General features: G+C 42.6%; 1 non-coding gene across 1 annotated transcript; it reads left to right on the top strand.

Annotated features, from left to right (window-relative positions):
• Nucleotides 1-37,073: 37,073 nt before the first annotated feature.
• Nucleotides 37,074-37,176, top strand: LOC116275473. The gene has a single exon (XR_004184606.1). It is a non-coding gene; the product is annotated as a U6 spliceosomal RNA (small nuclear RNA).
• Nucleotides 37,177-72,089: the final 34,913 nt, after the last annotated feature.

Below are 72,089 nucleotides of genomic sequence, written 5' to 3'. Positions count from 1 at the left end.
CCCTCATTCTACCCCAACTACCTGGAGTCCAATTCAGCAGGCTGGGGCTTATAAATCTACATTTTTAACACGCACCCCCAACAGATTCTGAAAAATACTGGCTTATATATGATTTTAGTGGTTTTCAACCTGGCTCACATTAGATACAGCTGAGAAGCTCTAAAACAACAACAACAACAACAAAACAAAAAACTTCCCATGCCTGTATGCGAAAACCCCAAAACAATCAAATCAGAACATCCAGCGCATGAGACCCAGGCAACAGGCATTTTCCTAAGCTTCCCAGGTGACATAGTGTTTCCAGGTGTTACTATTTGTGTAGGTTGTTAGACATCAGATTCCAAGGCCCCTCCCTGAAGTCTCTGATTCAGTAGGTCTGGGGCAAGGCCCTAGTCGGTGTGTCTGACAAGTGCCCCAGGTGATTCTTATGATGGGGTTTGAGAAATGTGTGTGTCTAACTCAACTGAGTCAGAAATACTGATCCCAGCAAAGCTGCTTCGAAGGCTTTTTTTTTTTTTTTTTTTTTTTTTGAGACAACTCAAGGGATTTTTGACTCCAGTTTTGAAGCCCCTATTCCATGAATTTAGCTTCAATCTGACCTGGGTCTTCCCCAAGAGAGGGAACTCACCTCCCTTGATGCTGCATAGGATTGAAAGCCCACTGCTTTATACAGCATGGTCTCTGTGGCCCCACTTTTATTGCTAATATAACAGGACATTTCTCCCAGATTTAACACTTGGCGCTACATATCAGGGACATGGTATCATAAGCACTTCATCTATTAACTAATTTAATGTTCATAACAGTGCTATGATTAGGAACTATTCTTAGTGCTAATTCTACAGACTTTTTTAAAAATGGAGGCATACAGGCTAAGTAAATTGGCTGTTTCCTTAGTCAAAGCTAAAGTTACCTAGAGAATGAATCTGAACCCAAACAGTGGAGGACCAAGGTCTGCTCTCTTAACCGTAACACTATCATGCTGCTCACCAAGCAAAAGTTGAAGAGCCTGTCCACACATCACTTGTTGCCAGAAACAGACACCCACACCCACACCCACACCCACACCCCCCCCCCTCCACACACAGAGAGAGAGAGAGGGAGAGAGAGAAAGGATCAAGCAAGTTAGTGTCTATTACATCCCTACCATATATACCAAGTGCTGGGCTTGGGGCTTTACGGATATTACTTCACTTAATCTGTAAGTCAGATATAATCCCTATTGTCATGAACACACTATATCGCCTCACTCAGTGATGGAGAGAACCAAACTGTTTTGCATGGCATAGAGCACCATGCAAAAAACAAACACAAATAAAGCAGCCGAAGAAACCTTCCAAGTTGATTTGGCAGGCTGGAGACTGAAGAAAGAGCCAGTTGTGGGGGTACGTGCTGGGGCGAGAGGAGGCCGGGCAGAGGGTGACTGTGGCTGACTGTAAAAGGATTTTTGGAGGTGGTGGAGCTGTGAAGATCTTTGGCTCAGAGAAAAGACAGGGCTTCCTGAGGTCTCAGTAGGGGACAGGAGTTTCATTCAGACATACTGCTTCTCAGGGCAAATCTCAACAAGTCAGGACAAATAGCTGAGGTCCACCCACTTTAAGGAATGACAAGACATGGTGCTGCCTTTAAAAAGAATCTGATGTCTCTAACTCATACAGGGAAACACAACACAATTTCCTTGTCCTGCCTTAGGTTTCTTCCTGAGTAGTGGCAGAAGGGAGTTACAAACCCAGTGCCTTACTCCAAGGACTTTAAGCATTTGGCCAGTGGCCTGAAGAGACTGTCTTTAGGGAAAACAATGGTAAGTGGCTGTTAAACACCAGCTTTTTCCTATCTACCTGCTTAGGGACATCACATGATACCAATCCCAAACAACCCATCTGTCTAAGAAGAGCCACACTATAGTTCAGCCTCAAGGAAGTTTGCCTAAGCTCCAGGGTTCTGGAGGTCCGGGGCACAGGGCACACACTGAGTGAGGCCTTAGCAATACTGGACTCTATGCCCAATGGCTAAACAGAAAGGGTCTAAAAAACCCAGGACTACATGCATGAAGACAAATCCCAGAGAAGTGGAGAAGGAGAGAATCTTAGTCCATTCAGGCTGCTATTACAGAATACCACAGACTGGGTAGCTTATAAACAACATGTTTATTTCTCACAGTTCTGGAGGCTGGGAAGTCCAAGATCAAGGCAGACTCAGTGTCTGGTAAGGGCCCAATCTCTGGCTCATAGGTACTGACTTCTTGTGTTTGCACAAGGCAGAAGACAGAAGCAGCAAGTTCTCTGGCGTTTCTTTTATAGTGATATGAATCCCATTCGTGAGGACTCTGCTCCTATACTCTAATCAACTCCCAAAGGCCTCACCCTCAAATACCATCACCTTAGGGGTTAGGGTTTCAACAATAAGATTTTGGGTGTTTTGTTGCTTTGTTTGTTTGTTTTTGTTTTGTTTTGTTTTGACACAGAGTCTTGCTCTGTTACCCAGGCTGCAGTGCAGTGACATGATCGCAGCTCACTGCAACCTCCACCTCCCAGGTTCAAGTGATTCTCATGCCTCAGCCTCCTGAGTAACTGGGATTACAGGCACACACCATCATACCTGGCTAATTTTTGTATTTTTAGTAGAAACGGGGTTTTGCCATGTTGACCAGGCTGGTCTCCAACTCCTGGCCTCAAGTGATCCACCAGCCTTGGCCTCTCAAAATGCTGGGATTACAGGCATGAGCCACTGCACCCGGCCAACAATAAGATTTTTGGGAGAACACAAAACTTCAGACGGTAGCAGGGATGTCTAGATGGGCTGGCAGACAACTTGCAGCATCATGAGCCTTCTGGATTTTATAGCTCTGATCCTAGAATATAAGCTACTGGGTGGTGTTGTGTGGGTTACGGACAGCTTTGGGCCCAACGGCATTGGAACTGGAAGGTAGACAGTTCTGGAGATGAATTCCACCCTTAACCAAAGCAAAGATAGAGATGCTAGGATTTCTACCAGACATGCATTCCCTTACAACGCCAAGAGCAAGTAAGTTAGGTCAAGTGTGAGTGACAGCATCACAGGAGTGAGGAGAGTGGATAAGGAGGTGAAATGCAGTCATGCCTAAAAGAGGGTCCAATGAACAAAAGGAAACACAGGCAGTGACTTTCACTGATGGCAATAAATAATAATATTTAAAATTGTCCTGCACTTCATTCTTTCTTATTGATTCCTACCATGATTTATCTGCAAATTTGTAAAGCATTACCAAAAAAAGCCTGATTGAAGCTGATGGATGAGTTTATTATTTTTCAAACCTTCCTTTATATGTTTTATTTTCCCTGGACATGTAGGGTTAAGTAGACCATGTATACCAGAAAAATCAGAACTAATGTTTCAAGTTTTTTTTTTAAACTTCCTTCATCCAAGAAATAATAGTAGACAGCATTTGTAATTTAACATTGCTTCAAGGGGAATTGTACTCACATTTCCCACCTTTAGTGTAATCTACTTAAAATCCATACCTATTGTTTTCCCTTCATATATTATAAAGTCATAATCTCCTTTATGTGCTCTGCTGAGGATGACTTCTCTGTTGGCAAACAACGCAATACCTGCTTGCAACTCACTGAATGTTCAAAGCAAGAAACACCACCAAATGTTTAGTACATTCCCAGGCATATCTAATGAAAAACACATTTATTGTTTCTAAGAACTATTTGATGTACGTCCATGAGCAATAAATCTGGTGAATTCTCAAAAAAAAAAAAAAAAAAATGCTGTGGAAAACACTTGTTGGCTTAAGGAAGTTAACCTTTCTCCCAAATTGGACAAATCCTCATGACAGCAAATAGTACATGGTATTTAAAGACCTATTTGTCTATGACTCTAGACAAATATGTCACAGGAGGGGAGATTGTGTCTACAGTTGTTCACTACTGTGCCTAATATGCTGCATGGAACATAAATATTCAATAAACATTTGTGAAAAGAATGGAAGTTGCCTAAGGTGAAAACCAAACTTACATGCATTTGTGAAACATCCTTGTCTAAAGCCATACAAATAAAGGGAATTTAATTAGACACTCAAGCAAACACCCAAGTGTCTTTTCACATCCACATTCATCTGGTACTTATATACATTGCTTAGTTGAAAAGACATAAGAGAGGCATCTCACTTAAAGACACTCATCTAAGAAACTCAGGAGTCGGCCAGGTGCGGTGACTCATGCATGTAACCCCAGCACTTTGGGAGGCTAAGGCGGGTGGGTCACCTGAAGTCAGGAGTTCAAGACCAGCCTGGCCAACACGGTGAAACCCCACCTCCACTAAAAATAAAAAAGTTAGCCGGGCATGGTGGCAGACGCCTGTAATCCCAGCTACTCAGGAAGCTGAGACAGGAGAATCACTGGAACCTGGGAGGTGGAGGTTGCAGTGAGCTGAGATCGTGCCACTGCACTCCTGCCTAGGCGACAGAGCAAGACTCCATCTCAAAAAAAAAAAAAAAAAAAGAAACCCAGGAGAGTGGTGTCACAGTGGCAGAGTGGCATCACTGTGCCATCACGTACTAGCCATGGTTTCCTAGGAAACGGCTTGGCCTTTCTAAGACTCATTTTCTCATCTGTATACTTTTATAAAAAAATGACTGAGTCTCAGCCAACCACAACCACCATACTTCAGTCAATCATAGGGAGCCAACTAACCAGACCATCTTCAACTACGGCAAACGCTGAGCTGCAACCAATCCAGTGGTCTCAGTACTTCACTCCTGTTTTCTGTCCATAAATGCCACCTGACCATATTGCAGGCCAGAGTGCTCTGACCCTGTTCGGGTTTTGGGGGCTGCCCTAGTCTCGAATCATCCATTGTTCAATTAAGCTCTGCTAAATTTAATTTGTCTAAAGTTTCCCTTTTAACATAACCTTCCTACATCTCTATTTCCTAATCCATAAAAAGTTGATCAATATAACAATGTTTAACCTTATAAACATGTTGTGAGGCTTTAAATCAATTTAAGTGAAGGTTAAATGAGTTAAAGTATGAGTAAAGCATTTCCTTAACTGTTAAAATGTGATATACGTATTCTTTGTAAACTCTTGGGAAAGGTAATATGTTCTCCTCAAAGTGTTTCTCTCAAAGTTACCACCAAAATATATAGTAAAAACCAGTGACATTTTAAAAATAGAAGAGGAAGTCAAATTTGATAGAAAGTCTGAACTTACATGTCACTTACAAATTAATTCCAGACTACTTGATCTTTGCATTTTTAAGCTTTATGAAGCAAATTTGTAACAAAACCTACAGAAAATAGTGTAGTAGGCTGCCAGTGGGGAGAGTTTTAAGAATCTCCATAGAACAGTCTGGGCAACAAAGCGAGACCCTGTTTCTACAGAAAATTTTAAAAATCAGTCAGTCATGGTGGCATGAACCTGTAGTTCCAGCTGCTCAGGAGGCTGAGGCAGGCAGATCCCTTTGGCCCAGGAGTTCCGCGTTGCAGTGAGCTATGATCGCACCACTGTACTCTGGCCTGGGTGACAGAGACCCCATCTCAAAAACAAAAACTCCATGGAACAGGAAAAAGTTTTGAACACAGCATGTTCTCTCTTGCTCACTTTTTTTTTTTCCTTTTTTTTTTTTTTTTTTTTGAGACGGCATCGCTAAACCTCCATCTCCTGGGTTCAAGCAGTTCTCCTGCCTCAGTCTCCTGAGTAGCTGGGATTACAGGCTCACACCACCACGCCCAGCTAATTTTTGTATTTTCAGTAGAGAGAGGTTTTCACCATGTTGGCCAGGCTGGTCTTGAACTCCTGACTTCAAGTGATCCGCCTGCCTCAGCCTCCCAAAGTGCTAGGATTACAGGTGTGAGCCACCGCACCCAGCCAACATAGCACATTCTCTATCACAGAAAAGCGCAACATTCCTGAGAAGGCACCCAGAACAACTCAACAGAAACATTTTCTAAACTTTATGAAGAAGCAATGACTTGCTGGTGGAGAAGAAAAAAAAAAAAAAAAGTGAAAACTCAAAATTCTCTTACTGCTTTTTCACCCTATGTATGACAGTTTAAACAACTTCTTCCCTTTGAATATTAGAAGTTTACAGTTTCCTAGAGGCCAGACGTCTGAGGTGTGTGGAGTGACTGACAGATGTTGCAGAGTCGTTCAATCCTTCCGATTTGCAATATAATTCAGAGAATGGTGGCGCCGAAGGCCGCCTGGTCCAGCTCCCTCATTTTATAAAGAAACTGACAGGCAAATTAAATGGCTTTTGCAGCTGTCATATTCATTCATGAAAAACAGATACCAGAGTCGAAGTGTTTCATTTAGTGTGGAAATTAAGGGGAAAAAAAATTCCCCCTTAGCCAAAAGGAATTAAGTACACTGGATTAATGGGTTAACAAACAGTCCAGATCATCTTCTCAGAGCCTTTAGCAGCGGCTTCTAAAGCTCCTTAACATTTTAATTGGGGTTTTTCATGTAAGGAAAAATAATAGTTCCCCCCTCCACCCACAAGCCCTGCAAGTAGAAAAACCTAAGGCTTACCATCTTAACATATATTCAAGTTATAATTGTGTGCCTCTTTTAGGGTAATTTCTCGGCCCTGTACATGTAAATGTAAGGGTCTAGAAATATACTTTCAAATATACTTTGAATATATACTTTCAATATACATCCAAAATAATACTTTCTTGCCTTTATTATGAACATATGTAAAACCACCCCTTTATTTAAGAATAAACATTGACCTCCTTTCAGGGAAAAGCTATTGCCTCCAAGTGAATGCCTCATCCCTTGAACCATCAAGTTACTCTGTGGTCAGCATCACATACACTGGGGGAGACGCCAATAAATCCAAAGGAGATAATTTTAGAATAATAAAACAACCTACATGAAGCAAATAATAAAACCAACATCCAGACTAATGATCCTTAAGTGTCTGGATACCAATTCCGACTGAAAGACTTTTCCTATTAACTCCAAGGGAAACCAGTTATTGGCATCAGCTATCCAGGCAGAAACTCATGTACAGAATATAACTTCAGAGAAGCTTAAAATGGCTCTATACACCACAATTATACCTGCCAATCAATAGAGCCTATAATATGCTAGGCATGCTACCATCTGTTATTCCACCTAAACTAAACAACGCTGCCTGGCTGGGCACAGTGGCTCAAGCCTGTAATCCCAACACTTTAGGAGGCCAAGGCAGGTGGATCACCTGATGTTGGGAGTTTGAGACTAGCCTGGTCAACATGGTGAAACCCTGTCTCTATTAAAAATACAAAAATTAGCCAGGTGTGGTGGCACATGCCTGTAATCCCAGATACTCGGGAGTTTGAGGCAGGAGAATCGCTTTAACCCAGGAGGCAGAGGTTGCAGTGAGCCGAGATTGTGCCACTGCACTCCAGCCTGGGTTACAGAGAGACAGAGAGACTCTGTCTCAAAAAAATAAAAATAATACATAAATAAACAATTAATCCTGCCAATTAGAATCATCATTCCCATTTTTAAGATGAGGAAACTGACTCTCAGAGGGATTGGGGTCAAGATCAGCTAGCAAATAAACTTCAGGAGCCAGATTTATATCCTGATCTTTCCAAGGCCAAAGCCAAAATTTCCTCTGAAAATGCCACACAATTTTCCCCCATTAGCCTGAAATTCACACAATTAATTGCTCTCCTTAAACATCTTCAGGAAACATCTTCGTTTTATGTGAGACAGTGGCACACACTTCGGCTGATGCTTGTGCTTGGAAGAGCATATTTCTTACTGCATTCCAGCAGAAAGTTGGCTCTGCGGGAAGAGGCCAGGGGCAGGGATGCTTCACCTGAACTAAGCAAAGCAAGCAAAATGAAAGGATCTGGGGGAAGGCTGGCTTATAACAGTGTGGCAGTGACATCCAGATGGCAAGTCATCCCATTATAGGTACTACTTTCATACTTCGAACAACTAGAATGAATTACAGAGAAGTTCTATCTAAACCACTCTTAAAAGAGCTCTTGTGAAAATACATTTGGGAAAATTTACAACTGAATGCAGTGACTATATCTAAGCATGTGGCTATGAAGGGAATCTAAGAATTTGATGATATGACTCCTTAAGAACAGTCTAAGGGGCATTCAGAAATTCCTAGTTGATTTTACCAGTAACAGTGAGGCACTCATTCATTTAGCCGACACATATTATTCAAGCACATATTATATGCCTGTTTCTAATTTATTTTTTATATTTTTAGAGATAGAGTCTTGCTCTGTCACCCAGACTGGAGTGTAGCAGCATGATTATAGCTCACTGTAACCTTGACTCCCTAGGCTCAACTGATCCTCTTGCCTCAGCTTCTTGAGTAGCTAGCACTACAGGCATGTACCACCATACTCAGCTTTTTATTTATTTATTTTTGTAAAGATGGGGTCTTGCTATATTGCCCAGGCTGGTCTTGAGCTCCTGGCCTCAAGTAATCCTCTGCCTCGACCTCCTAAAGTGTTAGGATTACAGACGTGAGTCACCATGCCCAAAGCCTGTTTCTTGATATGATTTGCATCTACCCTGTCCTCAGGTTGCATCAGAGAAACCATGTCTTTATCTTTGGCTTAAGTGGTTCCTGGATGGCCTTTGGCAGGTAACCTTTTGCTATGTTGGTTCCAGCTGGGTAGAAGCTGGCCTGTGACTTCAAAGTTATGGCAAGCAGAAGTCTGACATGTGGTGTTAACTGACAGCGTCTAAAACTGTCTTTAGGACCAAGGAGGACCCATGAGGTTGGAACCAAGTTATTCTGGGGATGAAAGGAGCTAAGCTACGCCTCCCTTAACCAAAACAAGGTATCTGATGGGTGGGAGAAGCATCTGACATCCTTTGCCCAGAACACCAAATATCCCTTTATGGGAGCTTCTCGCTTCTTTCTGTTTTAAGAATAAAAAAGGGCCGGGTGCGGTGACTCAAGCCTGTAATCCCAGCACTTTGGGAGGCCGAGACGGGTGGATCACGAGGTCAGGAGATTGAGACCATCCTGGCTAACACGGTGAAACCCCGTCTCTACTAAATAAATACAAAAAACTAGGCGGGCAAGGTGGTGAGCGCCTACAGTCCCAGCTACTCGGGAGGCTGAGGCAGGAGAATGGCATAAACCCGGGAAGCGGAGCTTGCAGTGAGCTGAGATCCGGCCACTGCACTCCAGCCTAGGCGACAGAGCGAGACTCCATCTCAAAAAAATAAAAATAAAAATAAAAATAAAGAATAAAAAAGAAGAGAAGGTAACTGGGGTGTAAGCCTGTTGAAAAGAAAACGGATAGCTCACATGTTCAAAATAATGTATTTTAAATGTTTTCCAAAGATTCTGATTACATACGAGTTTTCCAGAAACATGTTATTATATAAAAGCAGGATTTGCTTACTTGAGTATAGGAGTACAAGGGAAGTTATTAGAGATGGCAAAGTTTATGCAGAAAATTATCCCAGAAGCAGTAGCCTATCTAGAAAATTTGACCTCATGTAAATTAATTTGTAACACCATCCTTCTCTATATGACAAAATTATTTTTGTTATAATTATAAAAGGAAATAATAGCAATGGGCACCATAAGGGGAATAACTTATTTTCATTAAAAAGGATACTAAAGGATACAAAGGTAATCCTGTGCATCGATAGAGGCTGTGAATAAAGAAATACTCCTATTGGCAGTTAAAGGTTTTTTTTTTTTTTTCTTTTTGAGACAGGGTCTCACTCTTTCCCAGAATGGAGCACAGTGGCATGATCATAACTCACTGCAGCCTCAAAATCCTAAGCTCAAGCAATCCTCCCCCCTCAGCCTCCCAAGTAGCTAGGACTACAGATATGAACCACCACACCCAGCTAATTTTTTTATTTTTTATTTTTTGTAGATACAGGATCGCACTTTGTTGCCCAAGCTGGTCTTGAACTCCTGGGCTCAAGCAATCCTCCCACCTCAACCTCCCAAAGTGCTGGAATTGCACCTGGTCAAGATAAAGTATTAAATCCATTTGGACATTCTCACCAGGCAATCCATGACATCTGAGCATGATTCCTGACTTATACCTGAGCTCTTATTCCCTATTGTTACATTGGCTGTCTTAATTCCAGAAGCCTGAACCATACAGCTGTTCATATCCCAGAGAACAGCAAATCCAACTGTAAAGCCTCAAGAAATCTGACATCTGCTGGCAGCTGAATGCCACCACGTTGTTTGTCTGCAATGACATTTAAGAGTCTTGAATGATATCAAATGTGAGGTATAATCTGGTGCGTGGCTAAGATTGGGACCTGGAATCAAAAACAAGGCTGTAAAATGGGGCACCTCACAGACTCTGCCAACAACTTTGTGAGCCCCAAATATTTGGTATGACCCTGTTTTTTACACAGGATTTGATTCCATTAAATTGAATCCATTTCAATCCAACTAATGGATATGCCGGGTCCTGTGCTAGACAGTGGGTGGGAGGAGGGAGAATATGGATAAAATAATCCCGGTCTCAAATGTTCACAGTCCAGGAGGAAGAACACAGGAACTCCATGATAAAGGTAACAACAGACTAGTGGCCTGGGTACAAAGGCAACACAGAGGAGAGGAAAGAGCTATCTGGAGGGTCAGGGATACTGACCAATAGTGGGGTTTAAAGGAAAACCAGGGGTTCATCAGGCAGGAGGTGGGAGAATTGCCTAAAGCATATCAACACCACTGAATATCACATCAATTTACCGTATCCGTGGGTACATTTAATGCTGAAGACAATATCCATCATTCTTATTTCAACTAGACAGCCACAAAGAAATTTGCAATGTCTATTTCTCACTTTGCATACACATGACAAAATATTGATGAAAAATAACCCATTACTGAGGACTTACTTTGTGTTAGACATCACAATAGGTATGTTATTCCCACAATAACCCCTTTAAACATTATATATTATCTTTATAGATGAAAAACTCTTAGGTCAAGGTCACCTGGCTAGTCAATGGCTCAGCCAGATCTTGTGGGGTGTTGTTTTGTGTTTCTTTTTACATTTCTCACTTTATTTTTTTTTATTTCAACAGCTTTTGGGGTACAAGTGGTTTTGGCTACATGGATGAATTGTATAGTGGTGAAGTCTGAGATTTTAGTGTACCTGTCACCCGAGTAGTGTACATTGTACCCAATATCTAGTTTTTTATCCCTCACCCCACACCCATTCTCCCCATTCCGGGTCTCCAAAGTGCATTATACCACTCTGTATGCCTTTGTGTGAACATGCCTTACTTCCCACTTATAAACGAGAACATACAGTATTTGGTTTTCCATTCTTGAGTTACTTCACTTAGAATAATGGCCTCCAGCTCCATTCAAGTTGCTGCAAAAGACATTATTTCATTCTTTTTTATGGCTGAGTAGTATCCCATGGTGTATATATATCTCATTTTCTTTATCCACTCATTGGTCAATGGGCACTTAGGTTGGTTCCACATCTTTACAATTGTGAATTGTGCTGCTGTAAATACATGGTACATGTGTCTTTTTCATATAATGACTTACTTTTCCTTAGGTAGATACCCAGTAGTGGGATTGCTGGATCAGATGATATATCTACTTTTAGTTCTTTAAAAAATCTGCGGCCAGGCACAGTAGCTCATGCCTGTAATCCCAGCACTTTGGGAGGCCGAGGCAGGTGGATCACGAGGTCAGGCGATCGAGACCATCTTGGCTAACACAGTGAAACCCCATCACTACTAAAAATACAAAAAATTAGCTGAGTGTGGCGGCAGGTGCCTGTAGTCTCAGCCACTCGGGAGGCTGAGGCAGGAGAATGGCGTGAACCCACGAGGTGGAGCTTGCAGTGAGCCGAGATCAGACCACTGCGCTCCAGCCTGGGCGACAGAGTGAGACTCCATCTCAAAAAAAAAAAAAAAAAAAAAAAAAATCTGCATACTGTTTTCCATACACATTTACATTCCCACCAGCAGTGTCTAAGTCTTCCCTTTTCACCACATCCACACCAACATCTACTGTTTTTCTGACTGTTAATAATGCTCATCCAGATTTTGAATCAGGTTTATCTAAAGCCAATGATCTGGCCTTAATCACCACCCCAAACTTCCTTTATGCAAGTCACCTATATATCTAAACCAGTCCCTTGCTTCTCTATTTAATATAAATCTTCATGTTGACATAGTTCTCTTTCTGCTATGCTGTGGAGCTAGTGCTAAGTTTCCTTCTGACAATTGCTGACGCCAAAGCTTCTCCTTTCAGCATTTACCAAACCATAAACCAAATGCTGGACTTACATGGGGAAGTGGAAACTGGTTTGGTTTGCAGGACTTGGAGCTATGGTGGAGCTTTTTGTGGCTTGGGGACTCTGATTCCAAAGCCCAATTTTCTTTTTTTTGAGACAGAGTTTCGCTCTTGTCACCCAGGCTGGAGTGCAATGGAGCAATCTCAGTTCACTGCAACCTCCGCCTCCCGGGTTCAAGTGACTCTCCAGCCAAAGGCCTCAATTTTCTAAGTAGCAAAAGGAAGAGAAACTCCACAGCTGAAGTGACTCAAGAAGGAACTTGAGATAATTTAATACTTCGCGTGCTTTATTACACTTAGGGTTTTTCTGATGTAGATACAGCAGAACTAAATGTACCCAAGGGACAGAAACAAACAAACAAAAATGCCTTTCCAAAGCTCAGAGGGCATCTAAATATTACCAATTTTTTGTAAAGGTTTATATAAAAAAGCGGGAAGAAAATGGAGTAGAGGGAAAAGTCCGTATGAAAACAAAGACCCACTGAAATGCTAAAAGGTCAAAGATGCAGAATCCCAGTTCTGCCAGCTCTTCCTGCTGAGCTGTTTAAGACGAACCCCTCATCTCCCTCCCCTGGCTCTCTCCACCACTCACACAAGAAAACACTACATGGTGGTCCACTTAATTTCTCCTGATCATCAGAAACAGCCCCTGGACAACTACATCTAGGATCTCCAAATGCGGCACAATTTTCTTGCTTTTTAAGGAAATTATATCAAATTACGGTTGGAGAAAAAAAACTGGCTAAGCATTCTTTTAAAAGTTCAGAACAGTCTAAATTATGGGGTTGCACACACAAGGAGAAGGAAGTGTTGTTTTAATCTGATTTTAAACTGAATCAGTTGAGGCTGCTGCAAAGATGAACTATGTAATCAGAGCAAACTACTCAGTTAATACAGCTACAGCAAAGAAATACAGTCAGAGGAAAGGGCAGAGACCAGAAAGACCTTTCTTCTGCTTTCTTCACTAGAGTTATTTTTCTCTTTAGTAACAGGAAAGAGAAATACAAATACTATATTTGCATATTTGATGTGCCAAAAAAATCACATTAAATAATTTTAAAATTATACTTCTTACAAAATATTCACTTTATCACTTCTTGTAAAATAAATTTGTCCTGGGAAAAGGAAGTAATTGTTCCTTAAAGAGTTACTAAATGTACTTATTTACATTTAGCATGGTTTTCTCACACATAAACCAATCACACCCACAAGGCCTGCAACAAGAAGGGCTTAATACTTTCATACAAACCATTATTTTTGGAATGTCCTGATTTTTAGAAAATAATTTTCAAGCAATGATGTCCTGTTCGTTATTTTTATTTATTTATTTTTAGATGAAGTCTCACTCTGTCTCCCAAGCGGAGTGCAATGGCACAATCTCAGCTCACTGCAACCTCTGCCTCCCAGGTTCAAGCAATTCTCCTGTCTCAGCCTCCCGAGTGACTTTTTGTATTTTTAGTAGCGATGGGGTTTCACCATGTTGGCCAGGCTGGTCTTGAACTCCAGACCTCAGATGATCCACCTGCCTCCTGCTCATAATTTTTAAAAGCTAGCTGAGCATGGTGGTTCACACCCATAATCCCAGCACTTTGGGAGGCAGAGGTAGGAGGATCGCTTGAGGCCAGGAGTTCAAGACCAGCCTGGGCAACACAGTAGGACCTCATCTCTACAAAAAAAAAAAAAAAAATTAGCTGGGCTCGTGCTTTGCACCTGTGGTCTCAGCTACTCAGGAGGCTGAGGCAGGGGGATCACTTCAGCCTGGGAGGTCAAGGCTATGGTCTCTCAAAAAAAAAAAAAAAAAAGAAAAAAAACACCAAAAAAAAAAGCCATGCTTAATCCAGTTACCATTTCCACTTATTTCTGGAATTGAAAAGAATTTCAAAGTTTACTAAAAAGCAGGGAAGTGATACAAACATCCAATTTGCACAAAAGAGTTATTATGTCTTACCAGTGGAAATCAGACATAATTGGACAAGTTTTAGAAACAAAGAAGCTAACATGCCTCAGAGATTGAATTTAGAATGTTCCTCAAATGCCAGTGCTAATCACAAGCTGAGTATCACAATTTCAAAATGTAAAGAGAACATTTTTTTTTGTTTTTTTGTTTTTTTTTTTGAGACGGAGTCTTGCTCTGTCACCCAGGCTGGAGTGCAGTGGCCGGATCTCAGCTCACTGCAAGCTCCGCCTCCCAGGTTTACACCATTCTCCTGTCTCAGCCTCCCGAGTAGCTGGGACTACAGGCGCCCGCCACCTCGCCCGGCTAGTTTTTTGTATTTTTTAGTAGAGACGGGGTTTCACCGTGCTAGCCAGGATGGTCTCGATCTCCTGACCTCGTGATCCGCCCGTCTCGGCCTCCCAAAGTGCTGGGATTACAGGCTTGAGCCACCGCGCCCGGCCAAGAGAACATTTTTTTAAGTAATTATTTCACATTGAAACCAAAACCCAAAAAACAATGCCAGTCATCACAGTATGTGGTAAATGTAACTTTCAGAAACAAGTAACTGACTTGTTTAACAAGAAACCTGTTTTCAGGGTTGGTGAAAGCAAACCAGGTCTGATGATGCATATCTAATTACCCAAGGAAAGCAATCAAAGTAAAAAGATTCCATTGGTTCATTAACTATTAAAATGCAACACCAAAGACACAGCCCCTTTAAAGGCTTGACAACAAATATTAACTTATTACACATACAAATTATGCTCAAGACCAGCAATGCTACTATTCAAATAATAACCAGGTAATATTATTCTTACTGGGTTGAAAGAATGAAAAACAGCTTAAGGAGTGAATTTTCAAGTGCATGTAAAATGTGGCAAGTTGGGACATGGAAAAACTGAAAGTAGTAAAGGTAATTCAGTTACCAGAAAGGGATATAAAAATAATCAGCTCATTCAATGAAAACATAATGCAGAATTAGGTCAGCAAAGCTGAAAACATAATACAGAATTAGGTCAGCAATACAGACCTAGAAACCTCCTTCCTGTCTCCCAACTCCACACACAATTCAGTCAATGCTGGCTGCTTTTTCACCAACCAATCCAAGGATAAAAAGCTAGGAAAGAACAACATTCGGGTGAAAGGAGGCCCCTCCTTCTATGAGTGTCAAATTATATAAACCTATGAGACAGCCTCTCAGAGTCATGGCCATCATGACTTACAGCTGAATGGAACATAAACTGTCTCCACAAATAAATTATGTTTTGCATTGCTTTACCCCAGCCTTGGAAACTTCTTCTATGTCTCTATCACCAGAGACTCTGCCAAGGAGAGAGGAAGGCTGCAAAATCTAGCTCTTCCCCATTCTCTTCAAAACTCCAGGTGAGCTAGAGCCCTTAAATGCGTTCAAGGACAGCAGCTGGGTGCGTAAGGGGGCGTATCCCATCTGGTCCTAGCGCTCCTCTGTCCTTGCTTTTTTCTCTTTTCTGCATCACACTCAAATGGCTGGAGCTGGTGGCCAGAGATAAGAACTTAGAGACATTTCCACCGCTAGCCCACTGGGCTCCCCACTTTCCCACTGCTTCCTGTAAAAGGACCATTCATGCATTTACCCTCGAACTGAAAACGACCCACACTGTATTATGCAAAATATACTGCTAGTTGCTCGCTCGTGCTCTCTCTCTCTCTCTCCACCTGATCCTTCATTCCTGCCTCACATGACCAAGAGTCCAAAGACTCATGGTGCTTTCCCGGCCCAGGAACTGTTTAAGTGAAAATCTTTGGATTTGTTTCCTATTAGGGTGCTGTACTGAATTTGCACCTTCCATCTGAAGAACTAGAGGCTGCCCCAGGCCTGATTTTCTCCAGGACACCAAGGAGAACACAAAGTCAGGCTCCCAGCACCAGAGTGACAGTCAGACAGGCATAAACTGGACCCAATCAGACAAGAGCCACGTGGGTATCTGCCAGTATAAACAAGGTTCCCGTGAGAGAACCCTCCTAGTCACAGGTTGGACAAGTAGGCTTTAGGCCACCCGCCAAGTAGACGTATCCTGTGAAAGGCACACAGTGAACACTCACACCCAGCTCCCCTTCACTTCCCATCAGGGCAGCATTGTTAGCTGCTCTGATACTAGAACCCCAAGTTAGCTGGGGGCTGTCAAAAACACCTGCTTCTCCTTCTTTCTCCCATTCTCCCCGGATTCCTGGGGCTCACATGGTGTGGTATGAGCCTGCCATATACACGCCCAAAATGGCATCCCTTCCCTACTCTCCACTCCAACTCTATAATTCCTGCTTCATTAGTTCAGCTGGGGTGGACAGAGCTGGAAAATGATCTGATATTCTAATCCACATTACAGTAATACTTAATAAAGTAAATAATTGACAGCATCTTCTCCCCACCTCAATTCCCCATGCACTCTCATTGTTAAATCAAACCAGTCTCCAAGTGTGTGTATTTTAGGCAGTATGGAGAAGGAATGGGGGATAGGTTTCGGGAATGGGAGGCTGGTTTTCTGTTGCCTGATCAGTCACACCACTTGCTGGCCTTGGAAGGAAGCACGATATTTCCTGAAGGGCAGGAGAAAGGTATCCCACACCTACTGTCTTTCTCCCACTGCCACCCAAGGAGTGCAAGCCCGACCATGTCCTCCCATCTCCTCTCCAGTCTTCTAACATTGACCAAAAAATTAAGTTCTTACACATGCTTCAACATGGATGAACCTGGAGGACATCAGGCTACATGAAATAAGCTAGTCACAAAAGGACAAATACTGTATGATTCCACTTACACAAGGTACCTAGAGTAGTCAAATTCATCAGAGACAGAAAGTAGAATGGTGATTGCCAGAGGTTGGGGAGAGAAGGAAATGGAGAGTTGCTATTTGTGATTATGAAAAAGTCATTCACAGGCTGGGCACAGAGGCTCATGCCTGTAATCCCAGCATCTCTGGGAGGCTGAGGCAGGAGAGTTGCTTGAGCCCAGGAGTTCAAGACCAGCCTGGGCAACACAGTGGGACTCTGTCTCCACAAAAAATACAGAAATTAGCCAGGGATGGTGGTGCACACCTGTGATCCCAGCTACTCAGGAGGCTGAAGTGACAGGATCGCTTGAATCTAGGAGGTCGAGGCTGCAGTGAACCAAGATAGTGCCACTGCACTCCAGCCTAGGAAACAGAGCGAGACCTTTTCTAAAAAAAAAAAAAAGAAAAGAAAAAGTAATTCACATTGTGAATTACTTATTGCCACGGAATTGCACATGTGAAACTGGTGAAATGGTCAATTTTATATTATGCATATTTTACCATAATAAAAAAAACCAACAACAAAAGAAATGTTTAAATAGGGGGATAATCTCACCCATTCCTCCCCAACCCCTACCTTCCCCATTCCTCACTGAAACCGGTTTTAGTCCCAGGACTTCAGTATCTATTCATACCCTCTGGTTCTACTAGGGGTGGACACATTTGTCACCCCAAAGGAGCCTGGCTCCTGGAGCAGCCCCTGGAGGGACACAGAGAGAGCCTCTGCCACCTCCTGAGTTGGTCTTAGAGAACAAGTCCACCAGGGAGCTGAAGCAACTTTTCCTCCTTGCATTTTTCCTGTTTTCTCCAAAAGTGGACCCCATTCCTCCCACTCTGTTCCTCATGCTCCTCTATTCCATCCCCAGGCCAAACTCTCAAGAGCTGGATGACTGAGTGACCGTGAACCCCCATTCACTATTTTCAGGTAAACCATAGTGTAACATAGACGAATCCATTTCCAACCCTGAGCAGATTCTACAGGACTCTTGAGAGCTGAAATGGGATTCATTAAATAATTGGGTCAGCCTCTAGGAAAAAAAAAAAAATGAAGTGCACTTTTCCCTACTCCTTTCCCATATGCTTAGTATCTATGTAACATAATTCTTTTTTTTTTTTTTTTTTTAGACAGAGTCTTGCTCTGTGGCCCAGGCTGAAGTGCCGTGGCGCGATCTCGGCTCACTGCAAGCTCCGCCTCCCTGGTTCACACCATTCTACTGCCTCAGCCTCCCGAGTAGCTGGGACTACAGGCTCCTGCCACCATGTCCGGCTAATTTTTTTATATTTTTAGTGGAGACGGGGTTTCAACATGTTAGCCAGGATGGTCTCGATCTCCTGACCTCGTGATCCGCCCACCTTGGCCTCCCAAAGTGCTGGAATTACAGGTGTGAGCCACCACACCCGGCCTGTAACATAATATTTATTCATTCATTCATAGAGATATTATTCACTAATTATTATCCACGCAACTGTGTTGCATAGTTGCACAATACAATGGTTAACAGTACATTATCTATGCACAACACGTGTGACCCTGGGCAGTCTTTTCAACACCAACTGCCTCAGTTTCCTCATCTACAAAGTGTAAATAACAGTCATACCTATCTCATAGAATTGTAATAAAAAATTAAGTGTGTCCTGTGTAAAAGGTTTAGGAAACATACCTAGCACATCAAGAGCACTCAAAGTAAGTTGTTATCTGAATCCGTTAATCATACTAAATTTTCATTGCTCACTAACAATGTGTGACTTTTTTATCCCAAATGTTTGACACTTTTGACAACTAAAGGACACTTCTGAAGATTTTAATCTAAAGTAAAACAAACAGTATTATGGTAGCCACTCCAGCATGGGAAGGAGGAACACGAAGACATTTGTATTGCATTTTTCCATGTTCTAGGAATACCAATGTATAAACCATCCACTGCTGAAACTTATAACGTCAATCTGATATAGTAAGTTTCCTTCTGTAAATCAAAGCAGGATTCTTAATTATAGTCTAAAGCGCCCTCTAGTGTTCTTATGCAAAAACTCCCGGGATAATATGCCATCCTTACAACTAGAGTCTTTTTCTGCCCTGGACATTACTGGTTTAGGGGTATTGTCCTGCTGTTTTGTCTGCTTTAACATTTCCCTGGATTGTTTCACTTTGATGGAGAGTCACCATTAATATCTGCACTAAAATAAGCTAGGATTGGTTTAGTAGCCCTTTATATTTTCAGCTTCCACCATGGTCTTGTCTAGTATTGTATGAGACATAAGCCAAGATGCCAAATGTGGTTAAATCTGTAAGGCGGCTAGTATTGACCCATTTCTATTTTCCCCAGTCCTTTCCACATGCAATGGAACTAACACGTTTCCCTTTCAAAAACAGCAAGGCACTGTTTACAAAAAAAAAAAAAAAAAAAAAGGCCGGGCGCGGTGGCTCAAGCCTGTAATCCCAGCACTTTGGGAGGCCGTAGACGGGCGGATCACGAGGTCAGGAGATCGAGACCATCCTGGCTAACACGGTGAAACCCCATCTCTATTAAGAAATACAAAAAACTAGCCGGGCGAGGTGGTGGGCGCCTGTAGTCCTAGCTACTCGGGAGGCTGAGGCCAGAAAATGGTGTGAACCCGGGAGGCGGAGCTTGCAGTGAGCTGAGATCCGGCCACTGCACTCCAGCCTGGGCGACAGAGCGAGACTCCGTCTCAAAAAAAAAAAAAAAAAAAAAGACCTTCAGACAAGAGCCTCCAAGTTCAACTCTGTGTCCAAGGACAGCACTTACGGTGGCAAGAGAGCTCTCCAACAGCTGCTGCCCTGAACCCTTGGGACTCACCGACTAGGTGTGCCATGGCCCATGCTCAGGTTTATAAAATGCATACAACTGCCAAGGCACAGCTGCTGGGGTCCCTGAGATATGTGAGAAATCATAGGTTAGGGGTGTGAGGAATATGTGCAGGGAAACAAGGCTGAAAGTACTGCCTTAGGACATAGAGAAACCAATCTGGCCAAACTGATTTCGTCATTTCTTCTATGAGGTGCATCTAAAAGTATTGTGTTATTATTTAGTGGTGATTTTTTATTTTGCAAGAAATCTTTCAATAACAATATACTCAAAAGTGAAAGTTTAAGCCAGGTTCAATCACTCACACCTGTGATCCCAGCACTTGGGAGGCCAAGGCAGGAAGATTCTTTGACCCAAGGGGTTTGAGACCAGCCTGGGCAACATAGCAGAATCCCGTCTCTATTTTTTAAAGTAAATAAATAAAAGTGAAAGTTTACACTTCATAAAATATTAAGTGAGGAATTTTTCTATCCTCAAGTAAGTTGATGAATGTGAAATTGCATAAAATGTCATCATTTGCTACTCTCCACACCCATGGAGGACATATGGTGATATCCTCCAAATGAATATCCAGAACAAAATGAAATCACCAAAGTGATCACCAAAGTGATATCCAGAACCAAATGAAAACCCCAAAACACAAATCTGAAGAAGTTTTTTGTTTTCTTGAGTTGTTTTTTGTTTGTTTGTTTTGTTGTTATTGTTGTTGTTTGAGACAGAGTCTTGCTGTGTCGCTCAGGCTGGAGTGCAGTGGCGTGAACTGGGCTCAGTTCACTGCAATCTCTGCCTCCCAGGTTCAACCAATTCTCCTGCCTCAGCCTCCCAAGTAGCTGGGATTACAGGCGCACACCACCACGCCCAGCTAATTTTTCTATTTTTAGTAGAGGTGGTGTTTCACCATATTGGCCAGGCTGGTCTTGAACTCCTGACCTCAGGTGACCCGCCTGCCTCGGCCTCCCCATGTGCTGGGATTACAGGCGTGGGCCTGAAGTGTTATAATCTACATTAAAAATTAGTAGTGGCCAGGTGCAGTGGGTCACACCTGCAATCCCAGCATTTTAAGAGTCTGAGGTGGGAGGATCACTTGAGGCCAGGAGTTCAGGACCAGCCTGGGAAACATAGCAAGACCTTATCTCTACAGAGAAAAAAAAAAAAAAAAATGCTAGGCAGGTGTAGTGATACACACCAGTAGTCCTAGCTACTTGGGAGGTTGACATGGGAGGATCTCTTGAGTCCAGGAGTTCGAGGCTGCAGTGAGCTATAATTGTGCCGCTGAACTCCAGCCTAGGCAACAAAGCAAGACCCTGTTTCTACTTTTAAAAGAAAAATAAAATTAGTAGCTATTTTGGAAACCCTGTACTTAAAGTTTACAAGTTATTACATGCAGCTATGGAAGGTGATCATACGACATTTCAATCCAGTAATTATTGTCCTACACTGACTTTGCCAATTTTTATTTCATGCTTTTGTGTTCATGTACCAAAAGTGAAGCAAAACCTATAATGTGTTAAGATTGATAGCAGAATTCTATACAGTGTTACTAAGGCTTCACCTAGAAAGAAAGATCAATTAATTCCAATAATGGTTTAACTTTTTTATCTACTTCATGGAATCAATGTAAAGCTTCTGGAATTGTTGTCTGTTTAAGATGAAACATATCTGACATAATTGTGAATCTTGCTATAAATTTAGTTTAAATTTTCAATATTTAAGATAAAAGTATTTATTTCTGCAGTGATAATCTATATAAACATTTTGGTGGAACATGATATCATGGTAAAAACAATATCTTGGCCAGGCGCAGTGGTTCACACCTGCAATCCCAGCACTTTGAGAGACCAAGGCAGGCAGATCATGAGGTCAGGAGTTCGAGACTGGCCTGGCGAACATGGTGAAACCCTGTCTCTACTAAAAGTACAGAAAAAAATTAGCTGGGTGTGGTGGTGCGTGCCTGTAATCCCAGCTACTCGGCATGCTGAGGCAGGAGAATGGTGTGAACCCAGGAGGCAGAAGTTGCAGTGAGCCGAGATCACGCATTGCACTCCAGCCTGGGCAACAGAGCAAGACTCCGTCTCTGGGGAAAAAAAAAATCTTCTTAAATTAAGGCATCTAGGTGGGGCACAGTGGCTCACACCTGTAATCCCAGCACTTTGGGAGGCCAAACCGGGCGGATCACAAGGTCAGGAGATCGAGACCATCCTGGCTAACATGGTGAAACCCCCGTCTCTACTAAAAATACAAAAAATTAGCCAGGCGTGTTGGCAGGTGCCTGTAGTCCCAGCTACTCGGCATGCTGAGGCAGGAGAATGGTGTGAACCCAGGAGGTGGAGCTTGCAGTGAGCTGAGATCGTGCCATTGTACTCCAGCCTGGGCGACGGAGCTGAGACTCCGTCTCAAAAAAAAAAAAAAAAAAAAAAAAAAAAAAAAAAATTAAGGCATCTAATTTTAAAGATGCAGAACTATAATTGAAGTTGGTTACAGTGTAAACAGAGTCATAATTTCTCCAAAGAAGTTGCATTATTGTATCAATTGCAATGAAACCATATTTGTAAAAATTTACAAATTTTGAAGATGCCAACTAAACTACAAAATTTTCGTATAAAGTTGATAAGTTGATGTTGATTGCAAAAAAAAAAAAAAAACCAAAACACTTCAGCATGGCAGTACTGAGCTTTATTTCCTTTCTGCTACCCATCGTCCATTGGAACTATTTAGTAAATCAGTTGTTGTCTGACCAATGATACTGAATTTTTTCATAAATTAGTCCTCTAGATTTAGGGTGCGTTTTGTTCAATATCAGTTAGAAATTTTAATCAAAGAATTCAAGGAGCATCAAAAAACTCCTTGAATAAGGAGAAGTTAAAAATAAGTCTATTTTAGAAAAAAAGCAGTATTGGCTGGGCGTGGTGGCTCACACCTGTAATCCCAGCACTTTGGGAGGCCAAGGTGGGTAAATTACTTGGGGCCAGGAGTTCGAGACCAGTCTGGCCAATATGGCAAAACCCCGTCTCTACTAAAAATACAAAAGTTAGCTGAGTGTAGTGGCACACGCCTGTAATCCCAGCTACTCGGGAGGTTGAGGCAGGAGAATCCTTTGGACCTGGGAGGTGGAGTTTGCAGTGAGCCGAGATTGCATCACTGTACTCCAGCCTGAGTAACACAGCAAGACTGTGTTTTGGAAAAAAAAAAAAAAGAAAGAAAAGAAAAAAAATGCATTCTTCCAAAAAATGCCAGTGTCAGAAAAATGACATGATTGATATTTGAGACAGATAAGACTAAAGTCCGGGTGTGGTGGCTCAAGCCTGTAATCCCAGCACTCTGGGAGGCCGAGGAGGGCAGATAACCTAAGGTTGGGAGTTTGAGACCAGCTGGAGGAACATGGAGGAACCCCGTCTCTACTAAAAATATGAAATTAGCCAGGCATGGTGGCGCATGCCTGTAATCCCAGCTACTCAGGAGAATGAGGCAGGAGAATCGCTCGAACCCAGGAGGCAGAGGTTGCGGTGAGCCAAGATTGTGCCATTGTACTCCAGTCTGGGCAACAAGAGCAAAACTCCGTCTCAAAAAAAAAAAAAAAGACTAAGAAACTGATTAAGCATGTACTATGTAACAAAAACAAAGACTAAGGAGCTAATTAAGCATGTGCTATGTAACAAAAATAATCATACCACTTATGTTATTTTCATCATTCTGATAAGACTAAAGATTTTTTTATTTTGCTTTAATATACATAGATAGTTGTTACTTTTTAGAAAGAATTTCATTTTCAAAAGTTTTTAAATAGAACTATTTTATTGGCCTATGCATATAATAAAACTAATTTATCAGTCAATATATAAACAATTTAGAAATTATATTCAAAGATATGTAAATTATATTGTATGTATTATTTTAGTACTTTTTCATTTTAAGTGTACTGGTTTGGAAAATAAATTACCCTAAAAAGAGCTACCAGGCTGAGCATGGTGGCTCACACCTGTAATCTCAGCACTTTGGGAGGCCAAGATGGGTGGATCACTTGAGGTACAGAGTTTGAGACCAGCCTGGCCAACATGTTGAAACCCTGTCTCTACTAAAAATACAAAAGTTAACCAGTCATGGTGGCGGGTGCCTGTAATCCCAGCTACTCAGGAGGCTGAGGCAGGAAAAGAACCGGGGAGGCGGAAGTTGCAGGGAGCCAAGATCGCACCACTGCACACTCCAGCCTGTGCAACAGAGCGAAACTGTCTCAAAAAAAAAAAGAGAGAGAGAGAGCTACCATTTCTTAAGAGCTTACTATTTATGAGGCACTGTGCTTGAATCAATTTACTCTCTACAACCATTCTGAAAGGTCGTTATGAGCATCTTCGTTTCACAGAAAACTCCACCTGACGATCATAAGTGCAGTACAAGAATGTGTCTCCAGTCTCAGCCCACACTCCTCACTCACCATCTTCTACTACATCTTTCCCTACGTCAACAGGACACACTACTGGCCCACCAAAGGTGGAATGCGCTTCCAGTTAAGAACCACGAATTCAGGTCCATCATGGCCTCTGACCCCATCACCCATGTGCCAAGGCTGTGCATTTTCAGGGCAGCTAGCACATTTTGGAGGGCAGATTATAGCTATGTGAAAATAAAATTTAAAAGCTGCCAGAATCCAGAAAACACCTTGAGAGAGATGTGACTGTGATCTGAGTCACATAGCATGTAGCTGTAACTTCTGCTTCTTAAATTAAATCGTGTCTCGGCCGGGCGCAGTGGCTCAAGCCTGTAATCCCAGCACTTTGGGAGGCCGAAGCGGGCGGATCACGAGGTCAGGAGATCGAGACCATCCTGGCTAACACGGTGAAACCCCGTCTTTACTAAAAAATACAAAAAACTAGCCGGGCGGGGTGGCGGGCGCCTGTAGTCCCAGCTACTCGGGAGGCTGAGGCAGGAGAATGGCGGGAACCCGGGAGGCGGAGCTTGTAGCGAGCTGAGATCGGGCCACTGCACTCCAGCCTGGGCGACAGAGCGAGACTCCGTCTAAAAAAAAAAAAAAAAAAAAAAAAATCGTGTCTCTTCCTCATTGTTCTTGTTCTGTAAATGACCAGGAAGGACCAGAGACAAGACTTCTTCCTCTTCCAATCACTGATCTTTGTTCCAGATTAACTGCCTCCTTTATTGTCCTTCACCTAATTCAACCCAGATGATGCAAAAATCTTCAGCATGGAATGTTAAATATACCTTTCTTGAAAGAAAAAGACAACCTCAATTCATCAGATCATTGTAACTATGTATTAATCGTTATATAGAAAGATCACGAAATTCTATTACGTTCCTTAAACTATGTCTATATAAAGGGTACCAAGATTCTACACTTCGGAACACTGGCTTCCATTCTTTGGAATATGTGCATCTTGGGTGGTTGAGTGGTCATCTCAAAGTTTGCACTTGAATAAACTCTCTTTGAACTCTGACCCTTTTGGTTATTTTAGGTTGACAGCTCTAAACCCAAGCAATTAATGACCCTTATACCTAAGAGAGTCACGCTTACCCCATGTCTTTCAAACTACACATGTCTTTTGTATGTGTAACCTCCAGTTCTGGAAAATCTTTCTTTATTGTTACTTTAAATAGTATCCTAGACACTCGAGGGGCAGACGATAATGTATAGCTCTTGCATTAATGTGAATTAAATGGTATTTGACCTCAGATCTTAGCATCGCTAAAATTATAAATTCTTCATCTCTGGCTATCCTATAATATAGACTATGCTATGAAATGTAACAATAAAAGTATAAGTTTTGTACTATATTTAGCACTTGGTACATATTCCTCTTCCTCTGTCTTTAAGTGTCATTCTTGAGACTATGAACTCTTTTTTTTTTTTTTTTTTTTTTGAGATGGAGTCTTGCTCTTTTGTCCAGGCTGGAGTGCAGTGGCATGATCTTGGCTCACTGCAAGCTCTGCCTCCCAGGTTCAAGCAATTCTCCTACCTCAGACTCCCGAGTAGCTGGGACTACAGGTGCGTGCCACCATGCCCAGCTAATTTTTGTATTTTTAGTAGAGACGGGGTTTCACCATGTTAGCCAGGATGGTCTCAATCTCCTGACCATGTGATCCACCCACCTCAGCCTCCCAAAGTGCTGGGATTACAGGCATAAGTCACCGCACCTGGCCTTTTTTTTTTTTTGACAGGGTCTCACTCTGTCACCCAGGGTGGAGTGCAGTGGCATGATCATAGCTCACTGCAGCCTCGAACTCCTGGGCTCAAGTGATACTCCCACTCAGCCTCCTAAGTAGCTGGGACTGCAGTTACGCACCACTATGCCCAGCTAATTTTTGTATTTTTTGTAGAATGGGGTTTCACCATGTTGCCCAGGCTGGTCTCAGATTTCTGGGCTCAAGCAATCTACCCGCCTTGGCCTTCCACAGTGCTGGGATTACAGGTGTGAACCACTGTACAGGTAAACTCTTAAAATACCATTGTGTTTAACCTAGGTACTTATTTTTCCAATGCTTTCATCGTATTTTAATTGTTTCAGTTATGTCTTATATGTACAAAAGGTTTCCCCTCAAAAAGAAAGACATTATTTAGTAGACAATTAGCAATATATGCTAGCAGATAGTGAAAATACATAAAGTACCTGTTAAGTAGATTACTCCAAGGATGTAACTAACTAGGATAATAGATTAAAATGTTACCTAGACTGGGTGTGGTGGCCCATGCCTGTAATCCCAGCACTTTGGGAGGCTGAGGCAGGCAGATCACCTGAGGTCAGGAGTTTGAGACCAGCCTGACCAAAATGACGAAACCCTGCCTCTACTGAAAACATAAAAATTAGCTGGGCGTGGTGGTACGTGCCTGCAGTCCCAGCTACTTGGGAGGCTGAGGCAGGAGAATCACTTGAACCCAGGAGGCAAAGGTTGCAGTGAGCCGAGATCGTGCCATTGCACTACAGCCTGGGCAACAAAGCGAGACTCTGTCTCAAAAATAAATAAATAAAATGTCACCTAATAAAAATGATATAATAAATGTTGGGGACTCGGGGTGGGGAGGAAGAGACAGAGGGAGGTGAGAGATAAAAGACTACACATTGGGTACAGTATACACTGTCCAGATGATGGGGGCACCAAAATCTCAGAAATTACCACTAAAAAACATACCCGTGTAACCAAAAACCACCTGTTCCCCAAAAACTTTTGAAATTAAAAATAAATAAATAAAATGTTGCCTAAAAGTAAGACGTTTGTGTTGGATTTAGATATCTCCCAAATCCTAATATGGTTTGACTTGAGACAAAGATATGATTGCAAATAGTCCATTAGGGAGGTAAGGGATGGCTGGTAGGGGAGCAGGAAAGGGAAGATTGCTAATTAAGCATGTGTTGTTAAACCAAAGCTAGAATTTAACTTCAGCAGGAAACGCTGAAGGCAAACATAGCCCTTACAATCATTCCTTCCAGGGATAGGGGATCTGGAGTAATTATACCCCAACTCCCATCAGCTCCTGATTGAGGACTTCTGGGGGTTGGTGCGAACTCCCCAGCATTTCCAGATACTACCAGTTGGAACTCTAAAACACAATGGAATAACAAGGTCTTAAAGGAAGTGGGCAGGACACTGAGAGCATCTGCTACATCCCTCCAAGCCTAAAGTACTTTCTCATACCCAGTAATTAAGTAAATACCATCATGCTGCCTACCCACCCTACATCTCACAAAAAAACAGACAAATAATGGTCAAAGTCTAGCAGTGATGGGCTTTAAAGTAATTACAGCCAAGGAAGAGAATTCTAAATTAAACATTCTTTCCCAAACAAACAAACAAAAATTTAGGCCGGGCACGGTGGCTCATGCCTGTAATCCCAGCACTTTGGGAGGCCGAGGCGGGTGGATCATGAGGTCAGGAGTTCAAGACCAGCCTGGCCAAGATGGTGAAACCCCGTCTCTACTAAAAAATACAAAACTTAGCTGGGCGCGCTGGTCGGCGCCTGTAATCCCAGCCACTAGGGAGGCTGAGGCAGGAAAATTGCTTGAACCCGGGAGGCGGAGTTTGCAGTGAGCCGAGATCGCGCCACTGCACTCTAGCCTGGGTGAGACAGCAAGACTCTGCCTCAAAAAAAAAAAAAAATTTAAAACATAAAATAATTTAATATTATTAAATGAAAAGGACAGAAATCTAGATTTTATATTCCAGCTGGGAGCAGTGGCTCACGCCTGTAATCCCAGCACTTTGGGAGGCTGAGGCGGGTGGATCACGTGAGATCAGGAGTTCAAAATCAGCCTGGCCAAAATGGTGAAACCCTGTCTCTACTAAAACTCCAAAAATTAGCTGGGTGTGGTGGCCCACACCTGTAATCCCAGCCACTTAGGAGGCTGAGGCATGAGAATCACTTGAACCCAGGAGGCAGAGGTTGCAGTGAGCCGAGATGGCGCCACTGCACTCCAGCCTGGAGACTCTGTCTCAAAAAAAAAAAAAAGAAAAGAATACGTCAACATTTTATATTTTATATTCTGTTAGACTTTGGGCTGCAAGTTATTTGAGAAAAAGCCATGAAATTGGCCCTATTAAAATATAACAAGGATTTCTCAGCCTAATCCAAACAAACAGTGTCGATGAATCATTTCTTGATTGAGCTTGAGGTGCATATAAACAACTAGAAGCAATTCAGCTGTGCATTTCAATGCTTCAATGAAGGGAAGGCTTTGCCCACTGCTCCCTAGTTGATCCAAATGTTTTTTTTTGCGGGGGAGGGGGAACGGAGTCTCGCTCTGTCGCCCAGGCTGGAGTGCAGTGGCCGGATCTCAGCTCACTGCAAGCTCCGCCTCCCGGGTTCACGCCATTCTCCTGCCTCAGCCTCCCGAGTAGCTGGGACTACAGGTGCCCGCCACCACGCCCGGCTAATTTTTTTGTGTTTTTTAGTAGAGACGGGGTTTCACCGTGTTAGCCAGGATGGTCTTGATCTCCTGACCTCGTGATCCGCCCGCCTCGGCCTCCCAAAGTGCTGGGATTACAAGCATGAGCCACGTCGCCCAGCCTTTTTTATTTTTTCTTTTTCTTTTTAAAGAGAAAAATCAAGGTTTTTCTTTTGTTTTCGTGTGTTTGTTCGGTTGGTTAGTAATTTACAGACTATGCAACAGTGCTGTTCCCCAATATATGCATAAGGCAGGACAGAGTGGGATTTGTTTGCTTGCTTGTTTTGGAAACATACTGATGTTACTTACTGAGCCTCTAAAGCACTCCCTATCTGTGGCTGCCCCCAAGTTCAGGCAGATGAGCATTCTGAGAGCTGCTCAAAGGAATACAGTTTTTTCTAGGTATCAGATGGCAAGCCTACAATCTGTTGAAGAATTTCTCACCTAATTTTCACCTCTGTATATTACTCACCAATTTTACATCGATTCTCTCCTCCAAAAAAATGATAAGCATTCCCATGGTCACATCCTGGGTGGATCTTAAAGAGTATTGGAAATAGCACATGCAGCTGTTAGCTTCTCCAAACACACAATCCAAAGCATTTAAATGCCCAGTCTGCAATGCTGGCAGTGAAAGACAAGAATAACAGTTACTTTTTATACCAAAGATAAATACCGGATGATGCCTGAAAAAGGCAGGGTCAGCCTAACTCATAGGCAGAGAAGAATACCACCAATGTCAACGGCAGGAAAAGCTCCCTGGGAAAGATGCACAGGCTTGACTAATTAACAGTCTTTTAAAGGAAAGAGCAACATGGTTTTGTTAAATGTTGAAAATACTGCCCTCAACTGCTTTTTGGCGTGGTGGCTCACGCCTGCAATCCCAGCATTTTGGGAGGCTGAGGCAGGTGGATCACTGGAGATCAGGAGTTTGAGACCAGCTTGGCCAAAATGGTGAAACCCCATCTCTACTAAAAATACAAAAAATTAGCCAGGCGTGGTGGCGGGCCTTGTAATCCCAGCTACTTGGGAGGCTGAGGCAGGAGAATTGCTTGATCCCGGGAGGCAGAGGGTTCAGTGAGCCCAGATCACGCCACTGTCGTCACTCCAGCCTGGGCAACAAGAGTGGAACTCGGTCTCAAAAAGAAAAATAGAGCCGGGCACAGTGGCCCACGCCTGTAATCACAGCACTTTGGGAGGCCAAGGCGGGCAAGATCATGAGGTCAGGAGTTCGAGACTAGCCTGGCCAACATGGTGAAACCCTGTCTCTACCAAAAATACAAAAATTAGCTGGGCGTGGTGGCTCACACCTGTAATCCTAGCTGCGTGGGAGGCTGAGGCAGGAGAATTGCTTGAACCCAGGAGGCGGAGATTGCAGTGAGCTGAGATTGCACCATTGCACTCCAGCCCAAGTGACAGAGCAGACCAAGTGTTAGGGGAGGGAGGGGAGGGAGGGAGGGAGGGAGGGAGGGGGAGGGAGGGGAGGGAAGGGAAGGGGAAGGGAAGGGAAGGGAAGGGAAGGGAAGGAAGGGAAGGGAAGGGGAAGGGAAGGAGATGAATAGGATGAAACTTTCACAAATATAGGAATAATAAAATACATAAATAAATGGAGCATGGAAGGGGGGATGAGTGGATGAAGGGAAAGATGGAGGTGGTGGAAGACCGGAGACAAACAGAAGGGAATGGAGGGGTGGATCAACATGAGGTTGAGACCAGCCTGGCCACACATGATGAAACAAGAAATAAATATGGAATGGAATTTGAAGGAGGTGGAGAATCAATGGAATGGGAGGCGGTGGAATCGACGCCTTGCCACTGCACCCAGCCTGGTGACAGAGTGAGACAATCATTCAAAAAAAAAAAAAAAAAAAAAAAAAAAAGCACAGTAATTACAGACGGTGGTGGTAGCTGTTTAGGAAACAAAGGGCTTAGACAAGGGGAAGAGAGTAGCATGGTCAGAGAAAGCCTGTCTAAAGAAATAGTTAAGGCCGGGAGTGATGGCTCACGCCTGTAATCCCAGCACTTTGGGAGTCTGAGGCAGGTGGATCACGAGGTCAGGAGATCGAGACCATCCTGGCTAACACGGTGAAACCCCGTCTCTACTAAAAAATACAAAAAAATTAGCCGGGGGCGGTGGCGGGCGCCTGTAGTCCCAGCTACTCTGGAGGCTGAGGCAGGAAAATGGCGTGAACCCGGGAGGCGGAGCTTGCAGTGAGCCGAGATCGCACCACTGCACTCCAGCCTGGGAGACACAGCAAGACTCCGTCTCAAAAAAAAAGGAAAAAAAAAAGAAATAGTTAACGCTAAACTCCCCAAGAATCAAGTGAATCCTATGAAGAAGCATGGAGAAACAGCCCTACTGCAGGTATACCTTGGTGACCTCAAGCTGCTCAGTGTTGCTGGAACTGAGGAAGAGGTGGAATGGAAACAGAGGGTTGGAGGTGGCTGGAGAGATAATCAAGTGCCAAATCCCTTGGGGACCTGAAAACCAATGATAAGGAATTTGCATAATCTCAATACAAGGAAAGCCGTGAAAAGATTTTAAGCAGGGGAAAGAAGTACGGGATTTACACTTTAACTTGATCACTCTCACTGCCCAGTGGATTCAAGAGCGAGAAAAGGTGAGAAGGTAGTCTCTGTCTTCACTGTCATTGTCATTCACTCCCTCCTCCTGCCACTTTCACCCCTGCATTGCTGACCCCCAAAATCCCCACAGCATTATATGCTACCCACAGGACAACACTGCACCTCCGCAAAGGCCTAATAATCCCTGTTCATTCAGCTTCTAAATTCCTGCAACCTTTTGCCCCAAAGCCATGAACCCATCCAGACCCTCTTACTAGGCATCCTGCCACACAGATCTCTTGTTCTATAGCTCGCATCAGCCTCCTCTGGGAGGATAACCCCAGTTCCTCCACTATGACCATCTCTTTAATCCCTCTACTCACCTCCTAGTTCAAACTCATGCCACCTTCTGTGTTCCTGGAACGAGATGTCATAGCGTTTTCTTTGCAAACAATTTGAATTCATGACACCATAAAATGCCTCATGTTGAAAGGAACTTTAGAGATATTCTGGTTTAACCTGCAGGTTTTTATGACAAAGAAACAGGCCTGGCATGGTTAGAAGATTTTTCTGAGGTCTCTGAAGTTAGGCAGTGGCAAAGCAGGACTAAACCCTGGGCCTCTGACTTCCTAGTTGGAGTTCCTTGCATGATTTTAAAGCAATTTTTAAAAACACGGCAGAGTGAGGGTGCTTCATGTTTTATAAAACACTTCAACACCTGCCATCTCGTAGAATCACGGCAGCCCCCGAGTAATAGATATAAATTGAAGCTGAGAAAGACGGAGTGCTGAGAGTGTTGCTAAGCCAGGACTCAGACTCAGGTGTTGTGGCTCCAAGTCCTGCCGAAACTACAAAAACTTTCCTATTGTTAGTCCTGGGCATCAAAATTAGAGGTTTCCTATTTCTGCTCGTTATTATTGGTTAATGACGCCTTTGTGTGTATTAGTTTTACATTCCTCTGAAGACCACGTTTTTTACAGCCCTATCAAGCTCTACTTGCCCACGTAATTATCGCTATTTTTCCTTTTATTTTTTTAATTGACACATAATTGTACATATTGTGACAACGCTGCAAGGTTGTCAGTTTACCGGAATGAGGGCAAGGAACACCCGGCCCACTCAGGGTGGAAAACCGCTTAAAGGCATTCTTAAACCACAGTGATATTTTGATATATGTATATAATTTATAATGATCAATTCAGGGTAATTAGTATATTCATCACCTCGTACGTTTATCATTTCTTTGTGTTGGAAATATTCAAAATCCTGTCTTCTAGCTGTTTTATTTTCATTTATTTTATTTATTTATTTATTTATTTATTTATTTATTTTACTTTTTTTGAGATGGAGTCTCACTCTGTCACCCAGGCTGGAGTGCAGTAGTGCGATCTTGGCTCACTGCAACCTCTGCCTCCTAGGTTCAAGCAATTCTTGTGCCTCAGCCTCCCGAGTAGCTGGGATTACAAGCGCCCACCACCACACTTGGCTAATTTTTTTGTATTTTTAGTAGAGACAGGGTTTTACCATGTTGACCAGGCTGGTCTCGAACTCCTGACCTCAGGTGATCCACTCGCCTCGGCATCCCAAAGTGTTGAGATTACAGGCATGAGCCACTGCACGCAGCCCCTTCTAGCCATTTTAAAATATACAGTAAGTTAATGTTAACTGTAGTCATCCTACAGTGCTGATAGAACACTAGAATTCATTCCTCCTATCAGTTGTTTTCTTTTTCTTTTTACTTACTTGTTGGGAACAGGCTCCCAAATCTGGCCATAAACTGGTCCCAAAATTGGCCATAAACAAAATCTCTACAGCACTGTGACATGCTTTTTTGTTGTTGTTGTTAATATTATAAAATATTCTTTTATTATTATTATACTTTAAGTTCTAGGGTACATGTGCATAACGTGCAGGTTTGTTACATATATATACTTGTGCCATGTTGGTGTGCTGCACCCATCAACTAACTCGTCAGCACCCATCAACTCGTCATTTACATCAGGTGTAAATTCCCAATGCAACCTCCTCCTCCCCTCCCCATGATAGGCCCCGGTGTGTGATGTTCCCCTTCCCGAGTCCAAGTGATCTCATTGTTCAGTTCCCACCTATGAGTGAGAACATGCGGTGTTTGATTTTCTGTTCTTGCAACAGTTTGCTGAGAATGATGGTTTCCAGCTGCATCCATGTTCCTACAAAGGACACAAACTCATCCTTTTTTACGGCTGCATAGTATTCCATGGTGTATACGTGCCACATTTTCTTAATCCAGTCTGTCACTGATGGACGTTTGGGTTGATTCCAAGTCTTTGCTATTGTGAATAGTGCCGCTGGCCATGACACCCATGCTGGAAGGTTGTCAGTTTACCGGAATGAGGGCAAGGAACACCTGGCCCACTCGGGGCGGGAAAACCCCTTAAAGGCATTCTTAAACCACAAACAATAGCATGAGGGATCTGTGCCTTAAGGACATGTTCCTGCCTCAGATAACTAGCCAGACCCATCCCTTTATTTCAGTCCATCCCTTTGATTCCCATAAGGAATACTTTTAGTTAATCTACAATCTATAGAAATAATGCTTTTCACTGGCTTACCGTCAATAAATATGTGGGTAAATCTCTGTTCGAGGCTTTCAGCTCTGATTTCCCACTCCACACTCTATATTTCTGTGTGTGTGTCTTTAATTCCTCTAACGCCACTGGGTTAGGGTCTCTACGACCGAGCTGGTCTCAGCATTTACTTATTTATTTACTTTTTAATAGAGACAGGGTTTTGCCATCTTTCCCAAGCTGATCTCAAACTCCTGGGCTTCAGTGATCCTCCTGCCTCAGCCTCCCAAGGTGCTGGGATTACAGGCATGCGCCACTGCACCTGGCCTGATGATTTTATAATTGTTAACCACTCTCCCTCTCCCCGCTTCCCCACTCCCCTACCCAGCCTCTATAAATGACTATTCTACCCTCTACTTCTATGAGATCAACTTTTTAACCTTCCACATATAAGTGAAAACATGCAATGTTTGTCTTTCTGTGCCTGGCTTATTTCACTTATAATGTCCTCCAGGCTCATCCATGTTGCCGTGAATTATAGGATTTTGTTCTTTTTTTATGGCTGAATAGTACTCCATTGTGTGTATATACACCACATTTTCTTTCTCCATTCATCTGGTGATGGACACTTAGGTTGATTCCATATCTTGGCTACTGTGAATAGTGCTGCCATAAACATGGGGGTACGGTTATCTTGAGATCAGATTTTTTAATGTGGTTAAGGAAGAACTTTGTCCAATATGGAAGTTGACTGGAATGAGGGTAAGGGTTTCTGAGCAGGAGAGAAACTTAAAGAACATACATAATGAAGAAAAGAGATGCCCTACAGGTTTACACCTGTAATCCCAGAACTTTGGGAGGCTAAGTTGGAAGGATTGCATAAGCCCAGGAATTCAAGACCAGTCTGGACAACATAGTGAGACAGCATCTCTACAAAACAAAAACAAATTAGCCAAGCAGGGTGGCATGTAACTGTAGTCTCAACTACTTGGGAGGCTGAGGCAGGAGGATTGCTTCAGCCCAAGAGGTCAAGGCTTCAGTGAGCCGTGATTGCAACACCACTGCATTGCAGCCTGGGTAACAGAGCAAGACTATATTAGAAAGAAAGAGAAAGAAAAGAGGGGAGGGGAGGGAAGGGAAGAAGGAAGAAAGGAAGGAAGGAAGGAAGGAAGGAAGGAAGGAAGGAAGGAAGGAAGGAAGGAAGGAAGGAAGGAAGGAAGGAAGGAAGGAAGGAAGGAAAAGACAGGAAGGAAGGAAGGAAAGAAGGAAGGAAGAAAGGAAGGAGGGAAGGAAGGAAGGGAGGGAGGGAGGGAAAGACAGAGAGGAAGGAAGGAAGGGAGGAAGGAAGGAAGGAAGGAAAAGACAGGAAGGAAGGAAGGGAGGAAGGGAGGAAGGGAGGGAAAGACAGAGAAAGGAAGGAAGGAAGGAAGGAAAGAAGGAAGGAAGGAAGACAAAGGAAGGAAGGGAGAGAAAGAAGGAAGGAAGGAGGAAGGAAGGAAAGAAAGAAAGAAAGAAAGGAAGGAAGGAAGGAAGGAAGGAAGGAAGGAAGGAAGGAAGGAAGGAAGGAAGGAAAGGAAGAGAGAAAGAAAGATGCAAACTTTACCAAGTTTGTGATTTGGGCTAGAGTCAGATGTGGATGCAGATCCAACACCATTATGGCAACTACTGTTATGAGGAAATACGCTCTAAAACTGGTTTTCTTGTTTTAAGCGCAAGTTACCACAGCACAATTTCACCATAGCAAAAGAATGGAGATGGTCTCATGGATTCATTATTAAAATGCTTGAAGTATATACAAATTGGATTCTTTGAATTCTTTTTTCCAGCTCATTTGAGGTTTAGAGTTTCAAATCCAATGTCAAAAATATTCTCAGTGACCAAAAAAAAAAAAAAAAAAAATGTCCTTCTCAGTTGCTTTGCAGGATGTGGAAGAGATTACTGCTTCAGAGGAAATATATTTTGGAATGCATTGCATCCTGATGCTACAATTAGTTCTATTCTTGTTCTGAAAATGGAAAGGGTCAGGGGCTCTGCGTAACTGACATTTAGCAGCAGCGGCAGATGCAAGCTGGCAGCTAGCACTCAGCCAGGAGAAGTGGCTTGGTTTTGCCATCCAAGCCCAACATAGATAAGTTAACGGAACACTTATGCAAGAATTATTGTTTCCTTGTTCTTTTATTTGCTTTTATTTTGATGAGCTCAAACATTTTTTCCCAAACATCAGACCTATTATTGTCAACATTCCCTTAGGGTGTGCTAGGTACAGTTACTTACACGTGTTGTAAAACCTCCCAGGCCAGGCGTGGGGACTCACGCCTGTAATCCCAACACTTTAGGAGGCCAAGGCGGGCAGATCACGAGGTCAGGAGATCGAGACCATCCTGGCCAACGTGGTGAAACTCCGTCTCTACTAAAATACAAAAACTTAGCCAGACATGGTGATGCATGCCTGTAATCCCAGCTACTCAGGAGGCTGAGGCAGAGGAATCACTTGAACCCGGGAGGCAGAGGTTGCAGTGAGCCGAGATTGCGCCACTGCACTCCAGTATGGCGACAGAGCAAAACTCCATCTCAAAAAAACAAAAACAAAACAAAACAAACTCCCAAATGTGAATGAAAAATACCTGCACTTACCTCAGATGTTAAGTACTATAAGAATATAGTTGATTCCCTTTGTGAGTAGTTGCTAAGAGAAATCTTGTGGGTCTATTAATTAAAAGCCCAGAATAATGTAATTATTAGGATTTTCTTAATATTATTCACTGAATCTGAATAATAGTCTGAGAAATGAATATGATAACAAATCAAGCAAACAACATTACTTGCTTTTAGAAGGCTAAAATTAAATGTCTAAAGTAGCAAGCGTTCTGCTGAAAATAATCATGCAAAATGCACATATCTTGCATACCATCAAATCGGACCATTTTTCAGGGCATCCTCCATTATTGCATTCCACCCCATTCACACTCCTTGGCAAGTAAGACACCCAAGTTGTGACATGCAGATTCTGGTTTAGCTCAGCTGAGTGCTGTGTGAGTGTGGTGGCATAGATGAGTCAGCCAGATACCTCACCCCACATGCCTCTCATACCTATCCAGTGACCCCAAGATCTGTATATTGGTTAGCAAATATACAGAAAGCTTACAGCACATTACCTTGGCCTTGGGGATTTGTTCATTCTTCAAAGTCAACTGAAATCTGGAGACACTGAATCATCTTCTCCAACACTGCACTACACTACACTAGCATGCTTGCTTCAGCAGCACACATACTAAAATTGGAACAATACAGAGGAGATTAGCATGGCCCTTGCGCAAGGATGACACGCAAATTCGTGAAGGATTCCATATTTTCAAAGATCGAGTGTTCTCATGCATAAGTAGGAGCTAAGCTATGAGAATGCAAAGGCGTAAGAATAATACAATGGACTCTGGGGACTCAGGGAAAGGGTGGGAGTGGAGTGAGGGAAAAACGACTACAAATCGGGTTCATTGTATACTGCTCAGGTGATGGGTGCACCAAGATCTCACAAATCACAACTAAAGAACTTACTCATGTAACCAAATACCACCTGTTCTCTAAAAACCTATGGAAATAAATAATTTGTATATACAAGCCAATATTTAAAAGCAAGGAGGATTACTGGTCTAAGATGGTAAGATTATATCTCTAAGATAACCATTTCCAGTCTTTTAAGGCACTGAATGGTGTACATAGGATTTTTAGTAAGAATTCCTATGACTGAGTACTGTTTGTGCTCATGTTAGGTTATTTTTATTTCTTTGGGTAAGAACACTAAAACTGCCTTTGCATTTAAGATTCTGACTGGGTGTGGTAGCTCACACCTGTTATCTCTGAGCTTTGGGAGGCGAGGGCGGGAGGCTCGCTTGAGGCCAGGAGTTTGATAGCAGCCTGGGCAGCATAGCAAAACCTCATCTCTACAAAAAATGCAAAAAAAAAAAAAAAAAAATGTCCAGGCGTGGTGACATGCACCTGCAGCCCCAACTACCCGGAAGGCTGAGGCAGGAGGATCCCTTGAGCCCAGGAATTCAAGGCTACAGTGAGCTATGACGGCACCACTGACCTCCAGCCTGGGTGACAGATCAAGAATCTGTCTCTTAAAAAAAGTGGGGGGTTGGCAGGGTGGGGGAAGATTCAGATGAAGCAGAAAATGAAAATAATGTTTTAGGAATGCAAAATAGGCTGGACGCAGTGGCTCACGTCTGTAATCCCAACACTTTGGGAGGCCAAGGTGGGTGGATCACCTGAGGTCAGGAGTTCAAGAACAGCCTGGCCAACATGGTGAAACCCTATGTCTACTAAAATTACAAAGAATTAGCTGGGCATGGTGGCAGGCACCTGTAATCCCAGCTAAGGCAGGAGAATCGGTTGAACCCTGGAGGCAGAGGTTGCAGTGAGCTGAGATTGAGCCATTGCACTCCAGCCTGGGCAATAAGAGCAAGACTCTGTCCATCTCAAAAAAACACAATAATTTAAAAAAAGGAATGCAAAATAAGTAACACCAGTCAAAATGTCACCGCTCTGCTTTCTTAAAAATTGAATTTTATATAAACAGCATTTTATTTGCCATTGAATTAAAACAAGGCTCAGTATAATTGAATAGGTTTATATTTTCAGGCAGTTTCTGATTCTGTGAAAAGTATACTTTATAATCAAGAGTACTGACAACATTATGAGCAACTTTCCTCATCATCTAATATCTCTGATAAAGAGTATGATGCTACAACACTAACTCTAGCAGTGAACTGCAGTATAAAACATTAATAAGTAAAAACTTAACAATCCAGAAGAGTGTCTACAAAAAAGCAAACAACTGGACTGGCTTCCATAGATCATCTAGTCCCTTTACCAATTTGTTAACAATGACATTAATATAATTAAGATGGCACCTTTCGGCCAGGGGCTATGGCTTTGTGGCTCTGTGGCCAGCTTACTTTTTGTTCTAAGAAGACAGAAGTCAAAAAGCCAGAGTAAGAAACCAGTGATACCACTTTACCATCAAGACACATGACAATTGATCCTAATGGTTTTTTCACTTGAGCCTTCTAGCCAAAATTGACTTGCAAACAAAACATTCCGAAATATTTAACAGCTGAACATTTAAATGCAGCCATTTTTGCACTTCCATCAAAAAAAAAAAAAAAAAAGAGGCTGGCCAGGCACAGTGGCTCACGCCTGTAATCCCAACACTTTGGGAGGTCGAGGCTGGTGGATCGCTTGAGTCCAGGAGTTTGAGACCAGCCTGGGCAACATGGCAAAAACTCATCTCTACAAAAAATACAAAAAATCAGCTGGGTGTGGCGGCATGGACCTGTAGTCCCAGCTACTCAGGAGGCTGAGGTGGAAGGATTACTTGAGCTTGGGAGGTCAGGGCTTCAGTGAGCCATGATGGTGCCACTGCACTCCAGCCTGGGTGACAGTGAGACGCTGTCTCAAAAGAAAAAAAGAGAAGAGGCTAATGTTGAACTTGTCAATATTTTTCCAAAGTCTTAGAACTCAGTAAGACTAAGGTACATTTAGATAAAGCTGAAAAACCTCATCCACATCTCTACAAGAAAATGTTGGTGAGACTAAAAAAGCAAGTTAAACAAAACAGGCACAGTTTCACGACATCCTTGGGAAACATTTTCTGAATACTAAAAAGAAACAATTATTAAATACAATAAAAATACATTTAAATATCAGAAAAACCTGGAAAGTACTTTTTTTTTTTTTTTTTTTTTTTTGGAGACAGAGTCTCACTCTGTCGCCCAGGCTGGAGTGCAGTGGTGCTATCTCGGCTCCCTGCAAGCTCTGCCTGCCTCAGCCTTCTGAGTAGCTGGGACTACAGGCACGTGCCACCACGCCTGGGGAATTTTTGTATTTTTAGTGGAGACAGGGTTTCACCGTGTTAGCCAGGATGGTCTCGATCTCCTGATCTCATGATCCACCTGCCTCGACCTCCCAAAATGCTGGGATTACAGGCGTAAGCCACCGCGCCCAGTGAAACTACATTTTAAAATTCATGGCTAGTACTCACAGAAGACACAGGACCCTGAAGGTACCAAACATCATGTTTTAGGGCAGTTCAAGTTTCAGATGGATCCAAGTATTCATTACTCTTTAAATTGTTACACCAAGATACCTTTAGACTTAGTTCTTATATTTTAAAATTGTGTTTAAGATCCCTAACCCAAAATAGCTAGCAGCATGTTACTTGATTTCCTGGAACTACAGATTAACAGAGCTAGAAAGATATTCAAGATGATTTGTTTCAACACCTATTTATAGATAACTGAGTGTCCTGAGATCCAGATAGATGGAAGGTCATGCAGTGGCAAGATGAAAACCAGGACCCAGATTCCTTGACTCTTAATTTAATTTACTGAATCCTGGTTGTAATTTTAATTTTGAGATTGATTTTGACAGTAATTCCGTGTTTAGTTTACTACCACAGGAGATTTAAAAAAAAAAAAAAATGCAGTGGAGAATAAAGATAACAGTTACAGATACTTTCCCTCCTCAAAAAAAAAAACCCAATAAGCAAAAAATTTTCGTATCAGTGTTTTTGCCCTAAATTGCCAAATGTGTGGCCTAAATTCATTTCCCTTTAATGCCACAGCCTAAATTAAAAGCATTGTCTTCCTTTTAAGAAAACACCCTTAATCTGAGGTTACAAATAACCCCAAAATCCCAGTGGCTTAAAACAAAAAGGGCTTTCTCAGTCATGCCAAATGTCCATGCTGGTTCAACAGGGGATGCTGCGGCAAGTAAACACTCAGAAACAGATCCCCAGAAAGCTTCATGGATTAAGAACCCCTACTCAGTGTATGTTAATTACCTTGATTTAGCCATTCCTCAATATATACATACATCAAAACGTCATGTTGTACACCATAACTACATACCATTTTTATTTGTCAATTTAAAAAATAAAAAAATAAATTAGAGGTGACATACAATTCTGCTTGCAAATCACTGGTCAAACTGATCACAACGTGCCATCCAACCACATGGGGTCAGTAAATGCAATAGTAGAAAGCAGTGGCTGGGGGTAGGGGCTCACGCCTATAATCCCAGCACTTTGGGAGGCCCAGGCGGGAAGATCACTTGAGGCCAGGAGTTTGAGATTAGCCCAGGCAACACAACAAGATCCCTGTCTCTACAAAAATTTAAAAATTAGCCAGGCATGGCTTCAGCCCCAGAGTTCAAGGCTGCAGTGAGCTATGATTGCTCCACTGCACTTCAGCCTGGGCAACAGAGTGAGACCCCAACCCTCTAAAAATCAAAAAACAGAAACAAGAAGACAGAAAGCCAGAACATATTTGGAGAACAGCGTAACTATCATACTCTATATTTCTGAAACATAAAAAACTGAATATTGACTCCCTCTGATTGAATACACAACAGTTTATGAAATACTTAATTTTTAAATCATAAGCCAAAAGAGGCTAAAGAGAATGTCACGAAGAATCAAGAACCTCCTGCAATACCCTTTGTTCCACCACCAGCTAACTGATGACCCTGGCAGGTCACATCAGTTTCCTCATTTGTAAAATATGTAATGGGTGAGACTGGATGATATCTGAGGTCCTATCTGGCCTTATAAGACCTACAGTCCTCAGTGGCTCACACCTGTAATCCCAGTACTTTGGGAGGCCGAGGAGGGTGGATCATGAGGTCAGGAGATCAAGACCATCCTGGCTATGGTGAAACCTCGTCTCTACTAAAAACACAAAAAATTAGCCAGGTGTGGTGGAGGGCACCTGTAGTCCCAGCTACTCGAGAGGCTGAGGCAGGAGAATGACATGAACCCAGGAGGTGGAGCTTGCTGTGAGCCGAGATCGCGCCACTGCACTCCAGCCTGGGCAACAAAGAGAGACTCCGTTTAAAAAAAAAAAGACCTACAATCCTAATTTACATGAATTTATGAGAGTATTCAGAAGGACTCTTTACTGAATTAGCAATACTAAAGTCAAAATATTTTCTCTTAAAAATGCAACAACTAGGCTGGGCGCAGTGGCTCACACCTGTAATTCCAGCAATTTGAGAAGCCGAGGTAGGTGGATCACCTGAGGTCAGGAGTTTGAGACCAGCCTGGCCAACATGGTGAAACCCTGTCTCTACTAAAAATACAAAAAATTAGCCGGGTATGGTGTCGGGTGCATGTAATCCCAGCTACTCAGGAGGCTGAGGCAGGAGAATCTGTTGAACCCGGCAGGCAGAGGATGCAGTGAGCTGAGATCTCACCATTGTATTCCAGCCTGGACAAGAGTGAGACTCCATTTCAAAAAAAAAAAGGCCGGGCTCGTGATGGCTCACGCCTGTAATCGCAGCACTTTGGGAGGCCAAGGCAGGTGGATCACAAGGTCAGGAGTTCAAGACCAGCCTGGCCAACACAGTGAAACTCCATCTCTACTAAAAATACAAAAATTAGCCAGGCACAGTGACACACGCCTGTAGTCTCAGCTACTCAGGAGGCTGAGGCAGGAGAATCACTTGAACCCGGGAGGCAGAGGTTGCAGTGAGCCACGATTGCACCACTGCACTGTACTCTAGAGTGAGCAACAGAGCGAGACTCCGTCTCCAAAAAAAGAGAGTCTTAATTTCAAAAAACCATGCAAAAATAATTATTTCTTGGTTGGCATTTGTTTTGTTTTGTTGCTTTGTTTTATTGGGCTTTCTTAATAGTCACAGAAGCAGAAAATCTCACTTTGTTCAAGGAATTATAGTATGTTGCTTGGCTTGCGCCAAAGAATCTTACACCAATATCTAGGAGCAGCTTTTCTAGCCAAAGCAAAAGTTCTCTGTTCATTCTAGACCTGACTGTGCTTTACTATGTTTTGATACACAATCTTTTCATTATTTATTTATCTATACTTGTATTTGTCCCTTTTCTTATAGGGTTGAGGGAATTCTAAACTCTACAAAGCAATAATGTAGCATTATACTTTTCCCTTATAGGAATCAGCCCATACTCTTAATGTGAATTAAAGTCATTCGGTCCAACCAGTTGACGAGATACGGGCACTCTTATTTATTCGTGATCATTAGGCAGATCTTGAAAGAAAAAAAAAAAACTTGATTTTATATAATATGGAAAGAGAATAGTATAAGCTCCTGTCTGATAAAGGAAAATATGAAATTAGATATATGACTCCCTAATCCATTCTAACAAAAGGTAGATTGTGAAGCAAGTCACTTGAAGCCAAGACACTCTATTTAGATCCTATGTTAGTAAACGTCTTGATCTGGGCCAGGCATGGTGGGTCATTCCTGTAATTCTAGCAGTTTGGGAGGCTGATGTGGGAGGATCGCTTAAGTCCAGGAGTTTGAGACCAGCTGGCCAATATATCAAGACCCAATCTCCACACAAAATAAAACAATAGCTAGGCATGGGTGGTGCGTACCTGTAGTGACAGCTACTCAGGAGGCTGAGGCGAAATCACTTAACCCCAGGAGTTCAAAGCTGCAATGAGCTATGAGTGATCCATTGCACTTCAGCCTGGGTGACCCCGTCTCAACGAGTGTAGTTAAGGAAGCTGAATGTGGGGCCCAATGTGAAAAAGAGCCTGGTTAGCTACTAATAAACTGAGGTGAATGGTCCGAACTAAGATTAAAGTTTACTCTTTTCTCTTCCACGAATGTTAAGATTCTCTGTGGGGTTTCTTCCTAATATTCAACGTGAGGAAAGGACAGACATTCTTGCTTTCCAATTGTCTACAGAAGCCTGCTTTACCCATCTGAAAAAGTAAACTTATATTTGCATAAACCCCAAGTCTGGTTAACCATATTTCCAAAATCTGACTTGAAAAGTCATTAAACGTGTCCAGGGCGGGAGATGATGCCAGCTCATAAATTGTACATGTCATTCATTACTTCAGATATACATTAATGTAAAATAAACTTCATCGGTCTTGAAAAATTATTTCCCGGCCGGGTGCGGTGGCTCATGCCTGTAATCCCAGCACTTTGGGAAGCTGAGGCAGGCGGATCACCTGAGGTCGGGAGTTCAAGACCAGTCTGACAAACATGGAGAAATCCCGTCTCTACTAAAAATACAAAATTAGCTGGGCGTGGTGGCACATGACTCTAATCCCAGCTACTCGAGAGGCTGAGGCAGGAGAATTGCTTGAACCCGGGAGGCAGAGGTTGCAGTGAGCCGAGATCGCACCATTGCACTCCAGCTTGGGAAACAAGAGCGAAACTCTGTCTCATACACACACACACACACACACACACACACACACACACACACACACACATTCCAGCTAGAGCTAAGTCTTTGTCCCATAGACACTGTAAAAACTTCAGAATGGTTTCCAGCGTTGGGCCCAGTGGGTCTGTCTGCCGTCTCCCTGCTGCACCTGTTTACAACTAACTTGAATTATTATAATTAAAGAGCTTCTCACAATTTCTAAACCCAAAACAGTATAGAGCATTGTTCATTCATCACATTATAGAAATAAAGAGATTTGTTTTGAGAATAAAGATCTACCTAAACTCCAAGTTCTTAAGTCAGAAACAAAATTACAGCTTGATGGTGGTGAAATAGGAGCTCAGAAAGAACTGGAGAAATTGAATCATTAAGGCCTAAATTTTCTAACTACCTATGTTAACGAAGGCAATCTTAAATTAGAAACATTTTTCTTCCAAGTAAAGTCTCTACACAATTAAGGGGTTAGACTAGAGAAATAATTCCCAACCAGAACACTTTGTCAGATTACCTAGGAAACTCTTCCAAACACACATACCCACCCATACTCCAGACCTACTAACTCAGAAGGTGTCGTGTGTATTTTGAAAATGTTCCACAAAAAGATTCTGATGCACACCTTTAGTTTGTAAATTCTAAATTTCTGAAGTTCCCTCCAGCTCTCAGTGTCTATATTAATAAATGGAGCCAACGAGAAAAGAGCGCTATAGAGTTAAATCAATAAGGCTCTGTAAGCAATAATAATGTATTGATTACATAGCGGCATTGCAGTGAAAGAAGAACCACAATGGTTGCCATCTTCTGAACAACTGTTGAGAAGGCTTTACTGTTGGATCCGTATGGTATTTCACAGATTTCATGTTTAGAAAAGGGGATGGGCTTTGGCAGAGAGTTTTCACTGACACCTCTACAAGGCCTCTTTGGAAAGTTAAAGTTTCTGTCATGTCTTTGACTCTTAACCACACCCTAACAGTGAAGATCACCCAGCTCACTTAATGTCTGTTGCCTAAAACTCAACACCTCTGTCTACCAACAGTCCTAAGTCTGCTCAAAGTTCCACAATTTCCTTCTTTTTTTGTGCGTGACAGAGTGAGACTCTGGAGTACAATGGTACGATCTTGGCTCACTGCAACCTCCGCCTCCCAGGTTCAAGTGATTCTCCTGCCTCAGCCTCCCAAGTAGCTGGGATTACAGGCGTGTGCCACCATACCCAGCTAATTTTTGTATTTTTAGTAGAGACGGGGTTTCACCATGTTGGCCAGGCTGGTCTGAAACTCCTGACCTCAGGTGATCCACCCGCCTCGGCTTCCCAAAGTGCTGGGATTACAGGCGTGAGCCACCACGCTTGGCCAACAAAATATTTTTAAATGCATAGCTGGGCAGAAAGCTCGACAGGGCAATCCCTCAGAAACAGGAAAGAAACTCAAAACCCACAATGTTGAGTAGGAACTGAAGACCTAGTAGAAATATGACAATAGGATATTCACTTTCCAGTGTGGCATTTATCTACCACATGGAGCTGAAATCAAACACCTTATATAAATAATAGACTGGACATGGTGGCTCACATCTGTAATCTCAGCACTTTGGGAGGATGAGACAGGAGGATCTCTTGAGGCCAGGAATTTGAAACCAGCCTCGGCAACACTGCAAGACCCCCATGTCTAAAAAAATGTAAACTATAAAGAAAACATATATATATGTGTGTGCGTGTGTATGTCTATGTTTATATGTGTGTCTATGCATATGTGTGTGTCTATGTATATGTGTGTGTATATATATGTACATATACATTTTTTTTTTCTTACTTTGATATATAAAGTCAGAAGGGAGGAAGGAATAAAAAAAAAGAAAACCACCTTCCTCTCAAGAGAGAAGCAGTACAAAAGCTTGCCACTTGCACTGGACTACACATGGAAAAAGAATCACTCATGAGAAATTAGATATTTAAGCCTGTTCAAGGTAGATGAAAGGATCTCAAGTGCACCTTAACTACACAGGATTGGAAACCAGGTCCAAAACTAAGAAAACACGCAGGCCTTGACAAACGAAATATAAAACTGCCTCACAGGAACACCACTCCACCCCAGAACATGTGGAACTTGTTGATGAACTTACAGTCAAAAATGATAAGGCTCATGAGCCAATAAATCACCCTGAGAAAGAGGGAATTAGCGGTAAGACAGAAGTTGGGTGCAGTGGCTCACGCCTGTAATTCCAGTACTTTGGGAGGCTGAGGCAAAAAGATTGCTTAGGGCCAGGAGTTCAAGACAAGCATAGGCAATATAATGAGACTTCATCTCTACAAAAAAAAAAAAATTAAAAATCAGCCCAGCCTGGTGGCACACACCTGTAGTCCCAGCTACACTGAGAGCTGGGTGAGAGGATTGAGGTGGGAGGATTGCTTGAGACTGGGAGGTTGAGGCTGCAATGAGCCATGATCACCTCACTACACTCCAGCCTGGGTGACAGAGGAAGAACTTGTCTCAAAAAAAAAAAAAAAAAAAAGGAAGGCCAGGTGTGGTGGCTCACATCTGTAATCCCAGCATTTTGGGAGACCAAGGCGGGTGGATCACCTGAGGTCAGGAGTTTGAGAGCAGCCTGATCAACATGGTGAAACCCCATCTCTATTAAAAATACATTAGCCAGGCATGGTGGTACATACTTGTAATCCTAGCTACTTGGAAGGCTGAGGCAGGAGATTTGCTTGAACCAGGAGGCAGATGTTGCAGTGAGCTGAGATTGTGCCTCTGCACTCCAGCCTGGACAATAAGAGCGAAACTCCATCTCCCAAAAAAAAAAAAAAAAAAAAGAGATGAAACAAAAAAGATAATTGACTCCATTGAAAGTACAAATGATAGAGCACTAAGAATGTTAATGCTAATGGCTTTAAAATGGTTGAAAAGATAAAGGATGGAATAGAACACATAAGTCAAGAAAAGGACATTATGAAATAAAAGGAGATTCAAAAAGAACCAATAGAGATCTATTAAAAATATCATTAATGGAAAAAAAAAAACCCTACAGTAGTCCATTATAACAGATTGTACTGTTACTCAAAAATACTCCTTGCTTCTTCCCCTGGGGAGGAATCTAGTTCTGCATCTCATTGATGTTGGGCTGGACCACTAACTCGTTTTGACCAATGGCCTAAACGACAACACACCCAGTCGTAAGCAGGGGATTTAGGAAGCATTTCAAGCCCCAGTCAGCCCTACTGCCCACCATGAGAACCTCCGTCCCAGAGAGGAGCCGCGCTCTTCCTTCAGCCTGGGTCTCAGAGTGAGAAGGTATGCGAGGTCAACTGAACATGACCTTGGAGCGGAGACACTGCTCTCCACCTGCAGCCACTGATGTGCAAAGTGAGCAAGAAATCAGGATCGGCTGTAAGTCACTGCGGGGGTTTGTTACACTGAATTATCAAAGCAGAGACTGATCAGTAGAACCAGCTGAAGATTAAAGATAAAGCTGAAGAAAGCCCAGGGCACAATACAGAGGAAGAAACATTTAATGGGAAATATATGAAGTTAAGGAGCACAAGAACAGAATTAGAATTTCTGGTAACGCTTATAATAAATCAGAGAGTGTAAACTAGAGAAAATAGGGGGCGTATTCATTTTCTGTAACCATGAAACAACTTAGGACAAGTTGTTTCATGGCTACAGAATTCTAGAGCAGGACTTAGGGGCTGCTCTAGAGTCCTGGTCTCATGGCTCTCAAGTCATTTGTTCATTACAGAACAAAATGACTTGCTTCTCTAAAGCCAGTGGGAGAACTTCTTTCCGGTGAGCTTTGGCTGAGTCTTATGCGATGGAATGTAGTCATGGGAGTCACACTATCCCATGTCTTCACACCCATCATCTTCACAAGTCACACCCACACTCAAGGGGACCCTTCCTTTACAGGGCGAATATACCAGCAGATAGGAATCCTGGGCCACACCTTGGCATTTTGCCTACCACAGGGAAAAAGCAGTAATAGAACACAGACTATGCTTTGCTGTGCGCGGTGGCTCATGCCTGTAATCCCAGCACTTTGAGAGGCCAAGACGGGCGAATCACAAGGTCAGAAGATCGAGACTATCCTGGCTAACACTGTGAAACCCCATCTCTACTAAATATTATAATAATAATAATAGTAATAGTAAAATTAGCCAGGCATGGTGGCAGGTGCCTGTAGTCGCAGCTACTGGGAGGCTGAGGCAGGAGAAGGGCGTGAACCCGAGAGGCCGAGCTTGCAGTGAGCCGAGATCGCGCCACTGCACTCCAGGCTGGGGGACAGAGCCAGACTCCACCAGGAAAGGGCAGGGCAGGGCAGGGCAGGGCAGGGACTATGCCTAAGGCATATTCTAGCACTCATGCTCTTACCACTATACTAAAGGATAGCAGGCATTCAGCAGCGCACCAGGGCAACACGGCATTGCCCTTAGAATTGTACAGGCACAGGAAGGTTTTACACTAGAACCACAGAAGGCTGAGTCATGTCTTCATGCCCAGTCATCACCTTTCTTCCATCCTTCCAGGCCAATCTAATAGCCTACCTCTGGGTCCAAAGTTCCACTTCTATGAAATAAGCTGCAAGTGTTTCCCACCATTGTAGGTATTTTAAGTGCAACCCACACGTGTTTTTCAAGCTGTATTTTCAACTTTTAGGAACACATTAATAGAAATGTTATTTAGATTGTCCCCTTGTCACTCCTTTGCCATTAAAAGACTTTGATTGAGTAATAACGCTGTAAATTCTGGGAAGATAATCTAAAAGCTAATTTAAAGCCCTTTTAAAATTCCTAAAAGCTGAAAAGAGAAATGCATTAGCATTCTTGTTTATTCTACATTTTATTGGCTAATGGGCATCATCTTTATTGTTTTACAGGAATGCACACATTTGTTTTGTTTTGTTTTAATTGACCAGTGGCAGAATGCAAATGGCGAACAATAAATCTTAGCTGTTTATTGCTTCTGTGATTCTCTGGAACAGAAGGAGAAGAATGTCTTATGTGCTCATCACACACAGGCAATATCTCAGATCATTTCCCCAGCTGTGGAACAGATTGTGAACCTCATTTAAAAATTATCTAATGTAGGCCAGGCACGGTGGCTCACACCTGTAATCCCAGCACATTGGGAGGCCGAGGCAGGCAGATCCTTCGAGCCCAGGAGTTCAAGACCAGCTAGGCAACATAGGGAGACCTCTTCTCTACTAAAAATTTAAAAATTAGCTGGGCATGGTTGCATGCATCTGTAGTCCCAGCTACTTGGGAGGCTGAAGTGGGAGGACTGCTTGAGCCCAGAAGACAGAAGTTGCATGAGCCAATATCATGCAACTGCACTCCAGTCTGGGTGACAGAGTGAGACCCTGCCTCACAAATAAATAATTTATTTAATAATTTTTAAAAATAAAATTACCTAATATAGGCCAGGCATGTTGGCTCATGCTTATAATCCCAGCATTAAAGGCAGGAGGATTGCTTAACCCTAGGAGTTCAAGACCATCTAGGCAACATAGGGAGACCCCTATCTCAAAAAAAATTAAAAAATTAGGCATGGTGGCACGTGCCTGTAGTCCCAGCTACACAACAGGCTGAGACAGGAAGATCGCTTGAGCCCAGGAATTCAAGGCTGCAGTGAACCATGATAGCACCACTTCAGTCCATCCTGATTAATATGGTGAAGCTAGATAAAGCCCCGTCTCAAAAAAATTAAATAAATAAGTAAATAGGCCAGGCACGGTGACTCACACCTATAATCCCAGCACTTTGGGAGCGGCCGAGGCGGGTGGATCACGAGGTCAGGAGTTCCAGACCATCCTGACCAATATGGTGAAACCCCATCTCTACTAAAAATACAAAAATTAGCCAGGCATGGTGGCACGCACCTGTAGTCCCAGCTACTTGGGAGGCTGAGGCAGGATAATCACTTACACCCACAAGGCGGAGGTTGCAGTGAGCCGAGATCAGGCCATTGCACTACAGCCTGGGCAACAAGAGTGAAACTCCATCTCAAAAAAAAAAAAAAAAAAAAACCAACCAGTAAATAAAATTACCTAATGCATATGTAAATTGATTTCAATGGTCCTAGCATCATTTTAAGAAGTGAAAATAGTTATTCTGACACTTCTGTGAATACGTTTAATTCACAAAATAGCCATCTCTGCTCTTCTCTTCTATCCTTTTGCTAATCATATATCACTGAAAATCTATAGATGGTTTTACATAAATGACTATTATACTGAAGGGGTCTGTTTTCTCCATTGTCTCTTTGTGATGATTAATCTTATGTGTCAACTTGACTATGGGACACCCAGATAGTTGGTCAAACATCATTTCTGGGTATATCTGTGAGGGCGTTTGTGGAAGAGATTATCATGTGAGGCTGGCTGCGATGGCTCACGCCTGTAATCCCAGCACTTTGGGAGGCCACGGTGGGCGGATCATTTGAGGTCAGGAGTTTGAGAGCAGCCTGGCCAAAATGATGAAACTCCATCTTTACTAAAAATACAAAAATTAGCGAGGTGTGGTGGCAGGTGTCTAATCCCAGCTACTTGGGAAGCTAAGGCAGAAGAATCGCTTGAACCCAGGAGGCAGAGGTTGCAGTAAGCCAAGATCATGCTACTACACTCCAGCCTAGATGACAGCAAGACTGTCTCAAAAAAAAAAAAAAAAAGAGAGAGAGATTAACGATTAACATCTGAAGTTTGAGTAAATCTGAGTAAAGAAGATCTGGGCAGTGTGCAGTGGCTCACGCCTGTAATCCCAACACTCTGGGAGGCTGAGGTGGGCAGATTCCTTGAACCCAGGAGTTAAAGGCTAAAGCGGTCCACCTGCCTTGGCCTACTGAAGTGCTGGGATTACAGGCGTGAGCCACTGCAGCCAGGCTGCCATGACTTTTCTAATTATTCTTAAATAATGAAGACACCTCAAGTCACCCAAGTCCGGAGAATCAATCCCAGTTTTGTAATCGATGTGTCCAATCTAATACAGCACTCCAACTCTTCCAACTTGATGTTAAGTTAAACCTCTCTCCTTCAGCTGTGGCCTGCTGAATGAACACTAGCCACTTGTACTGGGAAAGGTAGACATGGAAAGATTCTATTCTCCTTAGCTAGATTGCTAATTTAGGCAACCTCAGTTTCTGATACTAATCCCTCATTCTGGGGAAGCGGTGGGGGGAGGAAGAGGCAGAAGGAAGGTTCTTCCTTGATTAAGACAATTCAGTGACCTAAGGCTGGTGATCTACAGGCTTGGTGGGCATTTAAAGCTTACTTCTCTTGAGCCCCAGGTGGGATGGTAGTGGTGGGGATGGGAAGTTGGGAAGTAGAGACGCTCCCAGCCCACCCTCATCACTAGAGATATTTCACCTGCAGATTGCTTTCTGCAGATGGTTACTTATGGCTCTTTCTTGCTGGGGTCCAGGAGGCATGCTTACACATGATTTGAGATGACCCCAGGCCCCCTCAGTGACCTGTGTGGTCTACCTTTGGTCTCTGGAAAACCATCTCTGCACTCTGTGCTCTATCAAACTATGAGACGATGTGCTACATCTCTTTGGCTCCACCATCAGAGGAGCTGGCCAGCAGGTCTCTTGTTCTTTAGATTTCTCAGGCATGCAAACTGGTCCACTATGCCTTTCAATCTGTGGGGCAGGGTGCACATTAAATACTCCAAAAGGTCTGTATAAAACCGCTATCTCTAGATGTGGGTTGAAGGGGCAAGGACCTTACACCCCTCTCCCATGGTGGCCAGGAGGGAGGGACTCAAACCCATCATCAACTCTCTAAAAATCATCTTCTAGTCTTTATCTTCTTGGCCTCTCCTACTTGTTTCATTGGCCGGATGTGGTCAGTGAGCTAACCTGGTTGGAGGACAATGCTGACCTGTTCTCCTGTGCTTCCTTTTCCACCTGCTTTGTGTTCTTACCTGACTTTGGAATGTGGCCTCTATTGTCTTAGGCCACAGCTAACACGGAAACTAAAACGGTTCCATTTTAACATCCTGTGTTTACATGAGTACTCATATTTCTATCAACTAGTTCATTTTTATTTGTTTTTAGTTAAAAAAAAAAATGCATTCTGTTGGCACACAAACCCTAGGAAGCAGGGTTTGAACTCCCAATAGTTAAATAACCCCAGAAATGAGGGCTTAAGGGCCAGCTATAAAAAGGAGTCATGACAATGGGTGTTGAGGTGGAATGGGAGCTTAGAGGATACAGGAGCAGGACTCAATAGCAGAGTCAGAGTTCCTGACCTACACACCCTACGGCACACTGGACTGAAGTTACAGGTTTTCATTCTCCCAGCCCTGCTTCTCCTTTTCTATGACTGCACCGTGTACCATAATCACCCAAACCAGGTCTCTAGGATTTATTTTAGATTCCTCCCTCTGTCTCTCACCTGCTGTATTCAATCAGTCATCAAGTCCCATTCACACTATTTATATACCATCTGTCCCATCTAGCCCCTCCTCCCATCCCCTCTGCCACTACTTTCATCTAGGTTCTCACTAACTTTGACCTGTGCTTTTTTTTTCTTTTGAGACTGAGTCTCACTTTGTCACCCAGGCTGGTGTGCAGTAGTGCGATCTCAGCTCACTGCAACCTCCACCTCCCGGGTTTAGGCCATTTTCCTGTCTCAGCCTCCTGAGTCGTTGGGACTACAGGTGCACACCACCACGCCCGGCTAATTTTTGTATTTTCAGTAGAGACGGGGTTTCATCATATTGGTCAAGCTGGTCTCGAACTCCTGACCTCAGGTAATCCACTCTCCTCAGCCTCCCAAAGTGCTAGGATTACAGGCATGAGCCACTGCGCCCAGCTGACCTGTGCTTTTTTTTTTAAGATAAGTGAGTAGACTATGCTTCTTTGCTAATAGAAAAGAGTCAATAGAGAAGAGGTTAAAAGTATCTGAGAGAAGACAATTGATGAAGCCAAATTCCTATAAAAGGAGAGATGGAACCTTCAACCAGGGGGAAAAAGACACTCTTAAGTAGGAAAAGAAAATCTTCACTGAGATACTAACTTTCTCACAAAGTTAGGTTATTCAATTTTTAAATGTTAGTATTTTCCTTCTTTTCTGAAATAATATTAGGTAGTAATTTTATTTATCTATTTATTCATTTATTTTGAGACAGGGTCTCATTCTGTTGCCCAGGCAGCAGTGTAGTGCCATGATCATGGCTCATTGCAGCCTCAACCTCCTGGGCTCAAGCAATCCTCCTCCCTCAGCCTCCCAAGAAGCTGGGACTACAGGTGCATGCCACCACACCTGGTTAATTTTTATATCTTTTGTAGAGACAGGTTTTCACTATGTTGCCCAGCCTGGTCCCAAACTCCTGGGCTCAAGCTATCAGCCTGCCTCAGCCTCCAAAAGTGCTAGGATTACAGGCGTGAGCCACTGTGCCCAGCCTAGATAGTAGTATTTTTAATATCCTTACTTGAAAAAATTTAAATATGGCAAACTTTCAGTCCTTACATTTTTTTTTTAAATTTTGCTATTCCTTCAAATCTAAATCCAGTTTCCCAATCTTAAGTATCTGTCTAGCTACTGACCCATCTCTCTCCTTTCTCTATCTTTTCCCTTTCTTCTAAGGGAGAAACATATTTTTTTTATTGGCTGTTTACACTTTCCTTGCTTCCTTAACCTCATTAATCAGTCCAACTACAGTCTTCCTTCTACCTGCATATCTCCACTGAAACTGCCTGTGGCTGAGCTCACACTAAGCTCCTAATTGCCAAAGCTACTGGAAATTTCTTTGTCATAACACATGACACTAATGACTATTCTTTTCATCTTAAATGTCTATATTCCATTTAATTCCCCGACTTCACTCTCTTATGGTCTTCCTTCTACCCTCTGGCTACTCCTTCTTACCCTCCTGTTGACTTCTCCTCTATGTCCTCAGGGTTCCATTGTTGAAGGTCTCTCTGCTTCACACGCCTTCTGGGCTATCTGGGCATGGCTATTATCATCAGTCTGAGTTCTGACAATTCCTATATAATTATCTCCCACAATATTTACAGCTCTATGAGGTAAATGTTACCTTTTCCCAGAGTTCAAACGCTGCTTTCCAGGTGAAGGAAATGAGGCTAAGAAAACTCAAGTAATCTGCAAGAAGTTCCATCATTAGGGAAGTATTCAGTCCACAACCTTCTGAATCCAGAGGTTATGATTATTTGACTCTAAAGCAATTGTTTTAAGGATAAAATAATGTATAAACATTTGCAGACTGAAACAAACAAAAGGCTTATATTTTAATGAAATTCAGACATTTTATAGTAAAGAAAATTTTGTAAAGTCCAAATTCCCTTCTCTAATATCGTGTCTTGCTCTCTCCCTTCTCCCTGAAGTGGTAAAGCAAATCAGAATGCATTTCTTTTCTTTTCTTTTTTTTTTTTTTGAAACAGAGTCTTACTCTGTCACCCAGATTGGAGTGCATTGGCACGATCTGGGCTCACCAGAACAAAATTACAGCTAGGAAAGAGGACTAAGTTCTAGTGTTCTATACCACTGTAGGATGACTCTAGTTAATAATAATACATAGTTTCAAATAGCTAGAAGGAAGATATTGAACTTACATAGTTTCAAATAGCTAGAAGGAAGATACTGAATGTTCCCGACACAAAGAAATGATAAATGTTTGAGATGACGGATATGCTAACTACTGTGATCTGATCACTATAAATTATATGTATCACAACGGCACTATGTACCGCATGAATATGTACAATTATTCGTCAATTTTGCAAAGTTTTAAAATAATAATAAAGCCAGAAGCAAGAAATAACCTAATACAAAAAGAAAATATGACTTTAGCATTCATTAATAATGATAATAATTGATTTAAATAATTCTAGATTGTATCAACAAAAAACTAGGAAACGTGGGAGCTGGAGAAAGAGAGGTAGTAAATGTGCCGACTTTCCCATCTTGCAGAAATAAAGTTAATAAATACCATTTTCTCCTGGCATTGATTAGGAAAAACATGCATATACATGTGCATATATATATACACACACACACATGCACACAAACAAAAATATTAACATGTATATACACAAACACAAACAAAAACCCAAAAGGCAGCAGTAGTGGATATTTAAAATATGAGAACTACCTTCCAAACTATCACGGGGAAAGTGAGCAAATATTATAGTATTATCCAGATAACAAAAGAAACAGTCTTAACAGCACAGGCAATTTTTAGGATATATTGTTAAATTCTTTCCAAGTAGGTCAAAAAGCAGAATGCATAGAAAAAAGTGTTAATTCTGTAACAACAAAATTAGTACACATATATACTCACACACATTATTGTAGTAAATAACTGTGAAAGTCACACCAAATTGTTAAATGTGGTTATCTCTGGATGGTAGGTTTGGAGGTAGTTTTGATATTCATCTTTAAAGTCCTCTATTTTCCCAACCAAAAATGTAAAATAAGGTAATTGCCTGAAATGCTCCTTAACCTTTTTCATAAGCCTATTTATTTATTTAGAGACAGGGTCTTCCTCTATCGCCCAGGCTGGAGTGTAGTGGCACGATCACAGCTTACTGCAGCCTCAACTTCCCTGGCTCAAGCAATCTCCCTGCCTCAGCCTCCCAAGTAGCTGGGACTACAGGTGTGCACCACCACACCTAATTATTTATTTATTTCTTATTTATTTTTTTATTTTTTTCAGACAGGGTCTCACTCTGTTGCCCAAGATGGAGTGCAGTGGTGCGATCTCGGCTCACTGCAACTATCGCCTCCCAGGTTCAAGCGACTCTCGTGCCTCAGACTCCTGAGTAGCTGGGATTACAGGCATGTGCCATCATACCCAGCTTATTTATTTATTTATTTATTTATTTATTTGTATTTTTAGTAGAGACAGGGCTTCACCATGTTGGCCAGGCTGTTCTCAAACTCCTGGCCTCAAGTGATCTGCCCACGTCTGCCTCCCAACGTGCCAGAATTACAGGCATAAGCCACCAGGCCCACATCAATTTTTTTTAATTTTGTAGATACAAGGTCTCACTATGTTGCCCAAGTCAGTCTCGAACTCCTGAGCTCAAGCGATCCTCCCACCTCGGCCTCCCATAGTACTGAGATTACAGGTGTGAGACACTGTGTCTGGCCCATAAGCCTATCTATAAATTTAAATTTATATAAAAACAATTTTAAGTGTAATACTCTCCAAATACTCTTACCTCTTTCTACTCACATGGTTTCCCAGAAAATATTTAAATAATGATCAAGTATGCTAATGAAGAATATGACTTTTTTTTTTTTTTTTTTTTTTCCTGAGACAGAGTTGCCCTCTCTGTTGCCCAGGCTGGAGTGTGGTGGCCTTATCCCGGCTCACTGCAACTTCCACCTCCCAGGTTAAAGTGATTCTCCTGCCTCAGCCTCCCAAGTAGCTGAGATTACAGGTGTGTGCCACCATGCCTGGCTAATTTTTGTATTTTTAGTAGAGGTGGGGTTCCACTATGTTGGCCAGCCTGGTCTTGAACTCCTGACCTCATGATCCACCCACCTCAGCCTCCCAAAGTGCTGGGATTACAGGTATGAGACACTGCGTCCGGCTGAGAGTATGACTTTTAAAAGAAAAAAATGTCATGACTAATTAAATATTATATGGGAAAGTATTGTTACAAGCAGTTGCTTGACTTTTTTCCGGGGTGTGTGTGTGTGTGTGTGTGTGTGTGTGTGTGTGTGTGTGTGTGAAAAGCAAGGTCTTGCTATGTTGCCCAGGCTAGTCTCAAACTCCTCGGCTCAAGTGATCCTCCCGCCTCTGCCTCTCTAAGTGGCGGGATTATAGGCATGAGCCACCATACCCGGCTACCTTGAAAATTTAAAGCAAGATTTCATGAGACACTAATTACACATTCTCCAAAAAAGGGGGCAAAGGCGGGAAAGGGCAAACATTCTGTCAGCCTTCCCAAGCTGCAGACCAGGAAGCTGCGCCCTGCCAAGAGAATGGCTGAGGGCCAATTGCTTTATGTACTAGGCCCAAAGTAGGGCCTTTCAAAGTGTTTACAAAGGTTTTCCATGAACCTCCTAATCACAGAATAGCCTTTGCCTTTGGGGATATGGAAACAAATGCATTGGAAGAATGTAGTGAAAGAGAAAGAGAGCCTTCTCCAGGTGCAAGACTTTCTCCTAGGGTAGAAGCGGTAAGATTCCATTGTAATGAGGCAACTGTTCACCTCTTCATGTAAAAGTTTAATATTAACCAAGCACAATAGATAACAAAGGCCAAAAGAAGCAGATTAAAATGTATAAATTCTGGCCGAGCCTGTAATCCCAGCACTTTGGGAGGCCGAGGTGGGCTGATTACCTGAGGTCAGGAGTTCAAGACCAGCCTGGACAACATGGTAAAACCCTGACTCTACTAAAAACACAACAAAATTAGCCAAGCATGGCACCTGTAATCCTGGCTACTTGGGAGTCTGAGGCAGGACAATCACTTGAACCTGGGAGGCAGAGGTTGCAGTGAGCCAAGACTGCACCGTTGCACTCCAGCCTAGGCAATAAGAACTAAACTCCATCTCAAAAAAGAAAAAGTGTAAATTCATGGAACTGAAGGTAAAGTTTGTACTACTACTAAATTGTTAGATTTGTCTCAGATTAAGAAATATTTTGTATAGAACAATGATTCTCGAACCTACCAGACTGACGTTCATTTTTAAAACAAATATTTTGTGAGCTACCCCTTTTTTATCTTGAAGTGAAATTCATAGAAAATATAGCCAAATACATACATACTTTAAAAACAAAACAATGCAACATCCTAATTATAACATAAAGGAGACATAAAGTAAATTCTAATATAGTACACATTTTAATTTAGAACTGCTCTGACAGGATGATGACACTAAAAGACAGAACTCCTAAAAAGCCTCGAATAAAAAGTTATTGTGCAGTAAAGAATCACTTGCAAAGTGCAATGGAGGCTGGGTGCAGTGGCTCATGTCTATAATTCCAGGACTTTGGGAGGCCAAGGTGGGCAGATCACTTGAGATCAGGAGTTTGAGACCAGCCAAGCCAATAAGGCGAAACCCCACCTCTACTAAAAATTCAAAAATTAGCCGGGTGTGGTGGTATGCGCCTGCAGTCCCAACTACTCCAGAGGCTGAGGCAGGAGAATGGCTTAAACCCAGGAGGTAGAGGTTGCAGTGAGCTGAGATCGCGCCACTGCACTACAACCTGGGTGACAGAGCAAGACTCTGTCTCAAAAAAAAAAAAAAAAAAAAAAAAAAAAGCAATTGAGAGTGTGCAAATTTGTCATATTATAGATGTCTTGTAAATCACCAAAAGTGTATGAAATTACTTTTTAAAATGGGTGTTTAAAGACATCTTGATTATTACGGATTCATTTTGCTTTGGAACACATTTTTAATTTTTTAACCATTCAACATTTATTATGTCCTACTATGAGCCATCCCTGGGGATGCAGAAATGAAAAAAAAAAACCATGCTTCCTACTCTCAAGGAGCTCACAGTCTAATGAGGGAGAAGGACAAGCAATTAGACAATGACAACACAGTGAGCTAAGTGTTGTGATTAAGGGAAATTTTGAGAACAGGTTGGTAGGAGGTAACACCTGAATTGTCTTGAAGTTCATGTATGAGATATGAAAACACACCCTTTTGCTATTATTTTTCTAGGATTGTGTATATGTATGGAAATTCATGGAGAAACATCTGGAAGGATCAAACCAAACCAAACTATTCCACAAGTATTTCCTAAATGTGTCAAGTGCTTTTCTAGGCCTTTGGGATATATCACCAAACATAACAGACCAAGATCTCTGCCCTAGTTGGGACTTGTATTTTAGCAGTGGGAGTCACACAATAAAAAATAAATAAGTAGAAAATATGTTGTATGTCAGCTGGGCATGGCGGCTCATGCCTATAATCCCAGCACTTTGGGAGGTTGAGCTGGGAAGATCACTTGCAGCAGGGAGTTCAAGACCAGCCTGGCCAACATGGCAAAACCCCATCTCTACTAAAAATACAAAAATTAGCTGGGCATGGTGGTGCATGCCTGTAAATCCCAGCTACTCGGGAGGCTGAGCCAGGAGAATTACCTGCACCCAACCCACTGCAGAGGTTGCAGTGAGCCAAGATTGCACCACTGTACTCCACTGTATGCCGTTATACTCCAGCCTGAGCAACAGAGAGACTGTATCTCAAAAAATATATATATAATATATATATTTTCTTCCATAGCACCTATCTCACCTTATAACACACAACATATACATTGTTACATATAACATATATGTTATAAATAACTTATGTTATATATAACATTATATATAACTATATATCATGTATGTTGTGTGTCATATAACTATATATCATGTATGTTATATATGTTATACATGTTATATATAACATTATATGCTGTTATATATTATATATAACATTATATATCATATATTACATATATGTTGTATGTTGTAAGATGATATATATACATATATATGTTGTATATGTGTGTATATATGTTGTATATATGCTGTAAGGTGATAGGTGCTATGGAAGAAAAAATAAAGAGTCTAGTAGAGATGAGGTCAGGAGTCTCTGACCTCGGTAGGAACGGTAGTGGGGTTGGGTTGCAGTATGAAATAGGGTGATGATGTTGACCTCATTGAGAAGGTGCGAAGTGAGTGAAGACAAGAAAGTGAGGAAACTTGTCAAGTGCATATCTGGGGAAACAATGTTCCAGGCAGGGGGGAAAATTAGAGAAAGGCCCTAAAGCGGACATGTGGTTGGCACATCGAAGAGGTCATTCCTGCTGGAACTGAGTGAATGAGGGATAGAACAGGAGGAAATGAGGTTAGACAGCTAAGAAGAAAAACGTCTGATTAGGTGGTATCTTCTACAATATTATAATAATTATGAAACACATATTTTAAAGGTAGTAGTTGTCTTTAATCATTAAATCGATACAAGACTACTGAGTTCCACATGTTAAATACACCTAAACTGAAATTTTAAAACATATGAAGACTTTGCAAAGTCTTTTCAGAATCAAGAAATAGCTCAGATATCTTAAAATGAGCATATCATCATCTATAGACTCACTCTACAGCTTGTACCTATTAGGGAAGCAATGTGGCATGTTAGAAGGGTATGCATCCTTGATCAAGATGCTCCCTTCTCTGAATCACAGATCTGTATAAAGGGAATAATAATCGCTACTTCTTAGGTCTCTAAAGATATTTTCTTAATGTAGGTAAAGTACCTCAATAAATGGTAGCAGATTGTGGTACTAGCAAGAATACCTCTCTAAATGGTCTCTCAAGATTGAATTCAATCCTTTCAATGTCTGTATATAAGTACAAATTATTTTATAACTAGTGAGAGTAGATCTTCAAGACGGATGATCTTGAAAGATAAAAGCATCAAGAATTAGGACTTCCAGACCAGGTGTGGTGGGTTGTGCCTGTAATCCCAGCACTTTGGGAGGCCAAGGTGGGAGGATTGCCTGAGCCCAGGAGTTCGAGGCTGCAGTGAACTGTGATTGTGCCACTGCACTCCAGTCTGGGTAACAGAGCAAGACCCTGTCTCTTACATAAAAAGAAGAAGAAAGAAGAAGAAGAAAGGAGGAAGGAGGAAGAGGAAGAAGAGGAAGAGGAGGAAGAAGAGGAAGAGAAGGGAGAGGAGGAAGACAAGGAAGACGAGGAAGAAGAAGAATGAAGAACAATGAGAAGAAGGAGAAAGAAGAAGAAAAGAACAACAACAACAACAAAAACTACTACTACTACTTCCGGGGCAAGCTTTAATTTATTAAGGTTTTGAGGCTGGGCACAGTGGCTCACGCCTATAATCCCAGCACTTTGGGAGGCCAAGGCAGGTGGATTGCTTGAACTCAGGGGTTTGAGACCAGCCTGGGAGCCTGAACCAGCCTGGACTTGGTTGGCTGAATCATGTTTGCTCCCAGCCAAAACGGCAAAACCCAGTTTCTACAAAAAATAAAAAAAAAAAATTAAAAAAAAAATAGCCAGCCATGGTGACACATGCTTGTGGTACCAGCTACTCAGGAGGCTAAAGTGGGAGGATTGCTTGAGCCCAGGAGGTCAAGGCTGCAGTGAACCTAAATTGCATCACTGCACTCTAGTCTGGGTGACAGAGCTAGACCCTGTCTCAGAAAAAAAAAAAGAAGAAGAAGAAGGAAAGGAAATAGAATTTTGAGAGCTGGAACCTCCAGTGATAGTTTCCATTAGTTCAGATGAAAATCTCTGGGCTAGGGTGTGAAGGCTAACTATTCCTGAATGATTTGCTGATTTACTAAGTCATGCTCTTCACACACCCATGACCTTACTCCTTCCTCTCTCTACACTCACCTCTCTTCGTGTACTACTCTTTTCTTGTGTCAAGTCAGTTGAAGAAGTCCCATTCAATATAATGAAAAACCTAGGATGCTGGTATAGAGTAGTTCACTGCCTTTGTAAATGACTTACATTGCCTTTAATGCCACAGTTTTTGTAATTTTTTGTTTAATTAATTGTAGACACAGGTCTTGCCATCTTTCCCAGGCTAGTCTCCAACTCCCAGGCTCAAGCGATTCTCCTGCCTCAGCCTCCCAAAGTGCTGGGATTACAGTCGTGAGCCACTGCTCCCAGCCTAATGCCACACTCTGAGTTCTGTTGAAAATCTAGCTGAGATTTGTAACCACTTTGCTGTCACTGCTACATTATTAAACTCATATATAAATTCATTTCAAATGAACAAAATTCTCATTACTACAAGAATTGGAAAGAATATAAAATGTAATGTCTATTCTCAGTTTGGATTATACTTATAAGCACTTCGGTATTCTCTATATAAAGAAATGATTAAAATCTAGATGACTTTTAAAGTGACTTCTAATTTTAATACTCTATAACGCTATTATTTCTACGTAGCTGAATCATTAGTACATTATCATAGCTCAATGAAATAAGGCAATTTGTGGTGTAGGCTGCACTAAGGCTACGCTCTTCATGGTCAAAGTTATTTCTTAGAATACTGAGCTAAAAATGTAACTGCATTCTGCAACCTATGCAAATATGTTCTAATTGATGGGAGGGGAAAAAATTCAATTCAGAGTGCCAACAATTCCTCTGAGTTAGTGTGGCAGGGATAGTGTAGGGTCAGTGAAGCATCAAGTTACAGACCAAATTAAAGGTCTGGAGAAGAGTGGCAGGGTCTAATCATCCATCATCTGAGGTTGCCAGAACTGGATCTACTACCCTTACTCACTCACAAAAGACCGTTCTATGGAAGCTAAGCACACAGACTTCAGGCTTCAAACATCTTTTTTTCAAAAAGGACTTCTCGTTCCAAACAGATCTTTATGAAATTATTTCCTTGAAGCTCTCAGTTCTGTCATTTTAAAATTGCCATCAAAAAGTAATCAAAACCTAATGCTTACAGTGTTCTGCCACAAATAAAAAATATTGTGGGTTTTTGTTCCTATTAAAAACATATGCGACATATATATTTATGGAAGTCCCAGAACCAGTGTACACACATACACAAAAACCTTAGGAAAATAATGTTAATAGTTTTGCCTAAACCAATAAATTATATACTGTGCTCTGTCCATAACTACCCTTATTAAGCTAACACTTTGCAAAGGTCAGCAAGCAAGGAATATTTCTGCATATTTTGTGGCATAGGTTGCAAACCTTAGATCTATAGGGATGAATTAAGGTCACTTTTAAAATTCAGACAGTATTTTCTGGACTTGGTTGACTGAATCATGCGCATCTGCACTATTTTTCCTGGGGGAAAGTTAATTTTAGAAAGGAGAAAAAGTTTGCCAGGAAAACAATCACATTGGCTCAATCTCTAGACAGTGATTCTTTTCTTAAAAGTTCAAAATGCTTTACAGCCTCCTGCTTGCCCTTAATATCCTTGAAAGCGGGTATGGAATATCATCCCTATTTCATAACAGGCATCTGGTTTCATAAAAAGAAATGTAAGTTTTAATGTTATAACTACTTTAGGGTACTTTTAAAAATTGGTCCTTCACCTCAATTTTTCAAAAGACAGAAAATAAAAATCTTTATTTTCCCTGGTGGTTATCTTCTGGTAGTTGGATAAGTACTTACAATGGTTCAGGTACATATACGAATATATGAAAAGTAGCAGACATGCATCTATGACAAAGTTCAAGATGGAGAAACATTTCGCATTTCTGTAAATACGATATAATTTACAGACTCTCTTACTCAATTCAGGATAGAATAACTTCGTTCAAATAATTAGGAGTGAAAACAGGATCTAAATTAATATGATCACTCTTCCTTCTAGTTCCTAGAGATAATAGTCCATTCGGGTCTTTAGCCTTAAAGTAAGAAAAATGTAAAAATGTCAACGGGCTGCATTCCATCATTGACAAAAAGTCAAGGGAGCAGTGAAGGAAGATTTTCTGATTCTCTGGAGAATGGGCCTCAACCCTTTCTAAATGCCAGAGTACTTGTGAAAGAATTCTTACATTTTAAAAATTGATATTTAAAAGCTGTTTAACCAGGTCTCCTGGAAGTCTGCATTTCCCCCAATGTTATATCAGAGTTTCAAATAAATGTTAACTCTCCCTTTCCAAAACTGCTGTCTCGGGCAAGGCGCGGTGGCTCACTCCTGTAATCCCAGCACTTCGGGAGGCCGAGGCGGGCGGATCACTTGAGGTCAGGAGTTGGAGACCAGCCTGGCCAACATGGTGAAACCCCCGTCTCTACTGAAAATACAAAAATTAGCCGAGCATGGTGGTGTATACCTGCAATCCCAGCTACTCGGGAGGCTGAGGCAGGAGAATCGCTTGAACCCTGGAGGGGGAGGTCGCAGTGAGCCGAGATCGGGCCACAGCACTCCAGCCTGAGCGACAGAGCGAGACTCTGTCTCAAAAAATAAAAACAAAATTTTAAAAATTACCTTGTTAGATCCAATGATACCGCACCAATCCCATTAATCAACTTGAGGGGAACTGGTTTTCACCCCTTTCACTCTGTTTTTATTCTCCATTCACACTAATAGACCCAAGTGATGCTTAGCCACAGTGGGTGGCCCCTCTCTCTTCTTTGCGGACCTTACAGATACTTTGGGGGTATGTTGCCGGGGCAGGCATCATAATCACCTGAGGTGCTTTTTAAATATACTCAAGCCTGAACACACACACACACACACATGCATGCATGCACGCACACGCACACACAACACCAGATTTCTGAATCGGGATTTCAGGGTGGGGTCCAGCTTTTTTCCCTGGCGCCTAAGAGCTTTTGCTTTAAGTTGTTATAAAGTTCTAGCACCGCAGTCACCCTGAAAATCTTGTACACTTATCATAATACTTAAGGGTAATAAAAAAAACAACCACTTCAGCCTGTGCCAATACGAAAGGTAAGACAGTGCATTTACTTTGATCAAGAGTCAATATTCCTCCCAAAGTTAGGATAGTAAAGGAAGGGGGGGCGGGCGGGGGGAAGGTATGTTCTGGAAGGAGAAGGAGTTAGGACCTTTCAGCCTGGAAATTGTTACAGACCCTAGGGGAAATCTTTGCGTCCGTGTTTGCGCCACACACCTGGAGAGGGTGGATTACTCCTGCCAGCCCTGACCTCAGAGCCGCGGGTGCGGGTTTCGGGAGCTTCCCGGGGGCGGGGAAGAAAGTCGGGAGTAGAGCGTGGAGAGGAAGCGGGGGTCCGGCGGACGGTGGAGTGGAAACGCAGATGGCCGGAGGGTCTGAGCCCCAGTGGGCCGCCGGCCGGGGCTTCAGCTCTGCGCGGAGGGGACCTGGAGACGAGGAAAGGGAGGGAGAAGGCGGCGAGGCGGTGACAGCCTGGGGGAGGCCGAACTGGCCCCTCGCAGAGGCTCCAAGCAGCTCGAGGGCGAGCGCTGCACCCTGCGCCCCTCCTTACCTTGCGCCCGAGGTCCGAGTAAGGAGAGGGAGACCCCGGAAGGCGCAGGGCTCCCGCTAGGGCGCGCGCACGCTCGGGGTCCGCTATCAGCTTCTGCAGGCTGCGGCTTCAGGTATCAAAGGCATTCAGGTCGCCTAACTACCAGCCCTTTGGCGCGTCTCGGACCCCTCCTCCGACCCTCGCCCCGGCGGCCCTCCGCCCCGCTCCCCTCCACCCCGCAGGCGCCCGCAGAGCCTCTCCCTGGCTGCTGATTCCAGAGAGCCTTGGCCCCTCTCCGCGGCCGGCCCTCCCCCGGCGCGCGCGCACTCACCTCCCCCAGAAACGCACCCTCTTTAGGAAGGAGGCAGCGAATGCGGTCCTTGAAATTCTAGGCGCTGGGCAACTTCAGAAAACCCTTTTAAAATCTTTGATCTGCCCAATGAGGTTCAAAGTAGGGCACCATGTATATTCATTCCCTGGCTCCGTCCTCTTTTTTGTCTTAACCACAGCATTATTTAACACTTGATATTCGTGTTTAGGTTGAACTCTGAGAATCTCCTGCCAGGCATTTTAATTTTCCCAAAATAACTCCTTCCGCTTTATTGTTTTGAGAATGCAGACATCCCCACTTTATAAACTTGGGTTGCCAGGACGTTAGATTGGCCTCAGAAAGCAGATGTTCAGCTGCACAAGACAGAGCAAGTCTCTTCCCAGCAGCGCTGCTACCTGCCACCTGTAAGGGCCCTGCGTCAGGGCAAGAGCGGTTAATTACACCCTGGCTTTGGTTACCGAGCATGCCCGGAGCCTCTGTTCTCACTTAGGACTCAATTCTGAGGCTTAGGTTCTGGAAAGAAGCAGGTGGATGTGTTCAAAGAAGAGAGTTCTAATGCAGAAAACCAGCAAAGGGCAGAATTTACTGAATAATAGAGAAAAAGAACGATGGGAAGGGATCCTGGAAACATGACAGTATCTTGGATAGGACGATGTTTGAGGGCATAATATAAATAAATTATAAAAGAATAAATAGAAAAAAATTAAAAGTTAATAAAAAACTATGAAATAAATAAAAATAACATAAAAAATAAAAAGTAATTTAAAAATAACAAACATGACGGTATCACTAACTCCCAGGAATCTGAAAGTGACATAACCCCTGCTGGGAATGTGGAAGGTGAATTGTTAAATGGCACTCCAATCACTCATTCATTCACCTGTCAATATATTAATAGTATGTATTTATGGAATATGTTAAAGGCAATAAAGCATTATTTATAGTCATTATAAATGCTGCTAGGAATCAACTTCTCAACCAGTTTATAACAGGGCCCTGGAAAATGCAAATATCTATTAAGAGACACCATATTAATCCATTGTCTTTTTCTAAATTCATCAAATAAGTTTCTCATCTGAAGGCTGAAAAATGGGCACTTACTAAAAACTGTCAGGTTTGTCTATTAGATAGAAGGCAGATATCAGAAGATAAACTCACCAGTCAAGTTACTACAATTGAAAGAACCAGCTTAGCTGATATAAGAAGAGGTGAAGGGGGAGGAGGAGGGAGGTCAGCCAAAGACTAAGCTGGCATTCTTTTTTTTTCTTTGAGACAAGGCCTCGCCCTGACACCCAGGCTAGAGTACAGTGGTGCTATCATGGCTCACTGCAGCCTCGACCTTGAGCTCAAGCAATCCTCCTGCCTCAGCCTCAGAGTAGCTGGGACTATAGGCACGCCATCACCATGTCCAGCTGATTTTTGCATTTTTTTGTAAAAAGAGGGTTTCGTCATGTCGGCCTTGCTGATCTTAAACTCCTGGGCTCAAATGATCCTCCCACCTTGCCCTCCTGAAGTGCTGGGATTACAGGCATGAGCTACTGTGCCTGGCCTGGCATTCTGTTTTCTTCTGTCAGAATAAATGTTTGCCAGTCTCACACTAGCAAGCATTCAATAAATACTGGGTGCTGAGGATGGAACAGTTATCAGAAAGACAACATTCCTGCTCCCATCAAGCCAATTGGGAGGGAGAGTGTAGACAAGAAAACAGGCTGTTAAAAGTAGATGCTCTCATGGAGGATGACACATTCGGGGCAGTATAAATGAGACCTGAAGAGTGAGGGTAATTTGGCCCAGAGCAGGAAAATAGGAGAAGAGTTTTCCAGTAGGATCACCAACATGGAGAGAAAGCCAAAGGTAAGAAGGAACATGGCCATTCACTATGGCTGGAGGATCTTTTCTTTGGGGTGGGAGTCAGGGAGACTGGGAGGAACAATGTAGAGACAAGGCTAGAGAGATGAACAGAAGTCAGATCATGTAGAGTCGTCTAGGCCATGTTTTAAAAATTGTACTTCAGGATAAAGAAAATGTGGTACATATACACCAAGGACTACTACTCAGTCATTAAAAACAGAAGGAAATAATGTCTTTTGCAGGAACTTGGATGGAGCTGGAGGCCGTTACTGTAAGTGAAGTAACTCAGAAATGGAAAATCAAATACCATGGGTTCTCACTTACAAATGGGAGCTAAGCTATGGATATACAAATGCATATAGAGGGGTACTCATGGATATTGGAAACCCAGAACAGGGGAGGATGGGAGGAGGGTCAGGAATGAAAAATTGCATATTGGTAACAATGTACACTACTCAGGTGACAGGTGCACTGCAATCTCAGACTTCACCACTATACAATTCACCCATGTAACAATAATCCCTTGTAGCCCAAAAGCTACTGAAAATTTTTAAATATTTTTCTTAAATCAAAAAATAAAAATAAAAATTATACTTTAGGCCAGGCACAGTGTTTCACACCATAAACTCTGGAGGCTGCTTTAGGAGGCAGAGGTGGGAGGATTGCTTGAGGCCAGTTCAAAACAGCCTGGACAACATAGAGAGACCCTATCTCTACAAAAAAAAAAAATTGAAAACTTAGCCAGGTGTGGTGCCATGAGCCTGTAGTCCTAGCTACTCAGGAGGCTGAGGCAGGAGGATCTCTTGAGCCCAGGAGGTCGAGGCTGCAGTGAGCTATGATCGCACCCTATGCTCCAGCCTAGGTGACAGAGAAAGACCTTGTCTCTAAAAAAAAAAAAAAAAACTGAAAAATTACACTTGATCCTACAGACGATGGGGAGGCATTTAAGTGTTATAGACAACATAATAATGAGATCTTTTTTTTTTTTTAAAAAAGACTTCTGGCTGCAGGCAGTGAACTAATGAGGATGGGAGGTAGGGATGAGAGGAAAGAGGATAAATCAGGAAGAATATCTCTGTAAAGGACACTTAATCAATGAGTACCAGGCCAGGTGCAGTGACCCCTGCCTATAATCCCAGCACTTTGATAGGGTGAGGTGGGAAGATCACTTGAGCCCAGGAATTCAAGACCGATCAGCCTGGGCAAATAGGGATACCTCATCTCTACAAAAGATAAAACGTTAGCTGGGCATGGTGGCATGTGTTTGTGGCCCCAGGTACTCAGGAGGCTGAGGCAGGAGGATCCTTTGAGCCAGAGAGGTCAAAGCTGCAGTGAGCCATGATCATGCCACTGTACTCCAGCCTGAGTGACAGATTGAGACCCAGTCTCAAAAATCAATCAGTCAATACCAATGTAGAGATCCTCATACCTTTGTGGAATCTAAATTCAGTCCCATGACAAGTTCCTAAGAGACAAGCTTTCCTGGAAGGGAAGAGAAGTGTGGAGGGAGGAGGGTCACTGGTGGTAAACAACTGAGAAACATATTGGTAAATAGAATTTAGAGAGAAGGCCGGGCGCGGTGGCTCAAGCCTGTAATCCCAGCACTTTGGGAGGCCGAGGCGGGTGGATCACAAGGTCAGGAGATCGAGACTATCCTGGCTAACATGGTGAAACCCCGTCTCTACTAAAAATACAAAAAAAAAAAAACCAGCCGGGCGCGGTAGCGGGCGCCTGTAGTCCCAGCTACTTGGGAGGCTGAGGCGGGAGAATGGCGTGAACCGGGGGGCGGAGCTTGCAGTGAGCCGAGATCGCGCCACTGCACTCCAGCCTGGGAGACACAGTGAGACTCCGTCTCAAAAAAAAAAAAAAAAAGAATTTAGAGAGAAAATGGCTTTTTAAAATTAAATATTTATACAGTGACACTATCTCACACAGTTCAAAGATAAAAGAATGTTGATTTGTAACTGAGTAGTGGAATAAATTAAAGGGAAATTGACACACAGGAGGTATATTGATACATATCCCCAATTTCCTACCATGTAAAAGCAAACCAGCACGCTCCTGCCTCTTCTCCCTCTCCTTTTGAGAGAGTTATTTTCTTTTTTTGTTTATTTGAGATGGAGTCTCACTCTGTCGCCCAGGCTGGAGTGCAGTGGCACTATCTCATCTCACTGCAACCTCTGCCTCCCGGGTTCAAGCGATTCTCCTGCTCAGCCTCCCAAGTAGCTGGAATTACAGGAACCCACCACCACACCCAGCTAATTTTTGTATTTTTAGTAGAGACGAGATTTCACCATGTTGGCCAGGGTGGTCTCGAACTCCTCACCTCCAGTGATCTGCCCGCCTCGGCCTTACAAAGCCACTGTGCCCAGCTATTTCTATTATCCCTCACTGTAATCATTTTATAGTCTTCCTCAATTTGCACCCATCTGTCTGAAGTCAAAGTCCACGCTAGGCTAGTCCAAGTGCATTGTTGTTTATAACTAATTAATCACAACCAGTTGCAGATCTCTTTGTTCCTTCTCCATTGTCATTGCTTCACTTGACTAGCTTTTAAAAAAATAATTTAAACGTTTTTACAAACCAATGTTCAGGCTACTTCCTTCCACTAGGCCATGCTCTCTCGATTCACTAAGGTCTAGTCAGCTATGGCTGTCCCTGGGAGCTGAGCTACCTCGCTGTAACCACAGTGGGCTGTACTCAGAAGACTTAATGGAAGGCTAGAGTGCTCGGGCTAGGGTGCTAGGAGGTAGCAGGGTTCTCCTGATGGATCCTCTCACCCGAGTCAGAGCAAATAGGCCAAGAAGAAAGGAAGAGGGAAAGGCTGGCTGGCCTTAGGAGGGCAGAGCAAGAGCAAGACAGCCAAACATCTCACCCCTCGATCACTCAATTCATAGTATTCTTTCAGATGATTTGCTACCTTCTGTCTACCATTTCAATTTGGTTTTTCTCAATTTCCTTTGTATTTTTTTTTCATTTCTATTTATTCTCTCCTCTTTTTATTTTAGCTGAAGACCCAGGAAAGCTGGGTGTAGTTCAAAGGCCTGAGAGCCAGAGAGCCAATGGTATAGATTCCAGCCTTGGTCTGAAGGCCTGAGAACCAGGAGCACCAAGGGCAGGAGAGGACTGATGTTCCAGCTCAAGCAGTCACCCAGAGTGAATTCAATCTTTCTTCACTGTTTTGTTCTATTTGGGCCCTCAATGAATTAGAATGAGTTATAACAAGAAATGTTTTACTTATTAAAGTCCAGATTAAAAAATAAGATTTCGCCAGGCACGGTGGCTCACGCCTGTAATCCCAGCACTTTGGGAGGCCGAGGCAGGCAGATCACTTGAGGTCAGGAGATGGAGACTAGCCTGACTAACATGGTAAAACCCCATCTCTAACTAAAAATACAAAAATTAGCTGGGCGTGGTGGCACATGTCTGTCATCTCAGCTACCTGGGAGGCCAAAGCAGGCGAATCACTTGAACCCAGGAGGCAGAGGTTGCAGTGAGCCAAGATCGCACTGCTATACTCCAGCCTGGGCAACAGAGTGAGACTCCCTCTAAAAACAAAACGAAACAAACCAAAAAAAAAATGAAGACAGAAAGAAAATTTAAAAATAGAAAAAATAAGATTTATAGAAATATTTTAGAGTTACACATATCTATTTTCGAAAATGACACCCCATTTTGACAGTCTTGGGACAATGTTGATACCTAGTCAACTTGTAGTAGAAATCATTTTTCTGACTCTGATGTTATGATTTGGCCAAGGGGATTAAATATAACCTGAGTATTGAATCTTAGCAGAAAATCCTCCTCCTATAGAGATGACTTCCCTGTTTTGTTTTGTTTTTTAACAGCAAATAAGGGCAATAATACCAAGGATCTATGCTTCTCTATTCCTTTAGTCTCATTCCATGGAACAGTTGATAAGATATACTAAAGAAATGTGTTACAAATAATACTCTTAAAGTTAGAGCAAAATTAGTTACTAGGAGCAAAAGTTTGCTAGCCATTCATCCTTTGTTCTCCAACTTTTCTAAGCCTCACCACCATTTCCCTTAACCCCTCCAACTGCTTACCTTGAGGGTCCTCCCTGACCATAGTCGAGCCACAATATCTACTTTATTATCAACTGACTGGATATTATTACATTCAGATATTTTTCAAACCCAATCTTAAATAGCTACACTGTACACTTTGGCTAACTCAGTCCACCAAAATAGAGTATGATATCTTGTTTTTAGAAGAACCAAATGTGTCAGTATATTTATATTTATAACCAGGTTTAAAAAAGAATCTGGTCATCAGCTTATTCAAGCCATGTTAGTTTACTGACTTGGTATCACTGGACCTTTTTTTTTCTTTTGAGATGGAGTTTCGCTCTTGTCTCCCAGGCTAAAGTGCAATGGTGCAATCTCGGCTCACTGCAAACTCTGCCTCCCGGATTCAAGCAATTCTCCTGCCTAAGCCTCCCGAGTAGCTTGGATTACAGGCATGCACCACCACGCCCAGCTAATTTTGTATTTTTAATAGAAATGAGGTTTCTCCATGTTGGTCAGCCTGGTCTCGAACTCCCAACCTTAGGTGATCCGCCCGCCTCGGCTTCCCAAAGTGCTGGGATTACAGGCGTGAGCCAATGCACCCAGCCTGGATGGTCTTTAAATAGCATCCAGACAACAAACTCATGCCACTGTCTAAGAACCAAAAGGGAGTGCACTTTAATTAAACAAATATTTTAAAAGTATTTACTATGTGTCAGGCACCATGCCAAGTACCAGGAGGGAATAATAAAAGGAAGCACAGGGCCTCTGCCCTTGAAACTTACATTTTTTTTTTTTTTTTTTTGAGACGGAGTCTGGCTGTGTCACCCAGGCTGGAGTGCAGGGGCGTGATCTCGGCTCACAGCAAGCTCCGCCTCCCGGGTTGACGCCATTCTCCTGCCTCAGCCTCCGAGTAGCTGGGACTACAGGCGCCCGCCACCACGCCCGGCTAGTTTTTTTATTTTTAGTAGAGACGGGGTT

This window comes from Papio anubis, chromosome 6 (genome assembly GCF_008728515.1).
Source record: "Papio anubis isolate 15944 chromosome 6, Panubis1.0, whole genome shotgun sequence".
Taxonomy (NCBI): Eukaryota; Metazoa; Chordata; class Mammalia; order Primates; family Cercopithecidae; genus Papio; species Papio anubis.
This window is presented reverse-complemented; position numbering and strand designations above follow the sequence as displayed.